This window comes from Emys orbicularis, chromosome 19 (assembly GCF_028017835.1).
Source record: "Emys orbicularis isolate rEmyOrb1 chromosome 19, rEmyOrb1.hap1, whole genome shotgun sequence".
Taxonomy (NCBI): Eukaryota; Metazoa; Chordata; order Testudines; family Emydidae; genus Emys; species Emys orbicularis.
The window spans coordinates 6,002,011-6,056,396 of record NC_088701.1 but is presented as its reverse complement, the minus strand read 5'-3'; the positions used below and the strand labels follow the sequence as shown (position 1 = coordinate 6,056,396).

Below are 54,386 nucleotides of genomic sequence, written 5' to 3'. Positions count from 1 at the left end.
CTCATAGGTCATGTTTCTTGCTCCCCTCTGGACGTTCTCCAATTTGTCCACATCTTTTTTGAAATGTGGCACCCAGAACTGGACAGAATACTCCAGCTGAGGCCTAATCAGCATGGAGTAGAGCAGAAGAATTTATTCTTGTCAGTGCTTAATTTGTAATGAAAGAGGTGCAGGGACTCAAGCAATTTTTTTACATTCATAACTGATGCAGCAGGCGCAGAGGTGCTGGGGCTCTGAACTGCCGGGGCTCTGAACTGCCAGGCCCAGAGGCTCAGCTCTAGCAAAAACCAAGCACTGCTTCTTGTGTCTTGCTTACAACACTCCTGCTAGTACATCCCAGAATGATGTTCGCTTTTTTTGCAACTTGTGATCCACTGGGACTCCCAGACCCCTTTCCGCAGTACCCCTTCCTCGGCAGTCATTTCCCAAGTTGTATGTGTGCAACTGACTGTTCCTTCCTAAGTGGAGTACTTTGCAATTGTCCTAGTGAACTTCAGCCTATTTACTTCAGACTATTTCTCCAGTTTGACCAATCACTTTGAATTTTAATCATATCCTCCAAAGCACTTGGAGACCCTGCATGTCCCAAATAGCCATGCACAAATGGACCCACACAAATGCATCCACCCAACCAATCCCACATTCACGCCTGCCCAGCTGCACCCTGGGCCCTGCACACAGGGACATGACCCACACATTGACCCAACTGACTGCCCCCCCCAGTCCCTTTGAACTTGGTCCGGCCCCCACAGCTCAGCTGCTCTGGAGTAGAACCAGGCACCAACAGTGAGCAAAATAACCCCCAACCCTGCCCCACCACTGCCCCTTCCCCTCCCCCCAACCCCCGCCCCTAACCACCCCCCACCACTCCCCCCAAATACCCCCCAACCCCCGCTCCTCAACCTCACCTCTCCCCCCAAACGTCCCCCCCACACAACACCCTCTCCAAAAACCCCACACATCTCCCCCAACCCCGCCCCACCACTTCCCGTGTCCCCAAGCACCCGCCCACACCACACCCCCTTCCCCAGGCCAAACACCCCCCTCCTTCAGCTCTGGGATTCCCCAGGCCAAACACCCCCCCCCCCACCAAAAACCCCTCCAAACCACCCCTCCACCAACCCCCACAAGCCCCCCCCCCAAGTGTCACTGGTCACCCCCCCCCCCGATCTCTGCCGCTCCCCGGGTGTCCGTGGGGGGCGCTGGCCGGGCGGGGCGGGGCCGAGCTCCAGCCGGGGCGGTCCGGGGCCGGGCGGGCGGAGGCAGCAGCGGGCGCTGCGGCACGGCCCGGGCGGGTGTAGCGCAGCCGAGATGCCGGGCCCGGGCGGGGAGTAAGTGGGGGCGCTCGAGGGGCTCCACCCCCCGGGGCGGGGGGCAGCGGGGGGGCTCCTGCAACCCCCCCCTCCCAGCTGGGAGGAGGCTCAGCCGGGGGGAGGGGCGGGAAAAGTTTGGATCTGAACTTGCGGGGGGTGGGGGGGGAGGTGCCTGTCCCCAAGAGGGGAGGCTGGGGGGGCTCTGGCGCGGGGGGGGGGACCCCGGGTTTGTTGTGGTGGTGGGGGGCCGGGGGCGGCTGGGGTCTATAACGGGCGATGATCCCACGCCGCGGGGTATTTATAGGGGCGGCTCTTGGCACCGGCTGGGGTGAAACACGATCCCCTCCCCCACGCACGCGCCCGGGACTGGCACAGAGTCAGCCTGGCAGAGGGCAGCCCCGCCCCCAGGGCCCCCCCGGGGGGGCAGTTTACAATTTCCTAGGCGCCCCCCCCGCGGTGCGGGACACACACAATTGCTGGGTCCGTTCCGGGCCCGAACCCGGGGCCCGCCTGTGCCGAGAGGCCAGGCCGGAGCTGGCAGCCGGAGCTGGTGTTTTACCCTGTGTGTGTCCGACTCCTCCCCCCTCATCTGCTGCTGTGACTCCCAACTCCTGGGGGCCTGGCTGAGAACCACCCCCCCCTTCCCAAGCCCCGGGGGCCTGGCTGCAGGTCCCTCCCCCAGACACCCTAAGGCCTGTCTGTAACCCCCCCCCCCCCCCCCCCGACCAGACAGCAAGTGTGAAAAATCGGGACGGGGGGGGGGAAAGTGGGGGGTAATAGGCTTCTATATTAGAAAAAGCCTCAAATATCGGGACTGTCCCTATAAAATCGGTACATCTGGTCACCCTACCCCCCCCCCCACACACTCTCCTGTGCCTGTCTGTGACCCCCCCCCCAAACCCCAGGTCCAGCTACGATTGTCTCTCTGCTCCCCCTTCAAAATTCAAAGTGCTTTAGTTTTCCTCGTGTCCCCTTGGCCCCCCCCCAAAGTTGGGCCCCCAGACCCCGCTCAGCTCTGGGATTCCCCAGGCCAGGCATGCTAGGGAGGGTTGGGGTCTGAAGGCCCCTCTAAGATTGACATCCTCCCCCACCTCCAAGGAGTCCCGGCTCCCAGGCCCTGCATCTCCTGCTCTCCCCTGTCTGAAGGGCCCGTGCCGGGCTGGCTCTGTTCCCTTTGGGGAGGGAGACCCTCTGACCCCTCTCCCCTCTGCAGCCCCAAAGGGGAGGATTACTCTACGGCCATCCTGCGCCAGAAGCGTCGGCCCAACCGGCTCCTTGTGGATGATGCGGTGAATGAGGACAACAGCATTGTCAGCCTGTCACAGGTACGGCTCCCGTGCCGCATGGGGACTCGTGCCCCAGCCAGCTGCCTGGCCCACCAGGAACCGTAGCCCCTTCCCCCGCAGGGACCCCCTACCCCATGGGGATCCCATGCCCCAGTGCCCAGGCAGCCACCTGGCCCGCCCGGAACCGAGCCTCTTCCACCGCTGTGAGGCAGGCGGCCTAGCAGGCTGAGACTGCGCAGAGGGGTTGGCTGGGGGTGGTTGGGGGACACACACAGACTTTGCTCTGTAGCTGAGCTGAGGCCCCTGGGAGCTCCCTGCTGCATTCCAGGACACTCACAGCAGGGATTGAACCTGAATTCCCCTGCTCCTAAAGCGCCTGCCCTCTGAGCTTTGGGAGAATCCCCTGCTGCTAGCAATACAGGGGCTAGGACCCATAGCTAGACAGGCTGGGTTCTCGTCAGGAGAGTCTGAAGGTAACACATGTGTACACACCTCTATGCATGTGTATACATACTCACATGCCATCTACATACATGCACACCCACCCACACACCGTCTACATACACCCCCATGTGCATCATGTACCCCCCAATGCGCACACACGCACATCATGTGCACACACTCATTATTCAAACACTGCACATGCATAAACCATGCACGCACACACACCTCCACATACCCCAGGCGTATACACACACCACACACCTCCATGCGTACTACCCCATCCACCCATGCATTTGCATACACACACCATGCAATCTCACATAGGTACCATGCAGACATACACCACACACACAGAGCCCCAACACACCCTATGCATATGCACACACAATGAACATACACTGTGCACACATAATGCACCTACGTGCTTCAAGGACACACACCGTGCAGTCTCACATATGCACCATGCACATTGTTACTCCTGGGGGAATACTGCGTCACTGCACGTGTGCATAATTCATGTCCTCCGCAGATTTCTTTGCTTCCCTGCAAAAAATGACTTCTGATGGGAGAGCAAAGGGAAGCTACAAGAGCAGTCACACACCCCTCCCCAGCAGCACAGGCAGGTCGGTTCAGGCGCCTGGAGCAGCCAATAGAGACGTAAATCACCACTGGGGGTGTGTGAAGGGGTGAGCAGTCGTGGGTGAGAGAGAGAGAGACACTCTGTCCCTCTCCCTCGCTACTGCAGCACACTCGGCATGGAGAGACAGGGCGTCAGGGAATGTCTGAGGAGGTAGGCGTGGCGCAGGCGATCCCCTCAGGCAGAGCAGGAGTAGCAGCTTGCCTGCTTAGTGAATTGTTCCCATTGTCTTTGTGAATTCCCCCTGGAGTATAAAACAGGTGTTATAAGTTTTAAGGCTCCTTTACATGGCCAGAGTGGTATAAATGACAGTCTGGCCTTATAAATGCTTATTGTGCTTTAGTGATTAGAACTGGTCTAAATTTTTGGACTGAAAACATTTCTTATCAAAATGTGCTCCATGACCTGTTTGCTACTGACCTTTCTGGAGATGGTCAGCAGCCAATACAAATTGTGAGTTTGATTCCCCAGCCCTCACTTGCTCTTCAGTTACCTATGATGTAACACTGAGCATATGGCCACACCTATTTGTTGACTAATAACTAGAAATAAAGGGTCAAACCTAGCTACATTACTATTAGGCAAGGGGATTTGGGGATTTCCTCCAATGCTCCCCACTCCCATTCTCCATCCATTGTATTGTAGTTTAAATAAATTACCTACATAGTTGAAACCAGCCTGATTATATTGCGTTATTTTGACAAATAAAATATGCAGAATTTTAAAATATCGTGCGCAGAATTTTTAATTTGTTGGTGCAGCATTCCCGCAGGAGTAGCACATGTACCATGCACATACCCCTCGACACACCGTTTGCATATGGACACACCATGCACCCCACACACTCTGCAAATGCCCCCCCCCCCCCATGCCCCGTGTGGTCCGTCACGGCCCGTCTCCGTTGCAGACCAAAATGGAGGAGCTGCACTTGTTCCGGGGTGACACGGTGCTGCTGAAGGGCAAGAAGCGCCGGGAGACGGTCTGCATCGTCCTCACCGACGACTCCTGCCACAGCGAGAAGATCCGCATGAACCGCGTCACCCGCAACAACCTCCGCTTGCGCTTGGGTGATGTGGTGAGGTGAGTGCCGGGGGGGCCCCTCCCCACCAGCTCTGCAGCTAAGCAGGGGCTGGCCTGCTCAGGGTGCGGATGGCAGACTGCAATAGGGAAACCCCGGGGTGCTGCAGGGAGCGCCCTTCTGTGACGCTGCTCAGGGTTGGGTGGCACCTCGCTACCACCTGCCCTTAGCAGGAGGAAACCATGGCTGTGCCTGCTGGGGGTCAGCTCCCCAACTCCCCCAGTCCCGGGCAACACCGTCACTCCCTTCTCAGCCTACACAGGCCCCGCTGTCCCTCTGCGGGTGAGCTGTTACTACTCAAGAAAGGGATCTTGGCGTCACCGTGGATAAGTCTCTGAAAACATCCGCTCAATGTGCAGCGGCAGTCAACAAAGCAAACAGAATGTTAGGAACCGTTACGAAAGGGATAGTAAGAGAGGAAATATCACAATGCCACTCTATAAATCCATGGTACGCCCACACCTTGAATACTGGGTGCAGCTCTGGTTGCCCCGTCTAAAAAAAAAAAAAAGAGAAAGGTACAGATGAGTGCGACAAAAATAATTAAGGGAATGGAACAGTTTCCATAAGAAAGGAGATTTAAAAGACTGGGACTGTTCATCTTAGAAAAGAGACAACTAAGAGGGGATGTGATAGAGGTGTACAAAATCAGGAGTGGTGCGGAGAAAGGGAACAGGGAAGTGTTATTTATGATCTCTTCACATAACACAAGAACTAGGGGCCACCCCATGAAATCAATAGGCATCAGGTTTAAAACAATGGCTCTCAACCTTTCCAGACTACTGTACCCCTTTCAAGGAGTCTGAGTTGTCTTGTGTACTCCAAGTTTCACCTCACTTAAAAACTAGTTGCTTACAAAATCAGACATAAAAATACAAAAGTGTCACAGCCACACTGTTACTGAAAAATGGCTGACTTTCTCATTTTTACCATATAATTATAAAATAAATCAATTGGAATATAAATATTGTATTTACATTTCAGTGTACAGTACATAGAGCAGTATCAACAAGTAAATTTGTCTGTATAAAATTGTAGTTTGTACTGACTTCGCTAGTGCTTTTTATGTAGCCTGATGTAAAACTAGGCAGATATCTAGATGAGTTGACGTACCCCCTGGAAGACCCATGCGTGCCCCCAGGGGAACGTGTACCCCTGGTTGAGAACCACTGGGTTAAAACGAAGAAAAGGAAGTACTTCTTCACACAACGCACAGCCAACCTGTGCCGCTCGTTGCCGGGGCTGTTGTGAAGGCCTAAAGTATAACTCGGTTAAAAAAAGAATTAGGTAAGTTCCTGGAGGATAGGTCCAGCCATGGCTATTAGCCAAGATGGTCAGGGACACAGCCCCATGCTCTGGGTGGCCCTAAGCCTCTGACTGCGAGAAGCTGGGACTGGACGATGGGATGGATCACTTGCCTATTGCCCTGTTCTGTTTATTCCCTCTGGGGCACCTGGCATTCCACTGTCGGAAGACAGGACACTGAGCTAGATGGACCTTTGGTCTGATCCAGTCTGGCCTTTCTGATGTTGTTAATACACAATGACCAGCCCGAGAGAGGTGTGTCCACTTCCCCTTTCCTGAACAGAGCCTGCCGGGGACACGTTGCCTCCTTGGCGCTGCCTTTAACTTCAAGGCTTTAAGATCATAATTTCCAGTGTAGATGCATCAATCCGGAATATTATCCATGCCCATATTTTGCAGTGTCTCTGAGGGCCAGTGGGGTATTCACACACAATAGAGCCCTCACATGCCATGCTTGGATGAATCATTGTATGGAGGGGGGGGGGCTCAGTAGGGGGTAGTCTCCCCAGCAGTCAGCACCAGGGGGTGCTGTGCTGCAGGGAGTGGGGGCTCAGTAGGGGGCGCTGTGCTGCAGGGGGCGGGGGCTCAGTAAGGGGCGCTGTGCTGCAGGGGGCGGGGGCTCAGTAAGGGGCGCTGTGCTGCAGGGGGCGGGGGCTCAGTAGGGGGCGCTGTGCTGCAGGGGGCGGGGGCTCAGTGGGGGGCGCTGTGCTGCAGGGAGTGGGGGCTCAGTAGGGGGCGCTGTGCTGCAGGGGGCGGGGGCTCAGTGGGGAGCGCTTGCTGCAGGGGGCGGGGGCTCAGTGGGGGGCGCTGTGCTGCAGGGGGCGGGGGCTCAGTGGGGGGCGCTGTGCTGCAGGGAGCGGGGGCTCAGTGGGGAGCGCTTGCTGCAGGGGGCGGGGGCTCAGTGGGGGGCGCTGTGCTGCAGGGGGCGGGGGCTCAGTGGGGGGCGCTGTGCTGCAGGGGGCGGGGGCTCAGTGGGGGGCGCTCTCCCCTGGCGGTCTGCGCTGCGGGGGAGGTGCTGTGCTGCAGGTGCCAGGCTGAGCCGGGGTCTGTCCTGCAGCATCCAGGCCTGCCCGGACGTGAAGTACGGGAAGCGGATCCACGTGCTGCCCATTGACGACACCATCGTCGGCCTGACCGGGAACCTCTTTGACGTGTACCTGAAGCCCTACTTTCTGGAGGCCTATCGGCCTGTGCACAAAGGTGAGCCGGGGTCAAGGGGAGCCCTCAGACTGACCCCCCCCCCCCTTCCTGGGATGATGGTGTGGGGGGCACTGCGGGGCTGGCTGTCTTGTCTCTGTTAGGGGAGGCGCCCAGCCTGGAGCAGGTTGGGTGGGGCTGTCCCCCAACGGGGGGTGCTCCCGCCAGGTGTGGGTTGGACTCCCCGCCTCCCCCCAGCCGGCTCGGTAACGACGTCCCCTCCCCCACCAGGTGACATCTTCCTGGTGCGCGGTGGGATGCGGGCCGTGGAGTTCAAGGTGGTGGAAGTGGATCCGAGCCCCCACTGCATTGTGGCCCCCGACACCGTCATCCACTGCGAGGGTGAGCCCATCAAGAGAGAGGTGGGTGTGGCCGCCCCCCCTGGGCCCTTCTGCGAGTGCCCCAGAGACTGCTGGATCCTGGGGGGAGGGGGAAGCAGGGCCCATGGTGCTGGATCTAGGTGGGGGGCAGGGCCCATGGTGCTGGATCCTGGGCAGGGGCGGGAGCAGGGCCCACGGTGCTGGATCTGTGGGGAGGTGGAACAGGGCCCACGGTGCTGGATCCTGGGGGAGCAGGGTGGGTCGGGGCTGGGTCCCAGCGGGGTGGGGGCAGCGTGACTGTCTGTGGGGATCAGAGGGGGAGGGAGTCGGTGCTGGTCCCAGTGTGGCTGCCAGGGTTTTGGGGGGCCGGCTTGGCCACACCGTGACCCTGCCCATCACCCGTGCAGGACGAGGAGGAGAGCCTGAACGACGTGGGCTACGACGACATCGGGGGCTGCCGGAAGCAGATGGCTCAGATCAAGGAGATGGTGGAGCTGCCCCTGCGCCACCCAGGGCTCTTCAAAGCCATCGGTGTCAAGGTACCGTGAGCCCAGCAGGGCAGGGCCACCTCATCCAATCCCACAGCCGGGCAGATCTCACTGCTAGGGCATCCCTGCATAAACAGCCCTGCGCTCCTCCCCAGAGGCAGCTGCATCTCCGTGCTGGGCAAGGGATCCCTGTATAATCAGCCCCAGCACTCCACCCTTGGAGCTGCTTCCGCCCCCCCTCAGAGCAATGGGGTTAGGCTCTCTGCAGACTCAGGCAGCGGCGCTGTCCCCGTCACACCCTCTGTCACATTTTCTACCTTTTCCTCCCAACCATGAGGGCTGGCAACACACTTCTTAGTGGAAGCTGCAATCCTGACGTCGCCCAGGACCCCATTTGCTGGGTCCCCAGACACGGGCCTCAGTCTGGCCTGGGGTGTCCCCAGAGCCATCTGGAGGGTCCCCCTCCCTCTGCACCCCAAGACAGGACCATTTCAGCCTCGATTAACACCGCAGTCACCTCCCCCCACACCCCTCCTGATGGGACACTGGGTCTGGGGGCGTCCGCCTGCATGTCACACGCCTGCCCGGGGAGACTGCATTGGGCACTTTTCCCATCGGGCGCCTCTTGCCAACCGGGTCTGTTCCCTCCTCAGCCGCCCCGAGGCATCCTGCTGTACGGCCCCCCCGGCACCGGGAAAACGCTGGTGGCCCGAGCTGTGGCCAACGAAACAGGAGCCTTCTTCTTCCTCATCAATGGTGAGAGACGCCAAGCGGAGGGGGGGAAGGGGGGGGCCCGTCCGTCCGTCCGTCCCCACAAGTCTGGCTGTCCTTCCATGTGTCCGTCCGTCCCCACTTGTCCGTTCGTCTGTCTGTCCCCACACGTGCCTGTCCGTCTGTCTGTCCCCACGCACTCCCCTCTTGCTCATCTCTGGCATTTCTCATGCACCTCTCGCTGTGGTCTCCAGCTGCCCTCCCTCTGGGCTGCCCACCCCGCAGCACCCACCCTCCCTCCTGGTGCTCTGCCAGGAATGGGCTGGGTGCCCTCAGTTTTTTCCCTTCGCCCTGGCGCTCTCCCATGCTGGCGTGGTGATGCTGCCTGGTGCAGAGTCGGGCAGCTGGCATAGAGGCCCCATTGTGCCCTGGGGTTTTCATGGCTTCCTGACCCCTTGCTGGGGATTCCCTTCTGCCCTGAAGCATGCGAGTGGCTAGCCCCTGCCATGGCCCTGGAGGCTGGCATCACTCCCTGTATGAACAGCCCTGCGCCCCACCCCAGCTGCATCTCAGTGCCAGGCAAGGGAGCCCTTCATAAAGAGCCCCTGCCCCCTCCCAGGTCCAGAGATCATGAGCAAGCTGGCGGGCGAGTCAGAGAGCAACCTGCGCAAAGCCTTTGAGGAGGCTGAGAAGAACGCGCCGGCCATCATCTTCATCGATGAGCTGGACGCCATTGCCCCCAAGAGGGAGAAGGTGAGATGGGGCGGGGGATCCCAGTATAAACAGCCCTCGCGCCCCACCCCAGAGGCAGCTGCATCTCAGCATCAGGGAGGGATCCCAGTATAAACAGCCCTCGCGCCCCACCCCAGCGGCAGCTGCATCTCAGCACTGGGTGAGGGATCATATGTGAACAATCTAACCCATCAGGGTTAAAGTTGATGGAGGAATAGTCAATGTTATTGTCACGGCTCCACAGGCCTGGTGCTCTCGCACGGCTCTGGGACAGTCCCTGGGAGGACTCCTTCAGTGCGTCAGCCCCCTTAGGGTCACACTCTCTCACTGGGGTCGGCGCCTCGTCTTCCCCACCTCCTGGGACCGAACCTCCGAGCCGTCAGCACCCCGGGGTCACGCCACGACGAGTCCACCTGGATTGGCTCCCCGGGGGAGACTTGCACCCCCAGAGGGAGCAATGCAACCCCCATTTCCTGACTCTGGAGTGACTGTCAGCCAGCGGTGTGTAACAGCAGGGTTTATTAGGGAACACAGCTTAGAAAGTCTTTAGTTAACATGAAAATGGAAAGTTACAGCAAAGTCCATTTGGGTCGGGCCCCAGCCCAGAGCCCTCTTGACTCCTCTGTAGTCCCCATCCAGAAACTTCTGCTTCCAGCAGCCCCCACTTACCCACCTCACCTGGCCCCTCCTCCATCCTTTGTCCTTGTTCCCGGGCAAACATTGTCACCTGGCTTCCTCCTTAGCCCGTTGTTCTCCCGCTGGTCCAACCTGGCTGACTTCCTGCAGAGGGGCGGGTCATCCATGGTTATTAGTCGCTAGGTACCAAATGTCCGGGCAATTGGAGTGAACATTGTTTTCTGGGACCATCCGTGGGCGTGGGGCCAGCCGCAGACAGCCAGGCGTCAGTCACACCTGTATCTCTGGGTCTCTGCAACCTTTTCCCCGACCTAGTTATCCATATAGCTCATGGGAGAAACTAAGGCACACACAAGACTCATCCAAAATATTGTGAAAAATTCCCACTCTGTCACAGTAATATTTCAGTCGGGCTTTTGACACAGTCCCACGTGACATTTTCATACGCAAAGTAGGGAAATGTGGTCTAGATACAAATACTATAAGGTGGGTGCACAACTTGTTCAAAGATACTCAAAGAGTACTTATCAATGGTTTGCTGTCAGAGTGGGTCTAGTGGGTCCCACAGGGGTCAGTCCTGGGTCTGGTTCTAGTCAATATTTTCATTAATTATTTGGATAACGGAGTGCAGAGTGTGCTGATAAAATCTGCGTCTGACGCCAGGTTGGGAGGGGCTGGAGGCCAGGATTGGAATTCAAAATGACCTTGACAAATTGGAGAATTGGCCGGAAATCAGCAAGATGAAATTCAGTAAAGACAAGTACAAAGTACTTCACTCAGGAAGGAAAAATCGAATGCACAACCAGAAAACGGGGAATACCTGGCTAGGCAGTCGAAGTGCTGGAAAGGAGCTGGGGTTATAGCGGATCACAAATCGAATACGAGTCAACAGTGTGATGCGGCTGTGAAAAAGGCTGATCTCATTCTGGGGTGTATTAACAGGAGTGTCGTATGTAAGACACAGGAGGTGACTGTCCCACTCTGCTTGGCACTGGGGAGGCCTCAGCTGGAGTCCCGTGTCCAGTTCTGGGCACCGCGCTTTAGGGAAGATGTGGACACGTTGCAGAGAGGCCAGAGGAGAGCACCAAACATGATCAAAGGTTTAGCAAACCGGATCTGTGAGGAAAGGTTCAAACCTGGGCATGTTTAGCCTGAGAAAAGACGACTGAGGGGGACCTGAGGACAGTCTTCAAACATGTGAAGGGCTGTTACAAAGAGGACAGGGATCAGTTGTTCTCCATGTCCCCGGGGGATAGTACGAGAGGCAATGGGCTTAATCTGCAGCAGGGAGATTTTGGTTGGATATTAGGCAAAACTTTCTAACTCCAAGGGGAGTTCGGCTCTGGAACAGGCGACCAAGGGCGGTTGTGGAATCCCCGTTATTGGAGGTTTGTAAGAACAGTTTGGACCAACTCCTGTCAGGGACAGGCTGGGGTTACGGGGGCTGGACCTGGTGACCTCTTGAGGCCCCTTCCTGCCCGACATCTCTAGGATTCTGTGATCATTGATAATAAAGAGGGGCCGTGTCGTGGCTGTTGGAAGCCCCAGGACACACGCACACGCGTGTGCGCACACACACACACCTGGCCCTGGCTGGCTGGTGTTTCTCGCCGTCTTGCTCTGATGCCAGCTGCCTTGATTTCCTGCTTTGGCCGGGCAAGGGGGGTTGGTATGGGATGGAGCGAGCCCACCCCTGGCAGGGGTTCGGGCCTATGGGATTTTACAGCGCCAGATCCTCCTGCTCCATCTAGGAGGTGAGGCCAGCAGCTCCCAATCGGAGTGAGAAGAGCAGGGAGTCCCCCCCCAGCCGGGCACCAGGGGGCGCTGTGCTGCTGGGCAATCCATGTGTCCATGGCTCAGCCTGGCCCAGAGCTGGCTGAGCAGCACAGAAGTCCCAGGGGCCCCGGTCACTGGTGCTGCGAGTCTCCCCGTTCTCAGCCCCTCCCCCGTTGCAGACACACGGCGAGGTAGAGCGCAGGATCGTGTCCCAGCTGCTGACGCTCATGGACGGCCTGAAGCAGCGCTCCCATGTCATCGTCATGGCCGCCACCAACCGGCCCAACAGTGTCGACCCCGCCCTGCGCAGGTTTGGTAGGTGCCCGGATGTGGGGCTGCATCGGGGGCATGGGGACCCCACCCAGGGCCCTCATTCTGGGGGGCAAGTAAATCCCAGACTGAAAGCCCTGGCTTCCCATCTTCCCCGTGCTGCTGCACTAGCTGGGGATAGAACTCAGGAGTCCTGGCTCCCAGCCCCCCTGCTCTGACCACTAGACCCCACTCCCCTCCCAGAGCTGGGGATCAAACCCAGGAGTCCTGGCTCCCAGCCCCTCCTGCTCTGACCACTAGACCCCACTCCCCTCCCAGAGCTGGGGATCGAACCCAGGAGTCCTGGCTCCCAGCCCCTCCTGCTCTAACCCACTAGACCCCACTCCCCTCCCAGAGCTGGGGATCGAACCCAGGAGTCCTGGCTCCCAGCCCCTCCTGCTCTGACCACTAGACCCCACTCCCCTCCCAGAGCTGGGGATCGAACCCAGGAGTCCTGGCTCCCAGCCCCCTTGCTCTGACCACTAGACCCCACTCCCCTCCCAGAGCTGGGGATCGAACCCAGGAGTCCTGGCTCCCAGCCCCCCTGCTCTGACCACTAGACCCCACTCCCCTACCAGAGCTGGGGATCGAACCCAGGAGTCCTGGCTCCCAGCCCCTCCTGCTCTGACCACTAGACCCCACTCCCCTCCCAGAGCTGGGGATCGAACCCAGGAGTCCTGGCTCCCAGCCCCCCTGCTCTGATTGCTAGCCCCCAGCCCCTGCTCCTGGGGCATGGTGGTTCCACACGCCGTGTATGTTTGCGAGGGGCTGGGCTGAGACCCCCCCCCCTCCTCCTTCCCCAGGGCGCTTTGACCGCGAGATCGACATCGGGATCCCGGACGCGGTCGGGCGGCTGGAGATCCTGCAGATCCACACCAAGAACATGAAGCTGGCCGAGGACGTGGATCTGGAGCGGGTGAGAGGGTGGGGCTGGGTGGGGCGGGGGGAGGGAGAGCTGGGGGGTTGTGTAAATAGGTGTGGGGGGGGCAGGAGTCTGTATAGATGGGGGGAGGGTCATGTGTGCTTGGGTAGAGGGTGTGGCAGGGGAGCTGTGACCCCTCCCCATAGCTCCATCCCCAACTAGTTCCTCCCCGCTATGGTCCCATCCCCTGGCTGGCCCCTCCCCACAGCCCACTGCTTTGTGCCCCCATTCCCTGGCTGCCCCCTCCCTGTGCCCCCGTTCCCTGGCTGCCCCCTCCCTGTGCCCCCGTTCCCTGGCTGCCCCCTGTGGCCCTGTTCCCTGTGCCCCCATTCCCTGGCTGCCCCCCGGGCCCTATTCCTTGACTGGCCCCGTTCCCTGGCTATGCCCCCTTCCCGCCCGTGGCCCCGTTCCTGCCCTCCCGCCCCGTGGCCCTGTCCCTGGCTATCCCCCACCCCATGGCCCCGTTCTCTGCCCTGTTCTCCCCCCCCCCCGTGGCCCTGTGTCAGGCGCCCTGTGGCTGCAGGTGGCCAGAGAGACGCACGGGCACGTGGGCGCGGACCTGGCGGCGCTGTGCTCCGAGGCGGCGCTCCAGGCCATCCGCAAGAAGATGAACATCATCGACCTGGAGGACGACACCATCGACGCCGACATCCTCGACGCCATGGCCGTCACCATGGACGACTTCCAGGTAACCTGGCGACCCCTCCCCTGGGCCCCGCCCCTCCTCTCCAGGCCACACCCCTCATGCTCTTCCCCTCCCCCCCTCCCGCACAGTGGGCTCTCAGCCAGAGCAACCCGTCGGCGCTGCGGGAGACGGTGGTGGAGGTGCCCCAGGTCTGCTGGGAAGACATCGGGGGGCTGCAGGAGGTGAAGCGAGAGCTGCAGGAGCTGGTGCAGGTGAGTGGGGGCTGCACTCGCCTTGCCCAGGCTAAGCAGGGATCCGCCCGTTTGGGGTTTGGATGGGACTCTCCCTACTCAATGCCAGCCCCAATGCCCCATTGCGGTGCTAGGGGGCACTGTGCTGCAGGGGGCGGGGGCGGGGCTCCGCGGGGGCACCTCCATGGTGCAGTGAAGGGAGGGGGCGGTGCCGGCTTTCTGGGCCCCCCCATCCCTGACCCCCAGCTGTCTCCCCTCCAGTTCCCGGTGGAGTACCCGGACAAGTTCCTGAAGTTCGGCATGACGCCGTCCCGGGGCGTGCTGTTCTACGGGCCGCCCGGCTGCGGCAAGACCCTGCTGGCCAAGGCCATCGCCAACGAGTGCCAGGCCAACTTCATCTCCATCAAGGGCCCCGAGCTGCTCACCATGTGGTTCGGGGAGTCCGAGGCCAACGTGCGCGACGTCTTTGACAAGGTGCGTGGGGCGTGGAGCGCCGGCCCGGCTGGGCCTTGGGGTTCCCCCTCCCCTCCCCTGGGCCTTGGGGTCCCCCCCCACTCAGCCAGGCCTCAGGGCTCCCTGCCACCTGCCTGGCCGGGCCTCAGGGTGCTGGGGCATGGGGGGGCCTCTCTACTGCTCCTACCCATGAGCCCTGGCTGCAGGGTCTGTGTCGCCCCCTCAGCCTGCTGTGCTCGCCAGTTGTGGAGGTGATGCCTGCACAGCCAAAGGGGTGCAGGTTTGGGGGGATTCCTGCTAATTGGGGGAGGGGAGTTGCATGGTGCCCCAGCCTGACCCAGCAGCAGGGGAGCCCCTGTCATAGCACTGCTGTCACCAGCGAGTACCCCCAACCCAGCCCCGGGGTTCCCCCCTCCCCAGTGCATTCTGTCCCCCTCCAGGTGTCCCCCACCAGGCCCGCCCCGCCCTCTCTTCCCACTCGGGCTCCTGCACACCCTGTTCTTTTCCCCCTCGGGGGCTCCCCCCCATGCCCCACTCTCTCCCCCTGCGCCCCAGGCTCGCCAGGCCGCCCCCTGCATCCTGTTCTTCGACGAGCTGGACTCCATTGCCAAGGCGCGGGGCGGCGGCGCGGGGGACGGCGGGGGGGCAGCCGACCGCGTCATCAACCAGATCCTGACCGAGATGGACGGCATGACCAACAAGAAAACCGTCTTCATCATCGGGGCCACCAACAGGTGAGACCCCCCCCCTTCCCTCCCCAGGACACCCTGCTCCCCAGGCCTGGCCCGAGGGGGGCGGTGTCTCAGCTAGCAGCTGCTGGGATCAGGACACGCCCCTCTGCGCCGCCCTGCTGTGTGCTCCTCCACCGTGGGAGACCTGGCCATGGGGAGGGGGCTGAGGAGCCCCCCCCATCTATATGAGCTTGGGAGAGGCACCCTGGGGGCAGGGGTGGGGCAAGGTCCCTGAGATGAAGGGGGCAGGGTCCGTGTGGTTGGGGAGGCTTCCTTGGGGTGGACAGGGTCCCTGGGGGCAGGAGATGGGCAGGGCCCTTTGGGGCAGGGGGTGAGCAGGCTCCGCGGGGGTGGGGGAGGTTCCTGGGGGCAGAGGGGTAGGACAAGCTCCGTGGGGACAGGGGAGGGTCCCTTGTGGGGGACAGGGTTCCTGGGGACAGAGGGTGAGCAGGCTCCATGGGGGTGGGGGAGGGTCTCTGGGGGCAGGAGATGGGCAGGGCCCTTTGGGGCAGAGGGTAAGCAGGCTCTGTGGGGGTGGGGGAGGTTCGGGGGGGGGCAGGGCAGGCTTCGTGGGGGTGGGGGAGGTTCCCTGGGGGCAGGGGGGTAGGGCAAGTTCCGTGGGGACAGGGGAGGTCCCTTGTGGGGGATGGGGTTCCTGGGGGCGGGGGGGGGGGCAGGGCAGGCTCCTTGGGGACAGGGGAGGGTCTCTTGCAGGGGACGGGGTCCCTGGGGACAGAGGGTGAGCAGGCTCTGTGGGCGCAGGGGAGGTTCCCTGGGGGCAGGGGGGTAGGACAAGCTCCGTGGGGGTAGGGGAGGGTCCTTGTGGGGGACGGGGTTCCTGGGGGCAGGGGGTGAGCAGGCTCTGTGAGGGCAGGGGAGGTTCCCTGGGGGCAGGGGGGTAGGACAAGCTCCGTGGGGGTAGAGGAGGGTCCCTTGTGTGGGACGGGGTTCCTGGGGTTTGGCTCCTTTTCTTCGCAGTCCAGTTTCCCTGGAGAAGCTTTGCGCAACCCTAGTCCCCGTGCTCCCCAGGGCTGCTCCGGGGCCGAGGGATGCCAGCAGCGGGGGTGGGTGTATGTGGGAGCTGCCCCCTCTCTGGAGGCGCCCCAGGATGCCCCCTGGGGTGGGTGCCGGGCAGGGGCTGAGGCTGTCTCTCCTTGTCGCCTCCCCCACATCCCCAGGCCAGACATCATCGACCCAGCCATCCTGCGCCCCGGGCGGCTGGACCAGCTCATCTACATCCCGCTGCCTGACGACACCTCCCGCGCGGCAATCCTGAGCGCCAACCTGCGCAAGTCGCCCGTGGCCCGGGTGAGTGAGCACGCCCGCCCCGCCTGCCATCCCACCCCAGGCTTCGCTGCACCTCCTCCCGCAACCGCACGGCTCTCTGGTCTCGTAGAGCCGCAGCTTTGCCAACTCTCAGCATTGGATCCTGAGACTTGTGATCGTTTGTTCCCTAAATCCCCAGCTCCCGGACTCACGGGAGTACAGGGGAACCTCGGCTTTCACGTTCACAAAGAAATCGTTTTCCAGCTCCTGTGGCTGCAGAGAGGAGCTGGAAAATGTGAGCCCAGGAGGCAAAGGAAGAGAACCCAGCTTGCATTGTTCAGTTTTTAAATCTTGTGATTTTTAGGTTGGTCTCATAGAATATCAGGGTTGGAAGGGACCTCAGGAGGTCATCTAGTCCAACCCCCTGCTCAAAGCAGGACCAATCCCCAACTAAATCATCCCAGCCAGGGCTTTGTGAAGCCTGACCTTAAAAACCTCTAAGGAAGGAGATTCCACCACCTCCCTAGGTAACTCATTCCAGTGCTTCACCACCCTCCTAGTGAAAAAGTTTTTCCTAATATCCAACCTAAACCTCCCCCACTGCAACTTGAGACCATTACTCCTTGTTCTGTCATTTGCTACCACTGAGAACAGTCTAGATCCATCCTCTTTGGAACCCCCTTTCAGGTAGTTGAAAGCAGCTATCGAATCCCACCTCATTCTTCTCTTCTGTAGACTAAACAATCCCAGTTCCCTCAGCCTCTCCTCATAAGTCATGTGCTCCAGCCCCCTAATCATTTTTGTTGCCCTCCCCTGGACTCCTTCCAATTTTTCCACATCCTTCTTGTAGTGTGGGGCCCAAAACTGGACACAGTACTCCAGCTGAGGCCTCACCAATGTCGAATAGAGGGGAAGGATCACGTCCCTCGATCTGCTGGCAATGCCCCTACTTATACAGCCCAAAATGCCATTAGCCTTCTTGGCAACAAGGGCACACTGTTGACTCATATCCAGCTTCTCGTCCACTGTGACTCCTAGGTCCTTTTCTGTAGAACTGCTGCCTAGCCATTCGGTCCCTAGTCTGTAGTAGTGCATGGGATTCTTCCGTCCTAAGTGCAGGACTCTGCACTTGTCTTTGTTGAACCTCGTCAGATTTCTTTTGGCCCAATCCTCTAATTTGTCTAGGTCCCTCTGTATCCTATCGCTACCCTCCAGCGTATCTACCACTCCTCCTAGTTTAGTATCATCTGCAAACTTGCTGAGAGTGCAGTCCACGCCATCCTCCAGATCATTAATGAAGATATTGAACAAAACCGGCCCCAGGACCGACCCTTGGGGCACTCCGCTTGATACCGGCTGCCAACTAGACATGGAGCCATTGATCACTAGCCTTTGAGCCTGATGATCTAGCCAGCTTTCTATCCACCTTATAGTCCATTCATCCAGCCCATACTTCTTTAACTTGCCAGCAAGAATACTGTGGGAGACTGTATCAAAAGCTTTGCTAAAGTCAAGGAATAACACGTCCACTGCTTTCCCCTCATCCACAGAGCCAGTTATCTCCTCATAGAATGCAATTAGGTTAGTCAGGCATGACTTGCCCTTGGTGAATCCATGCTGACTGTTCCTGATCACTTTCCTCTCCTCTAAGTGCTTCAGAATTGATTCCTTGAGGACCCGCTCCATGATTTTTCCAGGGACTGAGGTGAGGCTGACTGGCCTGTAGTTCCCCAGATCCTCCTTCCCTTTTTTAAAGATGGGCGCTACATTAGCCTTTTTCCAGTCATCCAGGACCTCCCCGATCGCCATGAGTTTTCAAAGATAATGGCCAATGGCTCTGCAATCACATCCGCCAACTCCTTTAGCACCCTCGGATGCAGCGCATCTGGCCCCATGGACTTGTGCTCGTCCAGTTTTTCTAAATATCCCGAACCACTTCTTTCTCCACAGAGGGCTGGTCACCTCCTTCCCATACTGTGCTGCCCAGTGCAGTAGTCTGGGAGCTGACCTTGTTTGTGAAGACAGAGGCAAAAAAAAGCATTGAGTACATTAGCTTTTTCCACATCCTCTGTCACTAGGTTGCCTCCCCAATTCAGTAAGGGGCCACACTTTGCCTGACCTTCTTCTTGTTGCTAACATACCTGAAGAAACCCTTCTTGTTACTCTTAAGTAAGAAGGGTTGCTAGCTGCAACTCCAAGTGTGATTTGGCCTTCCTGATTTCACTCCTGCATGCCTGAGCAATATTTTTATACTCCTCCCTGGTCATTTGTCCAAGCTTCCACTTCTTGTAAGCTTCTTTTTTGTGTTTAAGATCAGCAAGGATTTCACTGTTTAGCCAAGCTGGTCGCCTGCCATATTTACTATTCTTTCTGCACGTCGGGATGATTTGCTCCTGCAACCTCAATAAGGATTCTTTAAAATAGAGCCAGCTCTCCTGGACTCCTTTCCCCTTCATGTTATTCTCCCAGGGGATCCTGCTCATCAGTTCCCTGGGGGAGTCGAAGTCTGCTTTTCTGAAGTGCAGCATCCGTATTCTGCTGCTCTCCTTTCTTCCTTGTGTCAGGATCCTGAACTCGACCATCTCATGGTCACTGCCTCCCAGGTTCCCATCCACTTTTGCTTCCCCTACTAATTCTTCCCTGTTTGTGAGCAGCAGGTCAAGAAGAGCTCTGCCCCTAGTTGGTTCCTCCAGCACTTGCACCAGGAAATTGTCCCCTACACTTTCCAAAAACTTCCTGGATTGTCTGTGCACCGCTGTATTGCTCTCCCAGCAGATATCGGGGTGATTGAAGTCCCCCATGAGAACCAGGGCCTGCGATCCAGCAACTTCTGTTAGTTGCCGGAAGAAAGCCTCGTCCACCTCATCCCCCTGGTCTGGTGGTCTGTAGCAGACTCCCACCACGACATCCCCCTTGTTGCTCACACTTCTAAACGTAATCCAGAGACTCTCAGGTTTTTCTGCAGTTTCATACCGGAGCTCTGAGCAGTCATACACCTCTCTTACATACAACGCAACTCCCCCACCTTTTCTGCCCTGCCTGTCCTTCCTGAACAGTTTATATCCATCCATGACAGTACTCCAGTCATGTGAGTTATCCCACCAAGTCTGTTATTCCAATCGCATCATAGTTCCCTGACTGTGCCAGGACTTCCAGTTCTCCCTGCTTGTTTCCCAGGCTTCTTGCGTTTGTGTATAGGCACTTAAGATAGCTTGCTGATCGTCCCGCTTTCTCAGTCTGAGACAGGAGTCCTCCCCTCTTGCACTCTCCTGCTCGTGCTTCCTCCCAGTATCCCATTTCCCCACTTACCTCAGGGCTTTGGTCTCCTTCCCCCGGTGAACCTAGTTTAAAGCCCTCCTCACTAGGTTAGCCAGCCTGCTTGTGAAGATGCTCTTCCCTCTCTTCGTTAGGTGGAGCCCATCTCTGCCTAGCACTCCTCCTTCTTGGAACACCATCCCATGGTCAAAGAATCCAAAGCCTTCTCTCCGACACCACCTGCGTAGCCAATCGTTGACTTCCACGATTCAACAGTCTCTACCTGAGCCTTTTCCTTCCTCATGATTTTTTCCCCAGGCCTGACGCGTGGGGTTTCCACGCTTGGGGTCGGCAACACTGGAACGGCTTCCTAAACCCACCCTGTGGGGAAATTGGCACACTCTGTGTGTGCCCATGGGAAGAATGTGTTTGTGGGGGGTGTATGTATGTGTCCACCCCAAGGCAGATCCTGTCTGTGTGTCCCCCCACCTGACCCCAAGACAGTTTTTGTGAGTGCGCGCACCCGTCCCTACCCCAAAGCAGCTCCCGTGTGTGTGTGTGTGTGTGTGTGTGTCTCTGGCCCAAGGCAACTCCCATGTGTGTCCCTGGGCACACAGAAGTGGAACTGCTCACCCAGAGGCTATAGGCGAAATCCTGCTCAGAGTTAGGCCGGTGTCAGTCCAGTCTAAACGTGTTAGGGCTGGTGAGGTGGCTCCAGATTCCCATGTTCCTGGGAGCAGCGTCTGGCCCTTCCAGTCCTAGCCAGGGATATCATTTGCTGGTGGGCAAGGCCCCCCCCCCCCCCCCCCACCTCCATGGACAATTTCTAAGAACATGGGAAAAAAATCTTTCATTTGTATCTAAATGGTTCCATGGAATTTTTTTTTTTCCAGCAGAAATTCGAAAACTGAAGGATTTCAGCCAAAACCAAAATATTTGCATTCTGAAGTCTGCCGTGGTGCTTCATGGGAGTTGTAGTTCAGGAGCCTCATGAAACCTTTTGCCTCTCTAGGCTGGGCTCCCTGGTCAGACTACACCTCCTATGATGCACCATGGTCTCCCTTCTTGGCAAGAGGAAGTGGTCCATCATAGGAGATAGGGTGACCAGATGTCCCGATTTTATGGGGACAGTCCCGATTTTGGGGTCTTTTTCTTATATAGGTTCCTATTACCCCCCCATCCCCATCCCGATTTTTCACATTTACTGTCTAGTCACCCTAATAGGCGATGTCATTGGCCAGGAAGTCTGGTCTATAGAATGGGGACGTGAAACAACTGAACTACATTCCCCATGATGCACCATGGTTTCCACCCTTGGTGAGAGTGGTGGTGCATCATAGGAGGCCATGGGCATGGTGCATCATGGGAGATGTAGTCTGCCCAGGAAGTCTGGTCCATAGAGGAGAATGGGGACATGATGCAACCCAACTACACCTCTCATGAGACAAGGGGGTGACATTTCAGAATCAAAATATTTCTGTTTTTTTTTTATGAAGAACCCAAATTTTCTGTGGGAAATGGACGCTCTTGATGGGAAAAATGGTTTTGTCCAAAATCTGATTGTCAGAAAAGGGTTTAGATGGAAGGTTTTGATCAGCCTCATGCTCATCCCAGGAATGACTGCCTTGCCCCCCTTATCCCCCCTCCAGCCCCTGACTAGCTGTGTCTCTCCCACCCCCCTGGAATGTGCCCCCCCCCAGTGGGCTCTGTGTCTCCCTCCCAGCCCCTGAGTATGTTTCTCTTCCCTCCCACCAGGATGTGGACCTGAACTACCTGGCCAAGATCACCCACGGGTTCTCGGGCGCTGACCTCACTGAGATCTGCCAGCGCGCCTGCAAGCTCGCCATCCGCGAGGCCATCGAGATGGAGATCAAGATGGAGCGGGAACGCCAGAGCCACCCGGATGCCGTCATGGTATGGGGGGGACCCCATGCGGCAAGGGGGCAAACCCCTCCCTGCTGCAAGGCGCTGGGGGGTTTGAACCCCCAGCTCCCTGACAGTGAGCTACCCCCTCGCTGGGAGGGTCCCCGGAGCCTTGGCTCTTGCCCCCTGTGGCGCCCCCATCAGGCCAGTGAGAGGGGAGCAGGCCAATCGCATGGCCTTTGTTTGCTGTGGGAGGCCCAGCCCTGGGTTGGCTGATCAGGGCCAGGCCGGGCATGACCATGTTGTCCCCACCCCCCTGGGCAGGACGACGACTACGACCCGGTGCCCGAGATCCGGCGGGATCACTTCGAGGAGGCCATGCGCTTCGCCCGCCGCTCCGTCAGCGACAACGACATCCGCAAGTACGAGATGTTCGCCCAGACGCTGCAGCAGAGCCGCGGCTTCGGCAACTTCAGGTAGGGGGCAGATCCCCCGGCGTCGTTCTCGGCCCCAGGATCCCCCCAGCCCTTCCCTCACCCCCCTGGGATCTCCCCCCAGCCCTGCCCTTGGCCCCCTGGGATCCCCCCCAGCCCTGCCCTCAGCCCTATGATCTACCTGCCTGCCCTCACCCCCCTGGGATCCCCTCACCCCCCTGCGATCCCTCCAGCCCTGCCCTCATCTCGAATCTGCCCCACCTCCAGCCTGACTCCCACCCTCCCCAGGACTACCCCAGCTTCAGTCTCAGCCCTTTGGCCTAGTTGTCACCCTCAGCCTCTGGATCCTCTGCCCGGTCTCCCCCTGCCCCGCTAGGCCCCCTTTCCCCCCCCTCCCCCCAGTGTCACGCTCAACCCTGGGAAGAACGGCCCGCCCGTGGCCAGCACAAGGGGACCCCAGGGCGGGTGGCTGCACCGGACGACACTTCCACCTGCCTGTGACAAGGGCGGGGTTCCCTTCCCCCACATCGCAATGAGCCAGCCCTGCTCTCTCCCCACAGGTTCCCAGCTGGGAAGCAGAGCGGGGACGGAGGGGCCGACGGCGCAGGTGGCTCCCGGGAGGGCGACAACAGCCGGGGCAGCCTCTTCCAGGAGGAGGGGGACGATGACCTCTACAACTGATGGGCGGGATCACTGGTCCCACCCCCTGCCCCAAAGCATCAGCTCCGCCCCTTGTGCCAGACAGCCCCGCCCCTCGCACCAGGGCATCTTGTACCGAAGCCTCAGGTCTGCCCCTTGCACCAGAAAGCTCTGCCTTCCCAGCCAGACAGGTCCGCCCCCTGCATCAAAGAGCTCCGCCCCCCCGCACCAGAGAGCGCTTCCCAAGCAGGCAGCCCGGCTCCCGTGCCAGCTGCGATTCCCCGCATGCCCCAGTTGCTCTTGGTTGTGTTCTTTTGTGTGGTAACAAACCCAGGTGTCCCAGCCCCCGCCCCCAGATCACGGGACCCCGGCGTCCTGTGGACTCCCGTGACTGTGGAGAAAGACCCCCACCTCTGTGTCCCTCACAACAGCCTCCCACTCGGGATTACAGCTCCGCCCAGCCATGTGCCTCCTCCTGCCGGCAGCCGCCCCCAGGCCTGGACGTATCCTGCGGGCTGTGACACTGAGTGCGCCAGCCCCCGGGGAGAGACGCCCCCCAGCCAGGTTGGTGCTGTCTTAGCGCCAGCTTTGTTGTTCTGCCTTTCGGCTCAGTGGCCCGGGAGTGTGGGGAGGGAAGAGCATCACGCCCCGTAAGCCCCACCCCTGACACTGGGGGGAAGCAAGAGGATCTGGACCCTGGGTTGCCCTGGCACCTGGGCACCATCCTGCCTCTGATGGCAGCCAGACCCTACCCAGCACCTCGCCCCCCTCCCCCAGAGCTGGCGACAAGCGCAAGGGCCGAAGGGCCCTAGTTTGGGGTGAGAGGATGTGGGACGTCCCAGATCCCCCCTGCAGGAGCTAGCCGCATGCGTGTGCCCATCGGGGTCTGTAAAGGCTGGACACTAGTAAAGATCTGGATTGTGGGGGCTGTGTCAGCCGGGGGCTCTGCCTGAGTCAGGCGCCGTGACGGAGTTGGTCCCACACGCAGGAAAAGGGCGGAGGCAAGGAACAGGACATGGGGCCTTTCCCCTCCAGGGGGCGCCGGCTCTGATCCAGCCCCAGGGCAGGGGACTGGCTGGCTGGGGGCGGCAGCTGCAGGGGTAGTGGCCAAGCATTAGAGCCATCTACTGAGCTGGTTGGAGGCTGCAGCGTGGGCTGAGTTTGCTGGGCCTCAGCCCAGTTCCCACTAGCTCTGCGGGGTGGCGGTGGAGTTGGGGCTCCCCTCTCCCCTAGGGTGGGGGCCCCTCCCCGGCAGGGGTGGGGGCGGGGGGATTCAGGCTCCAGCTGTGAAGGGGGGAGACAGGGACTCGCAGACAAACCAAACCCCAGGCACCAGAGCCATCGGTAAAAGCTCTTTATTGTACAGAGCCCCTAGCGCTGCCCTGCAGACGGCCCCATGGCATGCTGGGAAATGAACACCCAGCTGGGGGCCAGCATCCCCCCGCCCCGGCTTTCCCTGTGGCCATTGGGGGCTCACTCCTGGTCCCGTCCAGCCCCCCCCCCCCCCCCCCATGTCCTGGAGCTCTGCAGATGTTGGCTGGCCCCAGGCAAGGCCTAGGGGAGTGGAGCTGGGGGGCTGGTGGAAGAATGGGGGTGGGGTGGGGGCATCTCCCCAGCCATCCTGGGAATGGCACCTGGGGAAGGGAACAGAGCCCCTCCCAGGTACCTTTACCTCCACCCCCACGTCCAACCTGTCCCCTGGCTTGAGAGCACGATACACAGCCGCATGGAGACGCAGCCACCTCTGGCTGGAGGGTGCAGGGGCTCTTCATACAGGAAACCCTTGCCCGGCACTGGGATGCAGTCACCTCTGGGGCGGGACAGGGCAGCTTTCTAACAGCCCCATCCCAGCACTGCCCACGCCAGGCCAGGAAGTGAAGGCGAATCCCCTCCAGGGGGCTGAGGGAGGCAGAATGGATTTGGCCAGGGGAGCAGGTGGGCCCTGCTAGACTGGTGACATTGTGGCCTTTCATTGTGCCTCAGTTTCCCCAAATGTTAGGCCTGGTTCAATATGCTGCTTCCCCGGAGAGACGCAGGCCCTGAGCTCCCCTAAAGCCACGGTTTGCTCAGAACCCCGGTGTCCTGATGCACAGGCTGACGGCGTAACCACTAGGCCCTGCTACCTTGCAGGCCAAGCCCTCTTAGCACAAGCCACCCTGCACCACCACTCCCGCATTTCACCATGGCATTGTGCCCCCGCCATGCCCAAACACCCCGTTTCCAAGGTGCCTCCTGCTTCGAGCCAGGAGCTGGGTGGGCCCCGGCAGCGCCATTGCTGCAGGCAGGGAAGCAGGACTAAGACACCTACAGCCCCCCCACCCCCCTCCGATTTCCATTTGCGTCTGGCTCAGCTCCTGCCGCGTCTGCAGCGGGGAGGCCCCCCCAGGCGGGTGCGGCGCCATCGTCCGACCTGGTGGCGTCCAACGTCCCCCTAAGCGCGTCTCCAGCAGGCGTTGGTGCCAAGGCCCTGCCAGGGGCACGAGGGCTGGGGGCAGCCGCCCCGTCTCGTCCGGCCGGGCCCCTACGAGCGGCCGACCATGCTGCGCTCGGAGCTCTGGAAGGAGCTGACCTCCCAGCGCTCGAAGCGGCTGCCCTTGCCTGGGGGCTGGCGGCACAGCACCCCGTACAACTTGCGCAGCACGGCCCGGCGCAGCAGGATGTACACCCAGGGGTCCAGGATCTGGTTCCAGGAGGCCAGGCGCACGCCCAGCAACAGCAGGTGCTGGTAGTGCAGCGAGCCGGCCTTGTCGCCCACCGCCAGCACCACGAAGATCTGCAGGGGAGGGAGGGGCATGGTGGTGAGAGGGCGCGCCCAGTCACCAGGAGTTTGGGGGGGCTTGACTCCGGCCCCTGGCCCTAAATCTCTGGGACTGACCCCTCAATCTGAGCCCCCCCCCAACAGCCTCATCCCCTCCCAACCTGAGCCCCCCCCAACAACCCCCTCCCCCTCCCAACCTGAGCCCCCAACAGCCCGATCCCCCTCCCCCAACCTGAACCCCCCCCAACAAACCCCCTCCCAACCTGAGCCCCCAACAGCCCGATCCCCCTCCCCCCAACCTGAACCCCCCCAACAAACCCCCTCCCAACCTGAGCCCCAACAGCCCGAACCCCCTCCCCCCAGCCAGTTTGGGGGGACCCTGCAGCATATACACCTGGAGCCAAGCATGACTGCGCAGTTACCAGCCAGCAGCCACACGAGGGCGCTGCTGCATCAGCTTAGCCCCCCCCCCCCGCAGTCTGAATCAGCTGCGCAGATACACGTGCCCCTGCCTCCAACCTCCCCCGAGGTCAGGGCCCAGGGGGCTGGGCTGCAGGGGGCAATCCTCCCCCGGGCGGGGTCAGGATGGTGCCGACTGGGGCTCCTGCATCACCTGGGCTCCCCACCACCACCCGGCCAGCACCAGCCTTTTCCAGGGCAGCCCCCACCAGGGAAGGGGCTGAAATGGGGTAAACCCGGTACCCATGGGGAACCCCCTGTCCCCCCAGAGACCCTCCCAAATCCTGAACCCATGAGGAACCCCCAGCCCCCCCCAAATCCTGCACCCACAGAGAACCCCCCAAACCCTGCACCCATGGGGAACCCCCTGTCACCTCCAGGGTACCCCCCCAAACCCTGCACCCATGGGGAACCCCCCAGTCCTCCCCAGGGAACCTCCAAACTCTGCACCCACAGGAAACCCCCCTGCTTCCCCCAGGAACCTCCCAACCTTGCACCCATGGGGAACCCCCCTTTCCTCCCAGGGAACCCCAAACCCTGCACCTGTGGAGAACCCCTGCCCCCCAGGGAACCCCAAAACCTGGCACCCATGGGGAACCCACCAGTGTACCTTGTCCCTGCAGGGAACCCCCCCACCCTGACACCTAGGGAACCCCCCCCACTGCACCTTGTCCCTGCAGAGAGAACCCCCATCCCTACACCCATTTTGAGCCCTCCCTGCACCCTGACCCCCCCCAGGGAACCTCCAAGCCCTGCACCCATGGAGAACACCCCCACACTGCATCCTGTCCCACAGAGAGAACCCCCAACCCTGCACTCACGGGAAACCCCCCTTCACCCTGACCCCAAGGAGCCCACCCTGCACCCTACACCCATGGGGAACCCCCCGGGACCCTGATCCCCAGGGAAACCCCTCCAACTCTGCACCCATGGGGAACCCCCCTGACCCCCAGGGAAATCCCTTCAACCCTGCACTCCTGGGGTGACCCTCCCCCTGCATCCGTGGCATTGGGGGATCCCCTCACCCCCTCCCACTATATCCCGTGTCCCTGGGGGGGACCCCCACCCTACCCCATCACTCACCAGGATAGGACTCCAGCAGATGCAGGAGACGACCATGATGCCCACCAGCTGCACCACCATCTCGATGTCGTGGGCCTTGGCGCGCCGCTGCCCGCATTTGCGCTGGGCCCGCAGCCGTGCCCGCACCAGGCTGAGCCCGCTCAGGGTGTTGCAGACCAGGGCGACCAGCAGGGAGGCCAGGCCCAGCAGGGAGAAGAGCAAGGCAAAGGTCACCTCGCACCAGTTCTCCACCGGCTGCACCTTGATGAAGCACCAGGTGCCCGGGTACTGGATGGTGTAGGTGCCGAAGCTGAAGATGGGCAGCAGGGCAATGCCCAGGGCGGAGGCCCAGAGCCCCAGCAGAGTGAGTTTGGTCCGGACAGAGGTGACCAGCGAGCTGTGGAGCAGCGGGCGTGTCACCCCGACGCAGCGCTCCACCGCCATGACGCAGCCCAGGAAGAGCGGGCACAGGCCGAAGAAGACCATGCAGGCGCCGAAGAACTGGCACATGGCGCCGGTGCTGTCCATGGTGTCCCATTTCTGCCGGGTGGCGTAGAGCTGCAGCACGAAGGCGCCCGGGATGACGTGCCCGGCGAAGTCCGTGATGACCAGGCTGCTGGCAAAGAGCAGGAAGGTGGCCTTGGAGCGGCGCCGGAAGCGGGCGTAGGACTGCGCCAGGATGGCCAGGGCCACCACATTGGAGACCGCGCCCAGCATCATGGAGAAGATGGGCATGGCCGGCGAGGGCCCCCTCTGGCCCCCCGAGGAGTTCCCCAGTGGCAAGCTGCCAACAGGCATGGGGAGGGGTGCCCCGGGGCTGCCGGGCCCCCCCAGCAGGGAGACGTTGGGCGGGTGGCAGGTGAACATCTTCTCATCAGCGTCTGCAGCTGGCACCAGCCATGGGCATCTGTGGGAGAGGAGAGAGATGGGCATCAGAGGAGAGCCACTGCCACTAGGCCCTGGCACTGCCCCCACGCACTGGGGGCTGAGCCACACAGTCCCCACCCCCCACTGAGGGAGGCGCCCTCTGCTGGTTCCAGAGGGAGCTGTGGGCTCTCACTTACCCCCCCCCCCCCGGCCTGCTGGGGTGGGGGCAGCAGTTTGGAGCTGGGGGGAGGCAATGGGGGAATCGGGGCACGTTTCCTGGCTCTGTGGGGGTCCCCCAACTTTCAGGATATTTGAACCCAGGGCAGTCAGGGCGACTGGCCCCCGGTCAGCCAGGGCAGCGCTGCTGGAACCCATGGTGCCCCCACGGACTGGCATCAAGGAGCAGGACTGGCCCCTCCTGCCACCTGCCCTCCCCTGAGCCCGGGAACGAACCCCCGGGGAGCCCCGTGTGACCCCACAGGAGACACCTCCTGGCACTGGGACGCTGGGCTGGACAGAGCCCGGGGGTGACTCTTGGGGGAGCAGAGAGAGGAGAACCCAGACTCCCAGAAACCCCCCTTCCCTCGCTCTAGACCCCCCCCCCCCAGAGCAGGGCAATGAACCCAGGGGTCCTGGCACCCAGACCCCACCCCCACCCCCGTGCAAAGAGCAGATCGGCGCTCAGCACCGGTCCCAGTCGGGACGGGGGGGGGGGCGGTTCTGTTTTATTCACCCCCCATCAGCCCCCCCACATTCTGGGGCCAGCAGCCCGGACCCCCGGGGCGCCCGCCCCGAGAAGGCCCCGTGGGGCCCGCGTCCCCTTACCGTGCTCAGGGGCTCCCCCCGCGCCCCACTCCCAAGCGGACGGATCGCTCCCTCCGAAGGGACCGCGCGTCCGGGCCCCCCGCGCCCCGTCCCGGCTGCGAGCGGGGCAGAGACGGAGCCGCTCCGGCCGAGGGATCGACGCCCCGTCGGGGGCCGCTGGGCTCGGGACCCGCTCGGAGACCCCCCGCCCCGCGCCTCGGCAGCCGCCTTCCCCAGTGGGGCGAGTCCCAGCCCCGGGGTCCCGCCGCGCTGCGCTCTGCCTCCCCGGCCGGCCGTGCGCAGGGACCGGAGCGCTGAGCTCCGGAGCGCCCCCCTGCGCCCGGCCCCCTCCGTCCGCGGGCGGGTGAGCGCCGGGCCGCCGCCAGGGGGCGCACCCACCCCCGTGCCCAGCTCAGCGCACCGGCTCCCGCCCCCCACCTCCCAGGGAGGGGCCAGGGGGTGACCCCTGCTGCCAAGCGGCCCGGTGGTGCTGGGCTGGACGGGGTGCCCGGCTCCCGGCGCTGGAGCCAGCTGGGACCCTCTGGCCCGTTCCATGTTCCGGGCACGAGCCACCCTGTGTATGGGAAGCATCCCCCTGCCCCTGCCTACGGGGTGTGTCCTGTGCCACCCTGCCCAGGCCATGTCCCCTATGGCACCCTGCTCCTGCCTACAGAGTGTCCCTTACGTCACCCTGCCCCATGCCACCCTGCCCCTGCCTGCAGAGTGTGTCCTGTGCCACCCTGCCCCATGCCACCCTGCCCCTGCCTACAGAGTGTGTCCTGTGCCACCCTGCCCCATGCCACCCTGCCCCTGCCTGCAGAGTGTGTCCTGTGCCACCCTGCCCCATGCCACCCTGCCCCTGCCTGCAGAGTGTGTCCTGTGCCACCCTGCCCCATGCCTCCTGCTCCTGCCTACAGAGTGTGTCCCCAATGGCACCCTGCTCCCTGGCATCCTGCCTAGGGCATAACCCCCATTTCACCCTGCCCTTGCCATGTCTCCTATGGCACCTTGCCCCATGCCTCAACCCCTGTGCCACCCTGCCTAGGGCATATCTCCTATGGCACCTTGTCCCATGCCACCCTGCCCCTGCCTATGGGGTGTGTCCTGTGCCACCCTGCCCAGGCCATGTCCCCTATGTCACCCTGCCCCATGCCACTGGAATCTGTCTGGTGCCCATCCTGCCCCAGTCCATGGAGGGTCATAGCAGGCACACGGTATGCAGCATGCCACCCACTGGGGCTGCGGACTCTGCAGGGGTGGAGGGATACCAGGGCAGATGGGCCCCTTGGGCTGATGGAACCGAACTCACTGGCCCACAGATGCAGGGAGGCGACACATTCCTGCCCGGGGGGGCTAGGTGGGCACACTGAGATTCAGCGAGGGGAAAGGGCAGTCAGGAACAGAACCCAGGTGTCCCGAGGCCCAGTGCTTTATCCCCTAGGCAACGCTGTCCTTCAATCCAGGCTGAGATGGACCATTGCTCTGCTCTGGCTGGAGCCTCCGGCCTCACCCATACCCTGGGTGTCAGGGCTGCTCGGAGCTCGGGCACGCTGGAGCCACACGGGTTGAAGGCCTGTTCTCTGGGGGGCACTGCGGCCATTAGATGCCAAGGACAGTGCCTGGGGCCAGCAGGGTGGCCCAGCAGCCCCTGCTGTGTCATTACCCCAGGTGGGTTACAAAACACTGCAGGGATGCTGTGCTCCAGGGGAAAGTCACCCAACGGCCCGGCCTACACTCCTCTCCCAGAGCTGGGGATAGAACCCAGGAGTCCTGAGTCCCAGCCCCCTGCTCTAACCAGTAGCCCCCACTCCTCTCCTGGGGCTGGGGATAAAACCCAGAAGTCCTGGCTCCCAGCCCCTCTTTAAAGAGCCCTGAGACCTTTCAACTGAACGACCTCTAGGCCAGGGAGGGAAGGAGACTCTGTGGGTGGCGTCAGTCCCTGCCAGTCACTGTTTACCCCCAGCCCAGTGAGATCTGAGCAGCACCAGCCAGGACAGGTCCCTGGGCGCCAACAGTTCCTGGCGCCTCAGAGCTGGGGAATTGAAACCACTGGGGGCTGCCACGGCCCCAAGCTCTCGTCGCTGCCTGGGAAGAGTCCAGTGTCTCCCCTGGCCTGCTGGCCCAGGGAGCCAGGCACCCCCAGGCACTGACCCGGAGAGCCCCCCGCTGCCCGCGGTGCCACTGCGCTGGCCTGGTGAGGAAACCGGCCCCGAGAGCAACATGGTGACTGTCAACAGGCCCAGCCCAGCCCCACCGCCCTGGCATATCTCCGGCCCCAGGCACAAACCCACCGCCCTGGCATATCTCCGGCCCTACGCCCAGCCCCACCGCCCCGGCATATCTCCGGCCCTACGCCCAGCCCCACCACCCCGGCATATCTCCGGCCCCAGGCACAAACCCACCACCCGGGCATATCTCCGGCCCTACGCCCAGCCCCACTGCCCCGGCATATCTCTGACCCTACGCCCAGCCCCACTGCCCCGGCATATCTCCGGCCCTACGCCCAGCCCCACCGCCCCGGCATATCTCCGGCCCCAGGCACAAACCCACCGCCCCGGCATATCTCCGGCACTATGCTCAGCCCCACTGCCCCAGCATATCTCTGGCCCCAGGCACTAACCCACCTCCCCGGCATATCTCTGGCCCCAGGCACAAACCCACCTCCCCGGCATATCTCCGGCCCCAGGCACAAACCCACCACCCGGGCATATCTCCGGCCCTACGCCCAGCCCCACTGCCCCGGCATATCTCTGACCCTACGCCCAGCCCCACTGCCCCGGCATATCTCCGGCCCTACGCCCAGCCCCACCGCCCCGGCATATCTCCGGCCCCAGGCACAAACCCACCGCCCCGGCATATCTCCGGCACTATGCTCAGCCCCACCGCCCCAGCATATCTCTGGCCCCAGGCACTAACCCACCTCCCCGGCATATCTCTGGCCCCAGGCACAAACCCACCTCCCCGGCATATCTCCGGCCCCAGGCACAAACCCACCACCCCGGCATATCTCCGGCCCCATGCCCAGCCCCACCGCCCCGGCATATCTCCAGTACTATGCCCAGCCCCACCGCCCCGGCCTATCTCCGGCCCTACGCCCAGCCCCACCGCCCCGGCATATCTCCGGCCCCAGGCACAAACCCACCACCCCAGCATATATCTGGTCCTACGCCCAGCCCCACCGCCCCGGCATATCTCCAGCCCTACGCCCAGCCCCACCGCCCCGGCATATCTCTGACCCTACGCCCAGCCCCACCGCCCCGGCATATCTCCGGCCCCAGGCACAAACCCACCACCCCGGCATATCTCCGGTCCTACGCCCAGTCCCACCGCCCCGGCATATCTCCGGCCCTACGCCCAGCCCCACCGCCCCGGCATATCTCTGGCCCTACGCCCAGCCCCACTGTCCCGGCATATTTCCGGCCCCAGGCACAAACCCACCACCCCAGCATATCTCCGGTCCTAAACCCAGCCCCACCGCCCCGGCATATCTCTGGCCCTACGCCCAGCCCCACTGCCCCGGCATATCTCCGGTCCTACGCCCAGCCCCACCGCCCCGGCATATCTCCGGCCCTACGCCCAGCCCCACTGCCCCGGCGTATCTTCGGCCCTATGCCACCACCCCAGCATATCTCCGGCCCTATGCCCAGCCCCACCACCCCGGCATATCTCTGGCACTATGCTCAGCCCCACCGCCCCAGCACAGCCCAGGACCCGGCACACACCAAGAGTTCTACCAGCTCTTGAGAATATCTTAGCAAAACACAGGAGAGAGACAGACGAAGGTCTAAGGTGACAGATCAAGGAATAGCTGGGGGGTGGGGTAAGGGGCTAGACGGGGCTGGCAAGGGATGGGGTTAGATGGGGCTGGCTGGGGACGGGGCTGGCTAGAGATGGGGCTAGCTGGGGACGGGGACAGATGGGGATGGGGTTAGATGGGGCTGGATGGGGACAGATGGGGCTGGCTGAGGACGGGGACAGACGAGGCAGGCTGGGGACAGGGTTAGATGGGGCTGGCTGGGGACGGGGATAGACGGGGCTGGCTGGAGATGAGGATAGACAGGTTTGGCTGGGGATGGGGCTAGATGGGGCTGACTGGGGACGGGGACCCACGGGGCTGGCTGGGGACGGGGACAGACGGGGCTGGCTGGGGATGGGAATAGACGGGGTTATCTGGGGACGGGGATAGATGGGTCTGGCTGGGGATGGGGATAGATGGGGCTGGCTGGGGATGGGGATAGTCGGGGCTGGCTGGGGATGGGGACGGGGACAGACGGGGCTGGCTGGGGACGGGGATAGTCGGGGCTGGCTGGGGATGGGGACGGGGACAGACGGGGCTGGCTGGGGACAGGGACAGATGGGGCTGGCTGGGGACGGGGACAGGGACAGACGGGGCTGGCTGGGGACGGAGACAGACTGGGGTGGCTGGGGATGGGGACAGGGACAGACGGGTCTGGCTGGGGACAGGGACAGACCGGGCCGGCTGGGGACGGGGACAGACTGGGGTGGCTGGGGATGGGGACAGGGATAGACCGGGCCGGCTGGGGACAGGGACAGTCCGGGCCGGCTAGGGACAGGGACAGATGGGTCTGGCTGGGGACGGGGATGGGGACAGACGGGGATGGCTGGGGACAGGGACAGACGGGGCTGGCTGGGGACGGGGACAGACTGGGGTGGCTGGGGATGGGGACAGGGATAGACGGGGCTGGCTGGGGATAGGGACAGGGATAGACCGGGCCGGCTGGGGACAGGGACAGTCCGGGCCGGCTAGGGACAGGGACAGATGGGTCTGGCTGGGGACGGGTATGGGGACAGACTGAGCTGGCTGGGGTCAGGGACAGACGGGGCTGGCTGGGGATGGGGACAGGGATAGACCGGGCTGGCTGGGGACAGGGACAGAGCGGGCCGGCTAGGGACAGGGACAGATGGGTCTGGCTGGGGACGGGGATGGGGACAGACCGGGCTGGCTGGGGTCAGGGACAGACCGGGCCGGCTGGGGACAGGGACAGACGGGGCTGGCTGGGGACGGGGACAGACTGGGGTGGCTGGGGATGGGGACAGGGATAGACCGGGCTGGCTGGGGACAGGGACAGATGGGTCTGGCTGGGGACGGGGATGGGGACAGACGGGGCTGGCTGGGGACAGGGACAGATGGGGCTGGCTGGGGACGGGGACGGGGATGGGGACAGACGGGGCTGGCTGGGGACGGGGACAGACTGGGGTGGCTGGGGATGGGGACGGGGATTGACGGGTCTGGCTGGGGACAGGGACAGACCGGGCCGGCTAGGGACAGGGACAGATGGGTCTGGCTGGGGACGGGGATGGGGACAGAGCGGGCTGGCTTGGGTCAGGGACAGAGCGGGCCGGCTAGCTGTGAATGGGGCTAGCGTTCTGTTTCCAGGCTGACCCACTGTGCGGGGCCATGAACAGCAGCCAGTCGCTCTGCTGAGCAGCCCCAGCAGGGTCTCCCATCCCCTGGCCACCCCTCCCCCGGTGCCTGGCATGGCAGCAGGTGGGACTCGGAGCGGGGGGGGCCACTGCCATGCTGGCAGCCATGTGAGACCTGCCCGAGCGGGGCCCCGTCCATGGCAGGACAGGCCCCATATCCGTCCCCGATGCCCCTGTGCTGAGCAGGCGCTGAGGTTAGGGCCTGTTCTGGGCAGGCCTGGTGCTCACACCGTCCTTATGCCGCCGCCCCGACTTACATTTGGCCATGTGCATTGTGGGAAAATCCAGGCTGCTCTCCCGTCATGCATCAGCAGGAGGCAGAGAAGCGCTGGAAGGGGGAGCAGTGCATTCTGGGATGGAGAGCCGTCAGGAGTGGGTTCCATCTACACTAGCCAGTGGGCAGACCCAGGCTAAGCCCCTGGAGGGCAATGCTGAGCCCAGCACCTGGCAGGCGGGTCAGGGGGATGCCTGGTAGCCGGGAAACCGCAGACGCTTGTGGGTTATCAGCCTCACATGGCTGCAGCTGACGGGCAGGTTCCTGGGCTGAGGGGGGCCATGGCGCCGTGAAGCTAGGGACCCGCGCCCAGCCGCCGGAGTGCTGGGTACATAACGACCCAGGAATGGGCCCATCTAACCCGGTATCCCGCCTCCGACAGGGCCAGCTGCAATGGCCCCTACGTGTGCAATGGGGGATCGACCTGCTGCCCCCCCCCACCCCAGCCAAGGCTTTGGGGGTGCTTGAGAGGAGGTGGCTGATTTTCAGTGGTAGGCGTCCCCCACACAGCCAGCACTTCTGCCCTCTCCCCACAGCGCCCCCTGCTGGGAGAGAGTGAGCCCTGCACGGACACGTCTCTGGCCTGGGCCAACCTCGATGCCTGGGGGCCGGGGGGGCTGTCCTTGGTGTTGGGTGATGGGAAGGGGGAGGGTGCCAGGGTCAGCTGGGGGAGGGGCCCTGAGGGGGAGGTGGGGAAGGAGAAGTTACAGGGGAGGGAGGGAGGCAGGGGACTACGGGGCAGGGAGGGGAGGGCTGGGGTAGGGAGGGGGTCATGGGGGAGGTGGGGGGAGGTAACAGATCCCCCCCCCCCAACAGGTCTGTGGAAAACCACTGAGCACCCAGGAATCGAGTCCCATGGGGTCTGAGCACAGCCAGGTCTCTGTGTGTGTGTGGGGGGGAGGGGTCCTGGCATTGCAGGGTGAGCCAGGGACACTGGGTGGGATGGGCCAGGCTGGGGGCAAAGCGGGCAGGGGAGAGGGGGTGGCTGGTAATGGAGGTGGGTGGAATCAGGACCTGGGGGGACCCCAGTGTCCCCAGTTCCCAGCCCAGGCCCAGAGCTGCAGCCCAGCACCCTGACCCCTCCCACGCTGCAGGGAGGGCTTGCACCAACCCAGCCCCGGCCAGCAGGGGGCGCTGTGGAGTGTGGGGCAGGAGCCTCTTGGAGCTGGGCAGACGTTGCACCCGGCTCTGCTGCACCCAGGCTCCAGCTGGCGGCGTTTCCCGGCACAGCCACCCCACACGGCGCCCATTAGCGCTAATGGCTGCAGGCCGTGGTAATGCAGGGATAATGGAGCTGCGGCTGCTGGCTCCGGAGCCGCATTCCCAGCAGCCATGAGCTCATGCGGGGCTGGGCGAGCCGCTGGTTGGGGCATCTGCCCTGGGCTGCAGCCACGCCGGGACCCAGCCTCCCATCCAGGTCCTTTCACACACGGGCCATTGGCATGAACAGATGACGCAGCCTCCTCCCCTTTGGGGGGGGACATGGTGGGGAGCGGGGCGCACGGGCTGGGGCAGTGGGGGCGCATGGACCGGGGAGGGAGGGGGGAGCATAGGGCAAGGCTGGGGGTTTCATGGACTGGGCTGGGGGGCGCGTGGGGCAGGGTGGTGGGGCGTGTGGGGCAGGGTGGGGGGGCGCATGGGCCAGGGCAGGAGTGGTGCATGGCGTGGGGAGGGGCAGGGCCACATGGGAAAGGGTGGGAGACATGCATGGGCCAAGGCAGCGAGGGAGGGGGCATGGGGCTTACCTGGCCTGGGACTGGGATGCGCAGCTCACGATTCCGGGCGGTGGCCGTCTGCCGGGTGCTGAAGCCGGGGTGCCTGGATCCCGCGCAGCTGGGGGTGCAGGGAGGGGCCTGCGGCCAGGATCTGCTGGTGGGGGGGGGGGGCTGCCAGATACGTGGCAGTTCCAAGCCAAATGGGAGCTGGGTTCTCCTGCTTCTCAGCAATGTTTAGGGAAGGGAAAACGTACCAACCTGTCCTGCCTGGGGCACGGTGTCACTCTGAGCCAACTTGAGTCAGCGGAATCAGGGGACAGAAGGTCAGAGAGTAGAAGAGACAGACCAGGAGTGAGGGGCACTGGCACAGCTGGGGGGGGCAGGGCTGGGCTAGCAGGGGGCTGCGGGTCGGGATTGAGGGGCACCGGCAGAGCTGTGGGGGGGGGCAGGGCTGGGCTAGCAGGGGGCTGCGGGTCGGGATTGAGGGGCACCGGCAGAGCTGTGGGGGGGGGGCAGGGCTGGGCTAGCAGGGGGCTGCGGGTCGGGATTGAGGGGCACCGGCAGAGCTGGGGGGGGCAGGGCTGGGCTAGCAGGGGGCTGCGGGTCGGGATTGAGGGGCACTGGCAGAGCTGGGAGGTGTAAGGGGGGGCGTTCTCTCTGTCAGGCTGCCCGGCCCATTCCCGCTGGGGTGGGGGCTGGAATGTGTGAATGAGTCACCCTGTCAGCGGGACGTTTGCTTTGATTTGGTGCCCGGATTGGAGGGGTGTGTGGAGAGGGGTGTCTGTGGCAAGAGGCAGGTTGTAGGGTCGGGGGGCTGTGGAGGGGGGCAGGTTGCAGGGGGCTGTGGTGGGGTGAGGGGAGTTGCAGGGGGGGCTGTGGAGGGGGGCAGGTTGCAGGGGGCTGTGGTGGGGGGAGGGGAGTTGCAGGGGGGCTGTGGTGGGGGCAGGTTGCAGGGGGCTGTGGTGGGGTGAGGGGAGTTGCAGGGGAGGAGGGGCTGTGGCTGGTGGCATAATCTGGGTGCATGCCATGAGCTGGGGCCAGGGTCAGAGTCCTTGGCAGCCCTGAGCTGCTGGCTCTGTGGCTCAGACGTCTCCTAGGGGAAGGCCCCAGCAGCCTCTAGGCTCTGATGAATAACTCCCGCGCAGCCGGGCAGGCCATGGGACACTCCCCCTGTGATGCAGCCAGCTCTGGGCTGCGGCAGCCCCGTGGCGGCGCAGTAGAACAGGATGCGGGGGAGGCATTTGGGAGGCTGAAGAGAATTAACTGAGGCGATGCCTGGCCCCAGGGTAATGCACCCGACACACATGCAGCCCCGGGTGTGTGTGCAGGGGGGGGGTCTGCCATGAGCAGAGCAGAGCCCCCTCCCACCGAGCCCTCCCAGCCCCCCCACTCCTTGCAGCACGCCCCCCCCCAGGCTCCCTGCAGCACGGCGTCCCCTACTGAGCCCCCTGCTCCCTGCAGCATGGCGCCCCCTAGGGTTGTGCTGGGGGCCAGCACTGACAGCAAGGGGCGAGTGCCCCCTGCTGAGCCCCTGCCCTGCAGATCCAGACAGGCTGTTTATGGACAAGCTCCAACGCTCTCAGCAAGGGGTGAGCCCCCCTCCTCCCCCGAATTGACTTGGCTCCTGGCATCAGACGTGTGGGGGGGTCTTGGCTAAGGGCCCAGATGGATCATATCTGCAACACAAACATCTCAGGGCGTAAGTGGGGGGATGGTGGAGGGTTTTCCACAGGGGGAGGAGTTCTGGGGGATGGGGGGGCAGATGACAATTTCACATAATTCTGAGGCACTAGACAACTCAACAGACGTTACCCAGGGATCCCTCACCTAACGCTGGGATGCAGCCACCTCTGGGATGGGTCTGGGAGTTGTTTATACAGGGATCCCCTGCCCAGTGCCCGGGCATCAGGACACCTGGGTTCTATTCCCAGCTCTGACCCTGCCCTGCTGGGTGATGCTGCGGGGCAGATCCCTCTTGGTGCCTCGGTTTCCCATCGTCTGTAATGGGGGTAATGGCTCTGCACCCCATGTGACCTGAGGGCCCTGTAGGAGCCAACACACAACCGCATGTGTGCCCAGGACAGGACTGAGATGCAGGGGGCCTGAGAGCCCTGATAAGGGGTAGCCTGGCTGGGTCTCCTCTCCACACCCTGCCCCATGCCGATCCCAGTGGAGAGCGCCCCCTGGGGGCACCAGGCAGTGGATTCCATGTTGAACCTGTTCCTCCCTCCCTCCCCCAGGGTAGGGGACTGGGCAGCCTTTCTCCCCTGTGGGGCAATTTCCCCTCGGGCCTCCCGGCTTGATGCATTGCGACAGGGTGCAGGGGGCGGGGAAGGGGGGGTTGTGTAAGGCCCAACCCTCCCCTCCCCCCCAATCAGGGCCCCAGAGAGAGATGCTGAGGAAATCCGAGCCCTGCAACTGGCTCCAAGATGGGGGAAGGACTGGGATGAGCTGGGGGCAGAAAGGAGAGACCACATGGGGATCCCCCAACTAATCCCCCTGCCCCCCCTCCAGGGCCAGAAAAGGACCAGGCAGCTCCTAAGTGGCTGGCTATCAGAGTTGAACTTCTCGGTAACAGCAACCAGAATGTTATGACATTTAACATCCTTGTGGGGTGGGGGCGGAGGACAAATACCAAAGAACATTCCCCCCACCCCCACCCCCACAGCATCAAAAAGGGGAATGCCACAAACCTGAGTTAAACAGACATTCAACGGAACGGTCCCAAGGGCGAAACGCCTGCAAGCTGCATGGCAACCTTTAAAAAACACCATCACGGAGGCTCAAACTAAATGTGTAGCCTCAATTGAAAAAAGAAAACAGTGTGAGGATTAAAAAAAAACCACACCGCCCTGGTGGCTAAACAATAGAGTGAAAAAAGCAGTTAGAGGCCAAAGGCATCCTTTAAAAATTCAAAGGCAAATCCCCCGGTGGGAAATAGAAAGGAACATAAACTCCGGCATGTCAAGTGTAAAAGTATAATTAGGGCGAAAAAGTATTTGAAGCGCAGCTAGGAAAAGTCACAAAAACTAACAGCAAACATTGTTTTAGGTACATGAGCAGCAGGAAGCCAAACAATCAGTGGGTTCACTGGATGAGCCCGGTGCTAAAGGAGCACTCAAGGAAAACAAGGCCGTTGCAGAGACGCTAAATGGATTCTTTGAATCCGTCTTCACTTCAGAGGACATGAGGGAGATTCCCGTGCCTGAGCCATTCTTCTTAGGGAACAAATCTGAGGAACTGTCCCAGACTGAGGTGTCAGTAGCGGCGAATTTGGGATAAATTAACAAGTAATAAGTCACCAGGGCCAGGAGTTCTGAAGAAACTAAAATAAGAAATTGCAGAACAACTAATTGTGGTATGTAACCTGCCACATAAATCAGCCTCTGGACCAGATGACTGGTGGATTGCTAATGTGGTGCTGATTTTTAAAAGGCCCCAGAGATGATCCTGGCAAGTACAGGCTGGTAAGCCCAACTTCAGTACCAGGCAAATTGGCTGAAACTGTAGTAAAGAACAGAATGATCACACATAGATAAACACAATATCTTGGAAAGAGTTGTGGAGGAAAAGACACCCCCCCCCCCCCAATTGCCTAAACCTTGGTTTGTAGGCCTGGGCCTATCTTGTTGCTATCAGGCCCAAATCCTAAACCAAACTGGCTGCGTCCCATGACTAGGGGGGGGGGGGGGGGGCAGTAAAAAGCCCCAGAAGCAGGAACTATTTGCAATGTGTGTGGCCTAAAGGCTGTTGAAATATAATAACTGCTTGAATAAGATAATATTGTAACCAATAAGTATAAAGCATTTATAACTGTAACCAATAAGCCTGAACGTGTATATCTGTAACCCATGCCCTCCCCTATACCAGTTGTGTAGCTACCCCTTGAGATCATTGTACCCCGTGACAAGCATGGTGTAATGGTACCCCATAAAAGGTATGGTTGCTAAACACTGGAAAGTACCAGTGGAGACCCTAACCCATATTACAGCCATAAAAGGTATGTTTGCAACCACATTGGAAAATACCAAAAAGACCCAAGAAGACCCTAACCCTTGTCATGTGGCAATTCCAAATAAGGGCAATTATTACTCAAGTGTGTGATGTATTTGCGGTTTTAAGCTTTAGATACTCGAGCGATGCCTTGTCTCGGGGGAGTGGTTTTGATACCACTGCCCCCAACGCGTTGGTGTGCGTTCAATAAACGGGTCTCAGGCTTGAGTCTCTGATCAAATTACTGCCTGGGTGGCTTTTTCCACGACAGAGTCAACACGGCTCTTGTAAAGGGAAATCATGCCTCACCAATCTATTAGAATCTTGTGGGGGTCAACAAACATGGACAAGGGGGATCGAGTGGATATAGTGTACTTGGACTTTCAGAAAGCCTTTGACAAGGTCCCTCACCAAAGGCGCTTAAGCAAAGGAAGCTGTCATGGGATAAGAGGGCAGGTCCTCTCATGGATCAGTAACTGGTTGAAAGATAGGAAATAAAGTGTCGGAATAAATGGGCAGTTTTCAAAGCGGAGAGAGGTAAATACAGGGCCCCCAGGGATCTGTACTGGGACCAGCGCTGTTCAACATAGTCATAAATGATCTGGAAAAAGGGGTAAACAGTGAGGTAGCAGTTTGCAGCTGATACAAAACTACTCAAGATAGTTAAGTCCCAGGCAGACTGTGAAGAGCTACAAAAGGATCTTACAAAACTGGGTGACTGGGCAACAAAATGGCAGATGAAATTTCATGTTGATAAATGCAAAATAATGCACATTGGAAAACAGAATCCCAACTATACAGATAAAATGATGGGGTCTAAATTAGCTGTTACCACTCAAGAAAGAGATCTTGGAGTCACTGTGGAGAGTTCTCTGAAAACAACCACCCAATGTGCAGCGGCTGTCAGAAAAGCAAACAAAATGTTAGGGGGGAGGGCTTAGTGGTTTGAGCATTAGTCTGCTAAACCCAGGGTTATGAGTTCAATCCTTGAGGGGGCTACTTAGGGATCCAGGGCAAAAATCAGTACTTGGTCCTGCTAGTGAAGGCAGCGGGCTGGATTCAATGACTTTCAGTTCCATGAGATAGGTATATCTCCATATATTATATTATTATTAATGTCAGGAACTATTAGGAAAGGGATAGACAAAACAACACTAAATATCACAATGCCGCTATATAAATCCATGGTACACCCACACCTTGCATCCAGAGGGTGCAGCTCTGGTTGCCCCGTCTCAAAGAAGATTTATTAGAATTGGGGAAAGTACAGAGAAGGGCAACAAAAATGATCGGGGGATGGAACAGCTTCCGTAGGAGGAAAGATTACCAGGCCTGGGCCTGTTCAGCTTGGAAAAGAGACAACCAAGGGGGGATCTGATAGAGGGCTACACAATCAGGAACAGTGCAGAGAAAGTGATCAAGGAAGTGTTATTTTCTCCTTCTCATAACACAAGAACCAGGGGTCACCCAATGAAATCAATGGGCAGCAGCTTTAAACCAAAACAAGGGTGTTGCCAGGGGATGCTGGGGTATAAAAAACTGGGGTTAAAAAAACACCTAGCTAAGTTCCTGGAGGACAGGTCCTCCAATGGCTATTAGCCAAGATGGTCAGGGAGGCAGCCCCATGCTCTGGGTGTCCCTAAACCTCTGAGGGCCAGAAGCTGGGACTGGAGGATGATGGATCACTCGCTAATTGCCCTGGTCTGTTCATTCCCTCTGAAGCATCTGGCACCAGCCACTGCCAGAGACAGGCCACTGGGCTAGCTGGACCCTTGGGCTGCCCCAGTGTGACCATTCTTATGGGGCGAGAGGGCAGGGTAGATAGAGGGGTAGTTCTGGGGTGCTGGCAGGTGTATGGAGTTGGATCGATCCGTGGCCAGCTGTCTAAGGGATGGGGGTAGATGCATGGGTAGGTGGAGGGGTGTGTATGGGCACTGGCAGAGCTGGGGGTGGGGGGGCATCCAGGGCTGGGCTAGCAGGGGGCTGTGAGTTGGGATTGAGGGGCACCGGCCCAGGTGGGCGGGGGAATTTCTCCAGCACTCGCTATTGCTCTCTGCGGTATTTGAATCCCATCCAAGCAGGTGCCAGCCTGGGAGATTTCCCAGCCGCCCAATACAGTCAGGGTTTATTTACCGCCCTTGATGGCTTTGAAGGGCCAATGCCGCCCTGCGTCATGGCAGCGAGGTGGGGGGTCCCTGAGCGCCCCAGCATGGCAGAGGCAGGCACCGGATGTGGCCAGGTGGGACTGTCCCCCTGCACAGGGCCAGGTCTACACTCCACCTCTGGCAGAGACAGGGCCGGCTCCAGGGTTTTTGCCACCCCAAGTGGCGGAAGAAAAAAAAGCCGCGATTCGGTGGCAGTTCCATGGTGCCGCTTCATTCTTCAGCGGCAATTCGGCAGCAGGTCCTTCCCGCCGAGAGGGACTGAGGGACCCGCCGCCGAATTGCCGCCGAAGAGCTGAACGTGCCGCCCCTTTCCATTGGCCGCCCCAGGCACCTGCTTCCTGTGCTGGTGCCTGGAGCCGGCCCTGGGCAGAGAGACCGAGAACAGAGCAGGCCATGGGTGACCCAGCCCCAATATTTCCAGGCACCGCCCATCCCTGAGGGGACTGACCTCTGCCCCCCAGCTCTGCCAGTGCCCCTCAATCCCGACCCGCAGCCCCCTGCTAGCCCTGCCCTGGGCTCCCCCCCCAGCTCTGCCAGTGCCCCTCAATCCCGACCCGCAGCCCCCTGCTAGCCCTGCCCTGGGCTCCCCCCCCAGCTCTGCCAGTGCCTCTCAATCCCGACCCGCAGCCCCTGCTAGCCCTGCCCTGGGCTCCCCCCCCAGCTCTGTCAGTGCCCCTCAATCCCGACCCGCAGCCCCCTGCTAGCCCTGCCCTCGCCTCCCGCCCCAGCTCTGCCAGTGTCCCTCAATCCCGACCCGCAGCCCCTGCTAGCCCTGCCCTGGGCTCCCCCCCCAGCTCTGTCAGTGCCCCTCAATCCCGACCCGCAGCCCCCTGCTAGCTCAGCCCTGGCTCCCCCCCCCCAGCTCTGCCAGTGCCCCTCAATCCCGACCCGCAGCCCCCTGCTAGCCCTGCCCTCGCCTCCCGCCCCAGCTCTGCCAGTGTCCCTCAATCCCGACCCGCAGCCCCTGCTAGCCCAGCCCTGGGCTCCCCCCCAGCTCTGCCAGTGCCCCTCAATCCCGACCCGCAGCCCCCTGCAATCCCAGCCCTGGGCTCCCCCCCCCCCGAGCTCTGCCAGTGCCCCTCAATCCTGACCCGCAGCCCCTGCTAGCCCAGCCCTGGGCTCCCCCCCCCCGAGCTCTGCCAGTGCCCCTCAATCCCGACCCGCAGCCCCCTGCTAGCCCAGCCCTGGGCTCCCCCCCAGCTCTGCCAGTGCCCCTCAATCCCGACCCGCAGCCCCTGCTAGCCCATCCCTGGCTCCCCCCCCCCAGCTCTGCCAGTGCCCCTCAATCCCGACCCGCAGCCCCTGCTATCCCAGCCCTGGGCTCCCCCCCCCCAGCTCTGCCAGTGCCCCTCAATCCCGACCCGCAGCCCCTGCTAGCCCAGCCCTGGGCTCCCGTAGTGTCTCCGACTACGGGTGTATCCTTTGAAATGGCTTGTGAGCCCTGTAGCCATGTTCCCCGTGTGCTGTGTTTGAGACGCTGCCAGCCTGCCCCAAGCTGCAGGGGGTGGGTACCTGGCCCTGGCCCGGTGCTTTGTGACCCAGCTGTGCCCACATGGCTCCTTCCCATTGTTCGCTGTAAACAGCGAAAGACCCAGTAGGTCCCAAAGCTCATCCATCCTGCCCCAGCCACGGAAATGCAGCCACCTCCGTGGAGGAGCAGGACAGAACCCTGCAGAAGCCCCTGGCACTGGGGCCCCTTTGGGGTGGGGGAGACAATGCCTCCAGGGGTGATGCAGCATGCAGAGCCCTGGCCTGACGGGGAGGGGAGGGGCTCATTAGACGGCGGTGGGGGGGGGGAGAGGTGGCTGAGACGGGAGCTGATGCAGGACTGACCACCCGGCTCTATTTACATAAGGGACTTAGTGCTAATGCCCCGCTGGCAGGGACAGGCAGCGGATGGGGGCGGGACTTGGTTGCTCCTTGCCGGCTACCATGCCAAGAAACCAATTCCAAGTCCCCTTCCCCCCAGGACCCCCCTTCCTCAGCTCCCTCCCCAGCAGCAGCCTCCGAATAGCTGGGCTAATGGAAGGGCCTAGCTAGTTATTCTGCCCCAACTGGGATCCCACTTCCCCAGCATTCCCAGGACAGGCTTGGAATGCAGTGGGGCCTAGTGGTTAGAGCAGGGGGCTGGGAGCCAGGACGCCTGGGCGCTCTCCCCAGCTCTGGGAGGGGAGCGGGGGTCTAGTGGTTACAGCAGGGTTTGTTGCGGGTCAGGACTCCTGTGATAGACTCACTGTGTCAGCTTGGGCCAGCCCTCTCCTCTCTGTAGGCCTCAACCCCCTACCCACAGTGTCACCTCTCTGCTGTCAGCAAAGAGGGAGATGCAGTGTCAGCAAGCAACTGGCAGCAATGCACCCAGATCCCCAGCTAGTGTAAACGGGCATCACGCCACTGGAGCCGGATCCCCGGCTGGTGTAAACGGGCATCACTCCATTGGAACCGGATCCCCAGCTGGTGTAAACAGGCATCACTCCATTGGAACCGGATCCCCAGCTGGTGTAAACGGGCGCCACTCCATTGGAGCCAGTGGTGCAAGTAGAAATCATTTCTTGCTGGTAACAGTACTGCACTCATGGGAGGGACACAAGGGGGCGGCACGTGACCTCCCCACAGGACCCTCCACGTGACTCCTCCCCACCCTGCCCTCAGCCCGGGACCCCCACACTCTCCCCGTCCCCTCCACCAGATGCAGTTGTCAAATGATGCTTTGGGTGTCACTGGGGATCCAGCAGCACCCAAATTGAAAACTTCTTAAATGAATGAAAGATAGGAAGGAATCACCCCACTTTCCCTTAACACACTATCAGTGTTTCCCTTATGTCCAAACTAAGCTTCTGCCAGCTCGCCTTTCTCGAAGGGTATGTCTTCACTCCTGGGAGAAAGTCAGCAGCCGTCTGATCTTGGTCTAGTGCAAGGGAGAAATCAGCAATCAATGAGGCTAGAACAGTCTCTGGACCGTATCCAACTCATAAGTCAATCTGCAAAGGATCAAGGAAATATGAAGGCTCCAAATTACCTTAAAGTCCTCGGTCCCTTGGTGAGAATGCTCCCATCAGTAGATGTTCATAGTCCAGAGGCTGGAGCAGGAATCGAAACCACCTTCCGGCCCCCCCACCCCTCCCCTCTTGAGGACTCCTAGCCAACTTAACAGCCCAATGCATATGCTAACAAACTTAAACAGAGCCTTTGTTTACATTTGTTAGCATGTGTATTGTGCTGTGAAACCCACATCAAGAATGAATGCCCTCCTTAGCCCCGTTCTGCTCCTTTAAGGGGGGGGGCAGCCTCCCCAAGTCTTTCCGGTACCCCGAACCCACTAAAAATCTCTTGCCGGTCCTGCGTCCTGGAGCGTACCACCGATGGGGTCCCCCGCTGCAGATCTAGCGCTGCATTTACACTGATGCTCTGACAACAAACTCTTCCTTCAAAGCCCAGCGGCCAGGCACAGGCCTGGAACAAACAGCAACCCGGGACAGGAACTGATTTCAAACCAAGCCTCACCCCAGATAACTAGCCTGCGGGACTCCCTGCCACTGGGTGTCAGCGAGGCCAGGGCACCGGTGGCTTAGACACGGGGATGGATGGCAGAAGTGTCGTCTGGGCCTGCACTATGCGGGATACCATGTACTGGGGAAAGGCGCTCCAATGCTTCAGGGCATGCCACTGACCGCCTGGGGTCAGGCAGCAACTTCCTCTAGAGGTGGGTTATCCCATCATCCCATCACTAGGAGGGGTTCACCAGGCTAGGTGGTGATTCGGGGGGCAGGGAGGAGACGGGATACCAGGCTAGATGGGCCCATGGGGCAGCAACTCCTGTGACTCGGATGTGCGGGCAGGGGAGCCCCCAACTAACTTCCGGCCGTAGGGAACAGTCGGCTGCGCCCATCACCGTTACATCAGACCCCACCCAGATGGATCAAAGGAAGCTGCCACGTGGTCTGTCTGGCAGGATGCCCAGGGGCCGAATCCTGCATTCAGCGACGGAAGCGTCAATCCAGAGGGTCCCCCCAAGAGCAGGGGGGTAACTCAGGCTTTGACACCCTGTAATGGAGGGGGGGAGGGAATGGGGGGAGGTGGCTGACCCAGCTGCAGGTATCTTCGCTGGGGGGTGCAGACATGGGGGGGGCCTTGGTTACAAACAGGGTGTAGAGAGAGCGGGGGGACTGGAGCCGAGCAGCATGTGGGGGCGGGGCAGGGCTGCATAGGAGGAGGCTCTTGTGCCAGCACCAGGGATGGAGAAGATTTGGGCCAGGTGGGGAGGAGGCAGGGCAGGGGGCTGAGATCCAGGGAGGGTGGGGGTACCTGGGCTGGGCAGAGAGGGTCAGGGGGTGGAGGTAGCTGGGCCAGATGGGGAGGGTGGGGAGTGGAGGTCCCTGGGCAGGGGTGGGGGTCCCTGGGCTGGCCAGAGAGGAGCAGGGGTGGGGGTCCCTGGGCTGGCCGGAGAGGAGCAGGGGTGGGGGTCCCTGAGCTGACCAGAGAGGAGCAGGGGTGGGGGTCCCTGAGCTGGCTGGAGAGGAGCAGGGGTGGGGGTCCCTGAGCTGGCTGGAGAGGAGCAGGGGTGGGGGTCCCTAAGCTGACTGGAGAGGAGCAGGGGGTGGGGGTCCCTGGGCTGACCGGAGAGGAGCAGGGTGGGGGTCCCTGGGCTGGTCGGAGAGGAGCAGGGGTGGGGGTCCCTGAGCTGACCGGAGAGGAGCAGGGGGTGGGGGTCCCTGGGCTGGCCAGAGAGGAGCAGGGGTGGGGATCCCTGGGCTGACTGGAGAGGGGTGGGGGCGAGGGTAGCTAGGCTGGCCAAAGGGGGGGGTGTCCCTGGGCTGGGCGGGGTCGTGTCCCGCATACATTTCACCACCCAAGCGGGACAGGAAGTTGCCCCAGACTCTTGGGTAACTCCTGCCAGGGCAGGGCCTGCTGGGAAGCTGCGGGGGGGGGGGCAGATAGGAAGGAGGGGGGCTGGAAGCTCTGAGAGGCAGATTTGTCTGGGTGCCTCCCCACATCCCTTCTGGCAACAAGGCTCCCCTCTCCCCCCCCCCCGCCCAGAGGGGAGTCCCAGCACCCTCCCTGCTGCGCCAGCAGTTACCCCACATCCTGAGCCTGTGGGGGTGGGAGCAGGGGCTACCCCTTGGTGACGGTGCCAGGGCCTGGCCCGGCCCAGCGGATGTGTTGGTGCCTGGCCAGGTGCCAGCCCCCTGGCGTGAGATTCCCCAGCAGGATCCGCCAAGGCCTCTGGATCTCATCAAGGGGATGCGGGGGGGGGGGGGGGGCGTGACACACTCCAGGCCCCAGGCTCGGAGAACCCCTCCCCTCCCCCCCAGGTAGCTCCTGGAGCGTGGGATGGGGAAAAGCCCTTCCATGAGGGGGAGGGGCAGCGAGTGCCTCCTGGGGTATCTGGCCTCAGAGGTGAGATGCCTGGACTGGCTGGACCATCAGTCAATGTCCATATGGAGTGGGGTCGAGTGGTTAGAGCGGAGGGGCTGGGAGCCAGGACACCTGGGTTCTATCCCCAGCTCTGGGAGGGAAGTGGGGTTGAGTGGTTAGAGCGGAGGGGCTGGGAGCCAGGACACCTGGGTTCCGTCCCGGCTCTCGGAGGGAAGTGGGGTCGAATGATTAGAGCAGGGGGGCTGGGAGCCAGGACACCTGGGTTCTATCCCCAGCTCTGGGAGGGAAGTGGGGTCGAGTGGTTAGAGTGGGGTGAGGCAGCTGGGGGCCAGGCCTCTTGGACTGTATTCCTAGCTCTGCTACTGACTGCATCTGAAGAAGTGGGTGTTTTACCCACGAAAGCTTAGGCCCAAATAAATGGGTTAGTCTTTAAGGTGCCACCGGACTCCTTGTTGTTTCGGCTACTGACTGACCTCCCAGAACTCCCCCGCTCTAACCCTCCAGCCCCCGCTCTCCTTTCCAAGCCAGGCATGGAACCCAGGAGTCCAGACTCCTCGACGGGATGACGTGCTCAGAGATGGCTAGATAGCAGCGGGCGAGAGGGCTGGGGCTGGACAACAGAGGGGTGTCTGTCGGCCAAGCTGCGTGGCTGATTCATGTCCCCTCCCCGTGGGCAGGAATTCCTGCTGCCGGGCCTATATCCGGCTGAGATTAGCCCTGTCAGGCCAGGCTGTTCTATGTAACAGAGGCCACGTCACCGGCACGGCTCGTGCCTGGGGAGGGGCATCACCTGGGGGGCCTGGCCCAGGATCTGCCGGGCAGCACTGGGAGAGTCCAGTGGAGCGGTTCCAGAGCTGGGGGGTATTTGGGGAGGGGAGGGGGAAGCAGGTGACCAGCATGGGGCCAGTGGGAGTTACAGGGCAGAGCGACCCTGACGTCCCCTCGTGCAGCCAGAGAGCAGGCAGGGTATGTACAGTCAGAGCCTTAGAGAGGCTGTGTGGCCTAGTGGCTGGGTGCTGGCCTGGGGCCTTGGATGCCTGGGATCTCTTCCTGCCACTGACCTGCTGGGCAACCTCAGTTTCCCCTCCCAGCCTTTGTCTTGTTAGACTGTGAGCTCCTTGGGGCAGAGACCGGCTCTCACTCTGTGTCCTTGCAGCGCCCGGCACAACGGGGGCCTGATCTCGGTCGGGGTCTGTGCAGCGCCCGGCACATCGGGGGCTCTGATCTCGGTCGGGGTCTGTGCAGCGCCCGGCACATCGGGGGCCTGATCTCGGTCGGGGTCTGTGCAGCGCCCGGCACATCGGGGGCTCTGATCTCGGTCGGGGTCTGTGCAGCGCCCGGCACATCGGGGGCCTGATCTCGGTCGGGGTCTGTGCAGCGCCCGGCACATCGGGGGCCTGATCTCGGTTGGACCCACCCAGCGACATTTATTGGAAGAGCCCCAATTCATTTTCTGTCTTTCTCTTAGGAACACGGGAGCTGACAGGCTGGCTCAGCCCGGACGTCCAGCTAAGCCAGGCTCCCGGCTCCATGAGGGGCCAGCGCCAGACACCTCCCAGGACCCTGTCAGAGCCCTGTGGTAGCTGATGGGGGCTAATCTCCCCTGCCCCCGTGTCTTGAGCCCTGAAGCAGGCAGTTTTATCCCCCATCCCTATAAATGTCCAGTCCTGCTTTGTATCGTGCCAAATTCTGGGCCTCAGCAGTTTCCCATGGCAGGGAGTTCCACAGGCTACTCGCGCTCTGTGTGAAGCAGCATTTCCTTAGATCAGCTCTGAATTTGCCGCCTGTCAGGGCCTCTCTCGTGCACACACGGGGCAGACCAGTGCCCTGAGAGTGCCAGGTTGGGCAGTGACACTGCAGCACCTTGGTCACCAGTTTCCACAGGACCCTTAAGGGACACAGAAGCGCGTGCACCTGCCCAGAGACCGCCACGCACGCAACTGCGCATGGACCCGCCTGTGCACCCCCCCTCCAGACATGCATGCACGCAAATATGCATTGACACGAGCACACAGAAATGTGATGCACACACAGCGGCACACACAAAAACGTGCCTGTGCACACACAAACGTGAACGTGCGCAAACAGGTACACAAGCAAACGTGCACGTGTGCTCTTGGGCGCACACATCGGCGTCGAACACACGCAAACGCACACATGCATGCATCTGCAGGCAGGCACAATGCTCTACATGCACGCATGCAAACATGCATGGACACAAGCGACCACTCAGGCACACACATGCGAACATGCACAGGCCCCAGTGAAAACCTGCATGCCCAGCTCTGTGTACACGTACCCACATGGACAGGGGAGACCTCGCTCGCCAGCTATTCCTGCTGCTTGGACCCTCCCTGAGCGGATCCCTGCCCTGGCTGATGCTGGGCCCTGCAATAACCATATTTTATGGCTTGTTTTCTCCTGGGATGTTGCATGTTCTCTGGATGAGTGTGTCAGCCCAGACCTCCTCGGAGCAGCCCCCACGTCCCCGGGGGAAGGAGCTGCCGGGACTCCACTCCCCTGAGCCCAACTATCTTCTTGGAGCAGCTTGTTTGGGTTGCTAAGGAAAAACGGTCTTGGGACAGGGGCTGGGGGGAACACAGGAGATTGGGGGGGGCGGGGAATGCAAGAGATTGACGGGGGTTGGGGGATTGCGTGGGGGGGAGCACAGGAGAGGGGGTTGTGTGTGGGGGGGCACAGCCCTTGTGGGGGGTATCCTGCATTTCCCTTCTATCCCTTTCACCTTCCAAGCCCTGCTGAAGGTGGGTCAAGGTCGCGCCCCATCACAGACAAAGAAAACTGAGGCACAGAAACTGGGGGCGGGCAGGAAGGGGAGGAAAACTCCTCATGGCCAGGCTGTAGCAGACCCAGTTCTCCAGGCCATGCCCCCCAGTCCAGTGCCCGAAACACATGGGGCGACTCGGCTTGGGCACCCTCCTGTGACAGCTTGGCCTGGAATAACCCCGGTCTGTCCCCGGGGGCCGGCACCGTGGCTGCCGTCCCGTGAGAAGTCCGGAGGTTTCTGTCCGGAGTCGGCACGAAAAATCCAAAGGGTGGAAATTTCCAGGCACCAAAAATCCACAAAAAGCGGTTCCGCCGGGGGCGATTGTAGCGCGAAGGGGACAGGTTCCGCCCCAAGTCCAACCGCTTTGTCCTACTTTCAGCCTGGCGTTGGGTGGGCCCAAAGTTAAACCTGGAAACGAAAAGGCCTTTCAAACCCAACACGTCGGGAAATCAGTTGACAAATCAGCATTTTTCGGCAAAAAGTCCCTGGCCGGCTCTCTGGAGCTCCCAGCTCCGGTCTCGGCTGGGTGAGGCTGCACTAGCCGCGTCTCCAGTCACGCCAGCGCTGTTGCTGAAGCCGTACGGGTTTATAGAGGCAGGCTAGCAGCCAGGGAGAGGGACAAACCAGGTTCTCACCTGCCTCTGTGATTTTGGCCAGATCGCCGCTCCTTAACATGACAGCACAGCCTGGTCTCTGAACAGACACACAATCCCCGGGCCACTGAATCACAGCCTAAACAGGCAAAGGTCAACAGGGGAAACTGAGGCACAAAGCAGGGCAGTGATGTGCCTGCGGTCACCCAATGGCAGAGCTGGGGCTAGATCCTAGGTCAGCCCCCAACCCACAAGCCCACACTGCTGTAACACCTTTTCAGAGGCTCTGGCGGGTCAAATCTTGGAACTGATTCGCCAGCTTAGCTGTGCTATGTCACGGTCATTGCAATGGGTTGCTGTGGGCCCCATCGGGTCAGGGTTGGAGTGCAGGGTGGATAGACCGGAGAAGGGCAGGTTTATTGCTGACGCCCATACGGAGCAGGGCTGGGAGAAACGGGTTTCCCGTCCCACATTTTTCGAGATCTTGCAACATTTTCCTATCCAGAATCAGGACAGAAAGTTGAACTTTTGAACATTTTGGGGCAACAAAAATCTGGGAACAAAGACTGGGTTGGGTCAAACGTTTCATGGTGTTTGATTTAAAGAAATTGTTTCTTAATCTAATTAGCTTAAATTTCAAAGAGAAAAGTGACTTTGAACCGGAAAATTGGGACTGTCTCTCTCTGCGTCTGTGCAGCGCCTGGCCCCGGGGTCCCTGATCTCAGCTGGGGCAGGGACCGTCTCTCGCTGTGTGTCTGTGCAGCGCCCGGCCCCAGGGGCCCTGATCTGAGCTGGGGCAGGGACCGTCTCTCGCTGTGTGTCTGTGCAGCGCCCGGCCCCGGGGTCCCTGATCTCAGCTGGGGCAGGGACCGTCTCTCACTGTGTGTCTGTGCAGCGCCTGGCCCCGGGGTCCCTGATCTCAGCTGGGACAGGGACTGTCTCTCTCTGTGTCTGTGCAGCCGGGCCCAATGGGGCCCTGTCACTCATTGTCTTCATGCTAATGTCATATAAACAGTAACAATCCCACGATCTGGGGGTTGGCTCTGAAGTGGGGCCACATTAGATCTGTGGGCATTAGATGCGCTCGGAAGCAACCGGGTCAAACCGTGCCGGGCGTTCCAGCAGGAACAGCCTCGGGTCACTGCATCAGGCTGATTACGAATCACGTTTATTTCAGTAGTGTCGAGGGGCCAGCCATGATCAGGCCCTTTGTGCCAGGCGCTGCACAAACACAGAGGTGTAGATGGGGGGAGGGGTTTCCACGCTCAGCTGGGCTGGACCCACTCAGGAAACACCGGTCAGAACAGTTTGGATCAAGGCTCAGTGGGCGGGGGGTTGGATCAGTGGCCAGGGCTTTAGACACAAACAAAGCCGCAGGGGTTGGTTTTTTCTTTGCAAAGCCACAATCCAGGGTGGCTGGGCTGCACCCCCCATTTTCCAACCTGTCCCGACCTTCACTGCATGTGTGGGGCTCAGCCCTTCCGGGGCTGCCCCATCGGGGTTGGAGGGGCCCACCCCTGGGTGCTGGAGCCCCGGTGGGCGTTTTAGACTTAGAGTCCGAGTGAATCAGGATCGGCTGCACTAGGCTGGGCAGGGCGCGGGGCACCCAGGTGGCCCAGAAGGAACCGGTTCGGTGGGACTGGAGGGTTCTGAGCTACAATAGGGTAGATTGAAGGATATCAAGCAGGAGAAGGAGATCAGGCTGCAGGAGAGAGCGCTACATATAGAGACAGGCCGGGAAGCAGAGGGGCACGTATGCTGATAGGCAGCCAAGGGGCAGAGATGGCTGGCTGAGTGTCTAGGTGTATGGGGACTGATGGACTCACAGACCGTTAGTGGGATGTATCAGGCATAGGACTGGTGCCTGGAAGTGCCAGCAGTCGTGCCAGGTGCTGGACAAACCCCGACCAACAGGGCAGGAAGGCAGAGAAGGGCCAGGTGCTCCGGGGACTGGCGGGCGGATCCAAGGGGAGGAGACGCACACGGCTGGGCTCGGTTAGCAGAAAATGCACGCTGAGCTGAGCGCTGTGAACACATTGCGGGGGGGCCTAAACACCAGGGTGGGATCAGAGCGATTGAAGCTGAAGGACAACGTTGGCACGAGCCCAGATGGGGATAAACTGGCCTGGAATAAACAGGGGCTGGAGATTCCAAGCAGGTTTCCAGCCATCAGAGGGTGGGTCTGGGGCCGGCTGTGAGGGACCTGCCTGGCTCGAAGCTGGAGCTTGGTACATTTCTGAACGGGGAGACAGGCCGGGGCAGCAGCGGCTGGACTCGGAGACCCAGGACGTCCCTTGAGGCCCCGTGTCCTGGGACAGGCGTGAATGGAGGGGGTAGAGTGGAGATCCCTCCCCCCCTTGGTCCCGTCTTTGCCCAGAAGCAGCAGGAGCTTCCTGGGGAGCGGACGTACTCCCCACCCACGCCTAGGAATGAAATCGACTAGAACAGCTCGGCGACCGGGGGCGGCTCCTCGACGACCCAGCTATGTAGCTGCACTGGGTTGTTTTGACAGCCCCCCACCCCCACCCCCGTCCTCCCCACTGCAGGGCGATGGATGGAGGGAGGCCACCAGAGGTGCCGGGGGAGGGACAAACAGCCAATGCCCCAAATAGGCGCAGGCTGGGTGGGGCGTTGGCCCCTGGATTCCTTCCCCGCCTCTGACATCGCCGTTATTTTGGGGCCAGGCTAGATGATTTCGCGCCTGACTCACGGGCTATGGGGAGTGTGTGTGTGTGTGTATGGGGGGGTGTTGCAAGGCAGATGTTTGCAGTCCTGCCAGCAAATAACACAAAGTGGATTCTTCTGCTCGGAAAATATGCTCTGCACCGGCCCCGCGAGCCTAATTTGGGATGTTGTCAAGAAGGCCGCGCTGCTTGGCCAGACACAGCCCCAGTCTCCCTCGCCCTCCCTTCCTCTCCTCAGGCCAGATACTGCGCTGGTGCAATCTGGCGCCTTTGATTGACACCTGCTGGGGGGCAGATTTGGCCCTGTTGCTGGCATGTGAGCTGCAGCCATTGGGCGGGGAGGAGAAGGGCTTGGGGAGAGGGGAGGAAGGTGTCGCCAGGTTTGGCCTCTCTTTTGGGGTTGGGGAGCAGAGCACCATTGGAAAGCCCAAGGATGATGCAATGGCTGCACCCCACAGCTGGATGGCCCGTGCACCCTGGAGTCTTGGCTGCTGGGGGGGGGTGGATTTCTTCCTGACCTCTCCAGATTGGGGCTCAGCTCATGCCCTGAAGCATGGAGATGAAAAGTCTCACGGTATCCTAGTGCATCGATCCCCTCTGCATGGGTTATTATGAGATGGATTCCAGTGCCAGCAAAGAGGGCAGAATCTGGTGGAAGGGTGGAAGCTGAGAGTGAAGTAGGGCATGGAGACAGAGTCCTGCAGAGAAACCTCAGATATAGCCAGGCCTGGGGAGGGT

General features: G+C 61.3%; 2 protein-coding genes across 2 annotated transcripts; one reads left to right on the top strand and one right to left on the bottom strand.

Moving 5' to 3' along the window:
• The first annotated feature begins 1,291 nt into the window (after positions 1 to 1,291).
• Positions 1,292 to 23,604, top strand: LOC135891527 (transitional endoplasmic reticulum ATPase-like). Its single transcript, XM_065419077.1, has 18 exons — positions 1,292 to 1,331; positions 2,527 to 2,638; positions 4,588 to 4,760; positions 7,121 to 7,263; positions 7,492 to 7,622; positions 7,988 to 8,119; positions 8,722 to 8,824; positions 9,399 to 9,532; positions 12,103 to 12,238; positions 13,036 to 13,148; positions 13,678 to 13,842; positions 13,929 to 14,051; positions 14,292 to 14,504; positions 15,039 to 15,217; positions 16,393 to 16,522; positions 21,491 to 21,649; positions 21,923 to 22,074; positions 22,593 to 23,604. The coding sequence occupies exons 1-18, from the start codon at positions 1,312 to 1,314 to the stop codon at positions 22,711 to 22,713; spliced, it is 2,439 nt and encodes an 812-aa protein (XP_065275149.1). The 5' UTR covers positions 1,292 to 1,311; the 3' UTR covers positions 22,714 to 23,604.
• A 1,588-nt stretch (positions 23,605 to 25,192) lies between these two features.
• Positions 25,193 to 27,817, bottom strand: PTGER1 (prostaglandin E receptor 1). Its single transcript, XM_065419756.1, has 2 exons — positions 26,972 to 27,817; positions 25,193 to 25,444 (listed from the first exon to the last, which is right to left on the bottom strand). Exons 1-2 carry the CDS (start codon positions 27,815 to 27,817, stop codon positions 25,193 to 25,195), a joined length of 1,098 nt encoding a protein of 365 aa, XP_065275828.1.
• Between the last annotated feature and the right edge of the window lie 26,569 nt (positions 27,818 to 54,386).

What these genes read in the sequence shown, in the direction of transcription:
- LOC135891527 (XM_065419077.1), top strand. Translation starts at nt 1,312, where the DNA reads ATGCCGGGCCCGGGCGGGGA. An exon ending in TTGCCCCCAAGAGGGAGAAG is followed by an intron (nt 9,533 to 12,102) that starts GTGAGATGGGGC and finishes CCCCCGTTGCAG; the next exon opens with ACACACGGCGAGGTAGAGCG. An exon ending in CGCGGCTTCGGCAACTTCAG is followed by an intron (nt 22,075 to 22,592) that starts GTAGGGGGCAGA and finishes CTCTCCCCACAG; the next exon opens with GTTCCCAGCTGGGAAGCAGA.
- PTGER1 (XM_065419756.1), bottom strand. Translation starts at nt 27,817, where the DNA reads ATGTTCACCTGCCACCCGCCCAACGTCTCCCTGCTGGGGGGGCCCGGC. An exon ending in TCTGCTGGAGTCCTATCCTG is followed by an intron (nt 25,445 to 26,971) that starts GTGAGTGATGGG and finishes CCTCCCCTGCAG; the next exon opens with ATCTTCGTGGTGCTGGCGGT.